The sequence below is a fragment of the Muntiacus reevesi genome, chromosome 1, assembly GCF_963930625.1.
Source record: "Muntiacus reevesi chromosome 1, mMunRee1.1, whole genome shotgun sequence".
NCBI classification, from domain to species: Eukaryota; Metazoa; Chordata; class Mammalia; order Artiodactyla; family Cervidae; genus Muntiacus; species Muntiacus reevesi.
Genome location: NC_089249.1, coordinates 279,862,205 through 279,934,293, shown reverse-complemented (window position 1 = coordinate 279,934,293; position 72,089 = coordinate 279,862,205).

The window sequence follows — 72,089 nt, the reverse complement described above, 5'->3', positions numbered from 1 at the left end:
AACTGAACTGAACTGAACTGAAGTGTTTTCTTACTTTCTGGTATTACAAAAAAATTAAGCAGGTTTATATTTTACCTTTTCTGTATCTAATCTCTAATCAGCTCCCACCCCCAATATTCACTAGTTCAGAGCAAGTGTTGATTTATTTTGGATTTATTAGTATAGATATAAATGCTAACATTTAAAGTACTCACGATAAGAAAAGAAGTAGAATATATCACATGCAAACTGGTAGAAAAGTATGAAATAAAAAAGTCAATCCAAAATACAGTAGAAAGTTTAAAATGAGACAAGATTTTTAAAACTCTTGAAATTGGGTTTTAAAAATATAGCCCTTTGTTATTTGCAAGAGACACATTTAACATCTAAGAACACTGAAACTTTGTTATTAAAGGGAAAGAAAGAGAGACAATTGGTAATACTATCAAAATGAAAGTTGGAGATACACACAATTTATAACAAGATAGATATTAAAGCAAAGATAATTTCCTAGAGATAAAGATCAAATTGTCAGCATTTGCTGGAACATAGAGGAAGCAAGGGGATCCCAGAAAAAACATCTACCTCTGTTTCATCAACTATGCTAAAACTTTTGACTGTCTGGACCATAACATACTGGGAAATTCTGAAAGAGAGGGGAATACCAGACCATCTTACCTGTCCTGAGAAACCTGTATGCGGGTCTAGAAGCAACAGTTAGAACCCGGTATGGAACAATTGATTGGTTCAAGATTGAGAAAGGAGTTCAACAGGGCTGTTGGCTGTCTCCCTGTTTAACCTATGTGGTGAGCACATCATGAGAAATGCTGGGCTGGATGACTTGCAAGCTGGAATCAAGCCAGGTGGGAGAAACATCAACACCTGCAGATACATGGATAATAACACTCTAATGGCAGAAAGTGAAGAGGAACTGAAGAGCTTCTGGTTGGGGGTGAAGGAAGAGAGTGAGGGAGCTGGCTTAAAACTGAATATGAAAAAAAAAAACAAAAACAAAACTAAGATCATGTTATCTGGCCTCATTACTGCATGGCAAATAGCAGGGGCGGGGGGAAGGTGGAAACAGTGACAGATTTCCTCTTCTTGGGCTCCAAAATCACCGTGGACAGTGACTGCAGCAATCGATTTAGAAGATGACTGCTTCTTGGCAGGAAAGCAATGACAAACCCAGACAGCGTGTTGAAAAGCAGGGACGTTACTCTGCCAACAAAGGCCCATATAGTCAAGGCTGTGGTCTTCCCAGTGGTCACCTGCAGTTGTGAGAGCTGGACCATAAAGAAGGCAGAGCGCCAAAGAATTGATGCCTTTGAACTGTGGTGCTGGAGGAGACTCCTGGAAGTCCTTTGGGCTGCAAGCAGATCAAGCCAGTCAATCTTAAGGGAGATCAGCCCTGAATATTCACCGGAACGGCTGATGCTAAAGCTCCCATATTTTGGTCATCTGATGCAATCAGACTACTCATTGGAAAAGACCCGATGCTGGAAAAGATTGAGGGCAGAAGGAGAAGAGGGCATCAGAGGATGAGATGGCTGGATGGCATCACCGATGCAATGGACATGAACTTCGGCAGACTTGGGGAGATGGTGAGGGACAGGGAGGCCTGGTGTGCTGCAGTCCATGAGGTCACAGAGTTGGACATGACTAGGCAACTGAACAACAACAACAATTAAAGGTAGTCACAATATAATGATACATGCTTAAAAGAAAATGCAATATACTCACATATAAAGATATAAAATTGCATGATGTCAAAATACATAAATCAAGAATATGATATTTATAATAAAAATTCAACAAAACATAATCATAGGAGGTTTTAGCTTCTTTCTTAGTAAATAACACTTTAAGAGAAAAAGAGTCACTGAAGCAAGAGAATATGAATAAATTAACAAAAAGAACACTGTGCCTAAATGACAGAAACATGCATTTTATATAAATGTACAAAATTACTAAATGCAAGTCATTTTACAATGACAACCATTCAATAAAAGGGCAAATTAGATTCTTCCAAAAACTTTTCCAGAGAATATATAAAAATATTTTTTATGAAATTAGGGTAGCTTCGAAATCAATAAAAATCCAGAAATTTATAGTACAAGACATCTAGAGTGGCATATTTAATTGTTAAATTTTGAGGGGAAGCAGTGGGTCTATCAGAGTAGCTTTTGTCTGTTTCCTCTTGTTTCAAATAAGCCAGCCAGTAGGTAGGCTACATTCTGTCCCTTCTTTCATATTTTATAGGGGTAGACTTTACTGAAGATTTGAGATATAAATTGAAACCCAAACTGTATTATAAAAGAAATCTATCTAGAAGTGCGAATTATAGACTCTTTTGGAGTGAACAATACATGATTTTGCTCTTTGTACTGTAAACGTTTGGAAGCAGCTTGTACTTAGGAGACAAACTTTTATGATTGCGCTCTTTGTTTCTAACTGGAGATGTACCCTTAAGCATTAAATGCCAGTGAAGCAGCATTTTCAAACTGGCAACTGGTACATTTATGGCATGCTTGGCTATAGCCTAGCAGCTATTTTAGTTACTTGTATCCATCAGACACTTAGTTTGGCCCTCCAAAGAGGTGAAGATCTCACTTAAGCAAAATCTAACATCTCAGGAAAGATAAAGAGGCTGTATGTCTGAGCAACTAATGGAAGCTTGGGTCTTCATCGTATGTTGGACAGTGGAGACCTCAAAGACACACGCGTCCCCTTGTAGATGAGATATGCCAGTCACCTGGGTCTCAGAGTGTGGTCCATGGAGCCGTCTCAGCCAAATGGAGAAGAGATCTCTGAAATGTTTATGTGCAATTCCACTCTGTCTGCAGTCACGAGCCTGGCAGAGATGGCATCACATCGTTTTAGGAGTTGTTGAGTAGAACCATATTTGTGACTCTAAAGCAAGGCAACTGGGTTTTGCCTGCACTGACAGCACTAGAGTAGTTTTACCTTTGACCTCTCGGTGACTGTGATCAGCAGGCTCACATCTGGTTTATTGAAGAGGTTGGGTAAAAAACAACAACAATTCACATAAGACTTGGTAACCAAGACCTCTACCATTGCATGATCCAGCAAGGGGAACTTCAAAAAAATCTTTTTAGAGCATCTTCTTCAGAAATTAAAGTTTGACTTGTTTTCTAAAACATGGGGCCAGTGATCAGATTTCTGCTTATCTTAGGTATATTATTATATTTGAACACTATAAAAAGCAGAGCACAGAGATACCAAATTCTGGGTACAGTAAAGCTGCTTAAGGAAAAAAAAAAAGCAGATAAATTACAAATCTGAGTGTGTGTGTATATGTGTCTGTTTACCAATATTAACTCATAATTTTAATATTAATACAATTAATAACAATACCTATAATAACTAAATTTATGTACTCTTTTAATGTTTTAGGTGTAAGTCTATCATCTTAATATATATTAATTTGTGTAATCCTCCAAATAATTCCAAAAGATAGATAGTATTCTTGCCATCACTGTTTGTAGATATGGACACTGAGGCTCAGAGAAGTCAAATAACTTGCTGGACAGTATAAGTGATGAGATTGAAATGGGATTTAATCTATAGTTTTTGCTCTTAACCACTACAATATGTTAAGTCAGTTACTAAAATGAAATAAAAACCATTTTATTTTTTTGAAGCAGACAGTTTCTAATATATAAATTACAAACTAAGAAAATTCAGAAAGGCTTTCAAAAAAATGAGTAAAGAGAGTAAAATAGCTTTTCCTAAACATGTTATAAATCTTCAATAATTGAAATTTGAATTTGGCACATGAACAGAGGGAAAAAAATGGAACAGAACAGAAAATCAAGAAACAGACCCAATTATACATACTGTTTTAGAATGCAGTAAAGGTCTGTCTCAAGTCTAGAGCATAAAATTAGACTTTTTGAATAAATGATATTTAGACATCTGGTTAGTCATATGGAAGAGATAAATTTTGTTTCCTACTTCACCAAATTGTACATCAGGATAAATTCCAAGTGGATTAAAACTTAAATTAAAAATATGAAATAATAAAAAGTACCAGAAGCAAATATGGGTATGTATGGGCGGAGAAAAGAACCAAAAATTTGGAACACTATAAGCATTTTAAAACACAACACAAAAGCTGGAAATCATAAGTCAAAAAATGATAAAATTTACTACATTAAAAATCTAGAAAGCAAAATACTATAAACAAATGAAAAATTTAATGATATATTGGTAAAAAGCATTGGCAGTTCATCACAGACAAAAGGGCTCATGCCTTAATATAAACAAAACTCCACATTTCTCCAAGGAAGACATACAGATAGCTAACAAACAAATGAAAAGATGCTTGACGTCACTCATTGTCAGAGAGATGCAAGTTAAGACCACAGTGAGGTACCATTACACGCCAGTCAGGATGGCTGCTATCCAAAAGTCTAGAAGCAATAAATGCTGAGAGGGTGTGGAGAAAAGGGAACCCTCTTACACTGTTGGTGGGAATGCAAACTAGTGCAGCCACTATGGAAAACAGTGTGGAGATTTCTTAAAAAACTGGAAAAAGAATTGCCATGTGACCCAGCAATCCCACTTCTGGGCATACACACCGAGGAAACCAGATCTGAAAGAGACACGTGCACCCCAATGTTCATCGCAGCACTGTTTATAATAGCCAGGACATGGAAGCAGCCTAGATGCCCATCAGCAGATGAATGGATAAGGAAGCTGTGGTACATATACACCATGGAATATTACTCAGCCATTAAAAAGAATTCATTTGAATCAGTTCTAATGAGATGGATGAAACTGGAGCCCATTATACAGAGTGAAGTAAGCCAGAAAGATAAAGACCATTACAGTATACTAACGCATATATATGGAATTTAGAAAGATGGTAACGATAACCCTACATGCAAAACAGAAAAAGAGACACAGAAGTACAGAACAGACTTTTGGACTCTGTGGGAGAAGGCGAGGGTGGGATGCTTTGAGAGAACAGCATCGAAACATGTATATCATCTAGGATGAAACAGATCACCAGCCCAGGTTGGATGCATGAGACAAGTGCTCGGGGCTGGTGCACTGGGAAGACCCAGAGGGATCGGGTAGAGAGGGAGGGGGGAGGGGGGATCGGGATGGGGAATACCTGTAAATCCATGGCTGATTCATGTCAATGTATGACAAAAACCACTACAATATTGTAAAGTAATTAGCCTCCAACTAATAAAAATATATGAAAAATAAGAAATGAATAACAAAAACTCAAAATTCATTAAAAAAAGGAGGAAAGGACATACATGGGCATTACACAAACATAGATAAATGGTTCTAAACACATAAAATATGCTTAGATTGACTGATAATCAGAGAAGTGCAAATTAAACTCTATTGAGATGCCATTTTCATCTAACAGATTGAAAGAAATACCAACTTCGACGACATACTTGATGGCAAGACTGTGGAGTTATAGTCTTTTTCACTAATTTTGGGGGTAGGTATAAAATGCTATAATGCCTATGCAGCGTGCTTTATAAAAATACATATAAAAATATTAAAAAGACATTTGTTTACCCACTTGATAGAACAATCTCACTTTGGGGAGCTTACAAAGTAACATTAAATACTATTTGTTGCAGATTTACAATAGTAGAATATTGAAAACAATAGTCTATCATTTTTATAATTTCCTTTAATTCCATCAATAAGGCACAATTTCTGTAAAATATTTATCATCACAAAATAAATATTATATAGCTACAATGCTTCAGATTTTTAGTTGTAAGAAAAATCATATTAAAATTAAAGAATAATACAATTTAGTAATGATCTGATCTATTCTCCAGGCAGGTGGGAAAATGATCAGAACTAATTATCATTTAATTTGAGCAATTCTGTATTAACTAAGTCATTCCTTAGACATAAAACGATTATGGAGACTTTTTTTTTCAGTAAATGGTAAGCCACTGCTTTGGTTCAGTAAGGTAACTCCTCTAGTTAATTCTTACCTAAATTTTGAAGATAAGTCCTACTTGAAAAAGATTTAGTCTTCATATCATCACTTACTTTAATGAAATACCAGCTACTTTTTCATTTAGCTACTTTTTCATTTTTCATTTCATGTAGGATATTTTCTTGTGTTATGATTGACATTTGATTTTGAACAGATTAATCACATCTCTTACAAAGCATGTATTATTGGCCTAACTGAAAGACAGAAATATTGGATTTTTGCTTTTTTTTTTGTTGTTTGTTTTCCTGCATTTAGGCTTTTATTACCACTTAAAATTGGTAAAATCGGTAAAATTTTAGGTGGTAATAAAGGTGATAAAAATTCCTTCTATCCTTCCACGTCAAGTTTTTCTGTAATATAATTGTGGAGTTTTTAATCATCTCCTTATGTCATTTAAAAATATAACCTCTCTTTTAATGAGGCTCAAACTCTCAAATGTTATAACTCACCTCAGCCAAAATCTATAGTATTTTTTCAGTTTTATTGAGAAATAATTGGCATATATCACTGTATAATTTTAAGAATACAGCATAATGATTTTATTTTTATACATTATGAATTGATTACCAAAATATCCAGCTAAAACCCATTTTTCTTCTTGACCTGCATACAGGTTTCTCAGGAGGCAGGTAAAGTTGTGTATTTCCATCTCTTTAAGAATTTTCCACAGTTTGTTGTGATCCACACAGTCAAAGGCTTTAGAGTAGTCAATGAAGCAGAATTAGACATTTTTCTGGAATTCTCTTGTTTTTTTCTATGATCCAACAGATGCTGACAATTTGATCTCTGGTTCCTCTGCCTTTTCTAAAACCAGCTTGAACATCTGGAAGCTCTCAGTTCACGTATGGCTGAAGCCTGGCTTGTAGAATTTTGAGCATTCCTTTGCTAGTGTGTGAGATGAGTGCAATTGTGTGGTAGTTTGAGCTTTCTTTGGGATTGCCTTTCTTTGGGATTGGAATGAAAACTGACTTTTTCCAGTCCTGTGTCCACTGCTGAGTTTTCCAAATTTGCTGGCATATTGAGTGCAGCCCTTTCACAGCATCATCTTTTAGGATGCGAAAATAGCTCAACTGGAATTCCATCACCTCCGTTAACTTTGTTCATAGTGACACTTTCTTCCTGAGGAACTGGAATTCCATCACCTCCACTAGCTTTGTTCATAGTGACACTTGCTTCCTGAGGCCCACTGGACTTCACATTCCAGGATGTCTGGCTCTAGGTGAGTGATCACACCATTGTGGCTATCTGGGTCATTAAGATCTTTTCTGTATAGATTTCTGTGTATTCTTGCTGCCTCCTCTTAACTTCTTCTGTTTGGCCCATGCCATTTCTGTCCTTTATTGAGCCATGTTTGCATGAAATGTTCATGGTATCTTGATTCTTTGGTATCTCTAATTTTCTTGAAGAGATCTCCAGTCTTCCCCCTTCTATTGTCTTTCCCATTTTATACTGGGATTGTATACCCAGATTGTACCAGATTGTAATCCCACCAACAATGCACAGGGTTTCTGTCTCTCCACATCCATCCCGAGATTTGTCGTTTCTGGTGGTTTGGATGATGGCCGCTGTAACAGGAATGAGGTGATATACCTCTTGTGGTTTTTATTTGCATTTCCCTGATCATTAGTGCCTCTTGGCCATTTGTCCTCTATTCACTGCATCTGTCCAATGTTTAGTTCCATTGTTCATTTTTGTCCTGTTTTGCAGTTGAGTTGGAGACACACGGTTTGTAAATAATCTTCCCCATTTGTAGGTTGCCTTTGCACTTTGTTAATGTTTTCTTTTTCGTGCAGAAGCTTTTTCACTTGAGGTAGTCCCACTTGTCTATGTTTATTTTATTGCTGACGCTTTAGGTGTCATAGCCAAAAACAAACAAACAAAAAACCATTACCAAAACTCAGGTCAAGAAACTTATTGCTATATTTCCTTCTAGAAATTTCTTGATTCCACGTTCTACATTTATGTTTTTAATCCATTTTGTGTCAATTTCTGTGAGTGGTGTAAGATACGGGTCCACGGTCATTCCTTCGCTTGTGACTATCCTGTTATCCCATCACCGAGCAAGTGGCGAAACACTCCAGTATTCTTGCCTCGAGAACCCCACGAACAGCGGAGTCTGGCAGGCTAGTCCATGGGGTCACTAGAGCTGGTCTCGATTTAGTGACTAAACCACCGCTATTTATGAAAGAGGCTGCCTTTTCTTGGCTGAGCATTCTTGGCGCCCTTGTCAAATGTCAATTAAACATATATGCTTGGGATTCTTTCTGGGCTCTTGATTCTGTTACATTGCTCTGTTCATCTATTTTTATGCCAGTGTCATACTATTTTGATGAGTATGTATAGCTTGAAATCACAACGGTTGATGGCCCCTGCTGCATTCTTCTTTCTCAAAATTTCTTTGGCTATTCAGGATCCTTTGTGGTTTCATATAAATTTTTGGAATATTTTTCTACTTTAAAACATGTCATTTGGAAATTGATAACATGGCACTGAATCTATAGATAGCTTCTGGTAGTTGACATTTTAGCTAATATTCTTGAAATCTGTGAACACAGGCTACTTTTTCATTTATTTGCGTCTTCTTTGATTTTTCTCATTAATGTCATAGTTTTCAGAGTAGAGAATTTTTACCTCCTTAGTTAAGTTTATTATAATTATTTTATTTATTTTCATTTTTTAAATGGGATTAATTTTTACATTGACTTCCCCGGTGGCTCAGTCGGTAAAGCGTCTGCCTACAATTCAGGAGATGCGGGTTTGATCCCAGGGTCGGGAAGATCTCCTGGAGAAGGAAATGGAAACCCACTCCAGTATTCTTGCCTGGAAAACTCGATGGGCGGAGGAGCCTGGTAGGCTACAGTTCATGGGGTCACAAAGAGACATGACTGAGCGATTTCACTTCACTTAATTTTTACATTTATTTTTAAACAATATATTGAGTGTTTTATTTGGGATTTAGTTTGATTGGAAATATACCCAGTAATTTTCAGTATATCTTTGCCACCATTAATTAAGTGCAGATACGTGAGAACTTATTACATTCTGCCTATTGTAGAAGAAGTTTAGCACAACCATTTCATTAATAATGCAACCAGCGGATTGATATTAACATTTTATACTTAAACATGAGCGTGGTGTCTTCTTATTTTGTTTACGGAATATGATACAAAAGTTTGTGCATCAAGTTACGGTTCTGAAAGGAAATGCATTTAGTCTGGCTTATTACCATCACAGCCGCAATGCTGAGAGCAGTCAGCATCTGCTCCTTGGTAATCGCATCAGTTCTCTGTTTCTTACTATACAAGTTCACATGGTAATCACTTTGAAATTCTGGAATAAAATGCTGATAGGTAGAGGGCCTTCCCATCACCCTGGAAAATCACCTGCCTCTTAGTATTTGCCACTTAATTAAAACAGCATCTGAAGTAATGAAAGGAGGGTACAGAAAATGTTCAGTAGGAAACAAATTCTGCAGAGAAACTCCAGTGCCTGTGGTTAGCCAAGGATTATTATTTATTAATTTATGGATTGCAGTGCCCATGTGTCAGAGTACTTTATGACAACAGAATCAGCAATATAGCTTTGAAAACAATAAAAATCCAGGAAGGTATGCTCTCCTCAAACAGAGAGTATCAGTAATGCACTCTTGATCTGATAGAGAGAAAACTCTAGACACTCTGATCTTCTTAACAAATACCACATCCAGAATTTTAAATTCTCAAGGAAATTAAATTTCCTTAGATGAGCTTCAATCAATTTCAAGAGGAAAATTGTAATGCTTTAAGATAAAGTCCATTTTGGATTATCACAGTTTATTTTAAGCCTTAATGATTATATTTCCTGTATCAGTTTTATAAATATGTCTGATATTTCTATCATCTTTCTATAAATGTACCTGTCATTTTTTGCCCACACTAAATGAATAAAACATATTTATTTTTTTCAACTCAGAGTAAATTTTGTTATCTTTAAATATGAGATAAATAATATCTTCTATCTTTTAAATTCTGGATATATTTAGAGACTAAGAAAAATAAAAGTGGAAAGAAAGAAAGTTATTCTATTTTAAAAAGCCTAACTAAATAACTAAAAAATAAATTGACTTAATATAAAATTTATTTAACTCTGTCCAGTAGCTATAGCTGAATACATTCCACTCTTTCGTGATGTATTAAGGGATGCTATGACTGTTGTCTCCTCTGAGCTTATTCATACTTTTATGATATATCTTTACTCCTATGACCTCTAAAATTTCAGTCCAGAAAACAAATGATTTAATAATCCAAAAGGAAAAAGAAAAGGAACAGCTATATTGACTGCAGTTGAATATAAAAATACTATTTCACAGAAAAGATTAAATTGAGGTCTATTCAAATTTTATTTTATTGATTCCCTCAGTGAAATTATTAAAATTGAGATGAAAATGATTCCTTTACATCAAAAGTTAGAGAGGAGGCAATGTCAAGGAGAAGGTAGGAATGTGAGGGGAAAAAGAAAGAACTGAGGATGTGATATGCTAAATTACTAATAACAATATTTATATTAATTAATAAATATACTTTTTAGAAAGTTGGCCCAATATTTGTTTGAGTCATCTTCTTTTTGACCAACCTTGAATCATCAAATATGTCATCTTATTAAACTTTAAAATCAAAGTCTGTCTTCGAGTGCATGAACAATATACATACCCTTATCTAACTTTTGGTTTTCTGCACATGTGGAAGGATATTTTATAAATAGAGAGTTGAATAAATAAATTAAATGAATTAAATCACAAATATTTTCATTTTTAATTCCATCGTCAGCTTATTCATTTTATTCTTATCTAGAAAATTAGTTATAAACTGAAAACATTTCATTTGGGTTTTAATTTGACTTTGAATATGGTAATAAACAAAATCCTCCTCAAAAAATTAATTCCATTTTTTTTAACAAACATCTGTTGCTTTTTTCCTGTGTTTAAGCCCCACTGCTAATGCTGGGGCAAAAATAAATCAGATGTGAGTATTATCCTGGAGCTCATTAGAAAGGTAAAGTAGCTCTGAGATGATACAATCAGTAGAACATTAGTCTGTTTCCACTGGCAGAGTCAGTAGTGATAATTGGACAGCCACTAGGTGATGACACCTGTCTAGTGGGAGGAAATGCCCATAGCCAGAAATTAGGTCTCCTGGAACGAAATCCTCTGAGGGGATTGGAAAGTAGACCACTAAGGCAATCCCATCTGAAATAGGAAATAACGATATTACATGTGCCTGCAGAAGCAAAAATGTGTATATCTACCTGAACTAAAATTTAAAAAAAGATGATATAATCTATGGTCAAATTCAGGAAAATAGAAGGGCCATTTGGATTTACTTCAGTAGTGTTGGATTATTCTTGGAGGATACTATTCAGAGGGAAGATCAGGTAATGTCCTGAGAGTTAGAAGAATAGACCCATATGTAAATCATGCACTTGCTACCAGTTAAATGAGCAAGCCTCTTAGATATATGGAAATCACTTAGCTGCACAGCCATAGTTTTAAAATAAATGATCTCTCAGAGTTCATTTTCACCCCCCAAAATCTATTATTAACAGTGTTATAACCCCTGCTCAAGAAAAATTAATTTAAAAAACTTCTAGTATTCACATACTTTCAAAAAAAAATGAATGAAAGGTATGCTACAAGGAACTTGTTTATGAATGATTCCAATACACAGATATTTGTAACATTTAATAATTGAAATACAATATATGAGTAGTAAAAGGACATTGAATTAATAGATTTTCATATGTTCTTATCATGGGAATACTATTCAGACTTCTAAATTACATTTTTCAAAATATTTAAGTATAAAGTAAATTTTAAATGCAAGGTAAAATTTCACTACCGCACAATTGTACTCATCTCACACGCTAGTAAAGTAACGCTCAAATTCTCCAAGCTAGACTTCAACAGTACGTGAACTGTGAACTTCCAGATGTTCAAGCTGCTTTTAGAAATGGTAGAGGAACCAGAGACCAAATTGCCAACATCTATTGGATCATTGAGAAAGGCAAGTGAGTTCCAGAAAAACATCTACTTCTGCTTTATTGACTATGCCAAAACCTTTTACTCTGTTAATCACAATGAACTACGGAATTCTGAAAGAGATGGGCATACCACACCACCTGACCTGCCTCTTGAGAAGCCAGTATGCAGGTCAGGAAGCAACAGTTAGAACTGGACATGGAACAACAGACTGGTTCCAAATTGGGAAAGGAGTACATCAAGGCTGTATATTGTCACCCTGTTTATTTAACTTATATGCAGAGTACATCATGAGAAACGCTGGGCTGGAAGAAGCACAAGCTGGAATCAAGATTGCCAGGAGAAATATCAATAACCTCAGATAAGCAGATGGCACCACCATTATGGCAGACAATTAAGAACTAAAGAGCCTGATGATGAAAGTGAAGAGGAGAGTGAAAACGTTGACTTAAAGCTCAACATTCAGAAAACTAAGATCATGGCATCTGTTTCCATCACTTCATGGCAAATAGATTGGGAAACAGTGAGAGACGATTTTTTTTTGGGGGGGGGTCTCCAAAATCACTGCAGATGGTGACTGCAACCATGAAATTAAAAGACGCTTACTCCTTGGAAGAAAAGTTTTGACTAAATGAGGTAGCATATTACAAAGCAGGGGCATCACTTTGCCAAGAAAGGTCCATCTAGTCGAAGCTATGGTTTTTCCAGTTGTCATGTATGGGTGTGAGAGTTGGACTATAAAGAAAGCTGAGCACTGAAGATTTGATGCTTTTGAATTGTGGTGTTGGAGAAGACTCTTGAGAATCCCTTGGACTGCAAGCAAATCCAACTAGTCCATTCTAAATGAAATCAGTTCTGAATACTCATTGAAAGGACTGATGTTGAAGACGAAACTTCAGTACTTTGGCCACCTGATGCAAAGAACTGACTCACTGGGAAAAACCCTGATGCTGGGAAAGATTGAGGGTAGGAGGAGAGGCAGACAACAGAGGATGAGATGGTTGGATGGCATCACCGACTCGATGGACATGAGTTTGAGTAAACTCTGGGAGTTGGTGATAGACAGGGAGGCCTGACGTGCTGCAGTCCATGGGGTCACACAGAGTTGAACACGACTGAGTGACTGAACTAAACTGATTGAAAATTTCATGATATAATGTTTGATCAAATATGTTTTTAACTTGTATTTTTTGTTAATACTATATGATCTTAATCTAGTTTTAGCTGGACATGAACAGACAGACACATATTTATGTCAGTACAAGTATACATAGCTAGGCACAAACATATCTGCTCATAAAATAAATCCAAGACAGAAACATAAAAAATGTTAATTGTGTTTATCTCTAAAGAATCATGGGTGTATATCCTTTGCCACAGTTTTCTGTATTAATTTTTCTGCACTATGTATATACTGGCATAATTTTTAAGTTTGAAATTACCATTATTTACTATATTTATTCAACATGTAGTGTTTTAAACATTTACTCTATACAGACATTATGCTGTGACTTTTATATGCAAAGTTTCACAATTGTGAAATATAAATAATTTTGCATCAACTTTTAGGGCTTCCCAAATGGCACTATTGGTAAAGAACCCGCTTGCCAATGCAGGAGACATAAGAGACGCAGATTCGATCCTGGGTGAGAAAGATCCCCTGGAGGAGCGCATGGCAACCCACTCCAGTATTCCTGCTTGGAAAATCCCACAAAGGAGCCTGGGGCTATGGTCCATCGGGTCACAAAGAGTCAGACACGACGGAAGCAACTTAGCACACACATCACATTTTATAGCTGAGTAAAGTGAAGATGAATAAGATAAAATTTACATGGAATAATATCTGTCCTGTTAGAAAGTTGGTTGACGTTTCAATGCTAAGTATTGGTATATAATGAAAAAGTAAAGTAAAATTATATGTAACATATTCATTAAGGCACTGGTTTTCATATTTCCATAAAAGTCATCTCTTTTTTAAAAGTCAATTTTGTTATAACAAGAAAAAAGCTTCTCATGAATCAACAGCAAGATGGCGTAAAAATAATTGCTTATCAATATAGGATAGAGAACATTAGAGGGAGAAATGATCATTTATAAAAGAAAGAAAGGCAGTAGAGGTCCAGTTTTTGTGTTACTGTATATGATGGATGAGTTAATTCCTCTGACTAATGAACCAAGTCCTTCTCTTGGCCAGAACTAATGAACTAGGATGTTTTGCAGACTCAAGATTGTAAAATATCCACTCCTCTGAAATAGACATGGACCTTGATGACAGCTATCATATGTTAAATAATGATCATGGTGAAACCTTCCCTGAAGTCACTCATCTTTTTCTTCTTTTTTTCTAAAAGGTGTTTGAAAGATCCTGGATGGAGGATATTAATGAAATATAACTAGCAGACCACTAGAGATTACCTAGTTTCAGAAACATGAGATTTCTTTGTCATTTGGGGGATCATTATTAAAATTAGGGATGCAGCTTGACAATATTATTTATATAATTTGACTCTATACCAATGATTGTAATATTATATGGCATGCTCTTCTATATAAAGGAGAAAGTAGAATTGTAGAGTAATCCCAAAAGGTAAAGTCTCTGAGAAATAAGGAAGTGGAAGGTACAATCAGGACATCTGATGAATGTGACACTATTTGAAACTTAAACATGATTCACAAATTTCTCTTAGCACTCACAGAGGGTGTTTCAACATCACAGACACCTGGACAAGGGATATCCCTTTTGTCATTATTGTGTTTTACTAACCATGCATGATCTTTCAACTACAGGTATAGCCAAAAGAGGATAAGCAATGTTGCTAATAAAATTTTTGTTGATTTACTATTGTTTATTTATATTTTCCAAGGTTTCAGAAAATCATCCTGCTTTAAACTGCTGCTAAAACTTGTGTCGAATTTCAAAAGACCTCATGTATTTTCATTTGACATCATAAGGCAGCTGGTCAAAAAAAGAAAAAATTCAGAGGATTTAGTGCATATAGTGCAGCACAGTGAAGTGCTTAGAACAACATTTTCCATATTATTTTTCAGCATATGCAAATATTCCTTCCCAGATAAAAGAATAAAAAATTACCTAACAAATACAGAACTTGTGTGCTTGGCATTTTTCTTAGTTTTTTAATAAATAATAACTCATGTAATCCTAAAAAAATCTCATTAAGAATTTCTCAGTTATGGGGCCCATTTTTTTTTTTTCATTTATTTTTATTAGTTGGAGGCTAATTACTTTACAATATTGTAGTGGGTTTTGTCATACATTGACATGAATCAGCCATGGATTTACACGTATTCCCCATCCCGATCCCCACTCCCACCTTCCTCTCCACCCGATCCCTCTGGGTCTTCCCAGTGCACCAGTCCCAAGCACTTGTCTCATGCATCCAACCTGGGCTGGTGATCTGTTTCATCCTAGAAAATATACATGTTTCGATGCTGTTCTCCTGAAACAACCCACCCTTGCCTTCTCCCACAGAGTCCAAAATTCTGTTCTGTACATCTGTGTCTCTTTTTCTGTCATTAAGAATTTCTCAGTTATGGGGCCCATTTTAAAGATGAAAAAATAAGATGCCAACAGAGATTGATAAATTTGCCATTATACAGTTGGAAGTAACTGATCAGGATTAAGTTCTGTCGCTCAGTTGTGTCTGATTCTTTGTGACCCCATGGACTGCAGCATGTCAGGCTTCCCTGTCCATTACCAACTCCTGGAGTTTATTCAAACTCATGTCCATTGAGTTGGTGATGCCATCCAACCATCTCATCCTCTGTCGTCCCCTTCTCCTCCTGCCTTCAATCTTTCCCAGCATCAGGGTCTTTTCCAGTGAGTCAGTTCTTTGTATCAGGTGGTCAAAATACTGGAGTTTCAGTTTCAGCATCAGTCCTTCCAATGAATACCCAGGACTGATTTCCTTTGGGATGGAATGTTGAATCTCCTTGCAGTCCAAGGGACTCTCAAGAGTCTTCTCCAACACCACAGTTCAAAAGTATCAGTTCCTCAGTGCTCAGCTTTCTTTATCTCCAACTCTGACATCCATACATGATCACTGGAAAAACCATAGCTTTGACTAGATGAACCTTTGTTGGCAAAGTAATGTCTCTGCTTTTTAATATGCTCTCTAGGTTGATCATAGCTTTTCTTCCAAGGAGCAAGCATCTTTTAATTTCATGACTGTAGTCACCATCAAAAGCAAAGATGATTTATCTAAGCAAACATATTTTAGTTTAATACACATTACCTGGAAGGCAGTGTTCCCAGAGATGAGTCATTATGTATAATTTAAGCTGGTAGGCAGAGGAACCAGATATCAAATTGTCAATATCTGCTGGATCATAGAAAAAGCAAGAAAGTTCCGGGAAAACATCTACTTCTGCTTTATTGACTATGTCAAAGCCTTTGACTGTGTAGATCACAATGAACTGTGGAATATTCTGAAAGAGGTGGGAATACCAGACAGACCACCTTACCTGCCTTTTGAGAAACCTGTATGCAGGTTAAGAAGCAACAGCTGGAACCATACATGGAACAATCGGCTGGTTCCAAAGTGGGAAAGGAATATGTCAAGGCTGTATATTATCACACTGTTTATTTAACATATGCAGAGTTCATCAGGCAAAATGTCAGATTAGATGAAGCACAAGCTGGATTCAGATGACACGACTTTTACAGCAGAAAGTGGAGAGGAACTGAAGAGCCTCCTGATATAAGTGAAAGAGGAGAATGAAAATGTTGACTTGAAACTCAACATTCAAAAACAAAGATCATGGCATCTGGTCCCATCACTTCATGGAAAATAGATGGGGAAACAATGGAAACAATGACAGGCTTTATTTTGGGGGGCTCCAAAATCACTGCAGATGGTGACTCCAGCCATGAAATTAAAAGATGCTTGCTGCTTGAAAGAAAAGTTATGATCAACCTAGACAGAACATTAAACAGCAGAGACATTACTTTGTCAGCAAAGTTCTGTCTAGTCAAAGCTATGGTTTTTCCAAGAGTCATGTAGGCTTGTGAGAGTTGGACTATAAAGAAAGCTGAGTGCCAAAAAATTGATGCTTTTGAACTGTGGTATTGGAGAAGACTCTTGAGAGTCCCTTGGACTGCAAGGAGATCCTATCAGTCCATCCTAGAGGAAATCAGTCCTGAATATTCATTGTAAGGACTGATGCTGAAGCTGAAACTTCAATACATTGGCCACCTGATGTTAAGAACTGACTCATTTGCAAAGACCCTGATTCTGGGAAAGATTGAATTGGGAGGAGAAGGGGATGACAGAGGATGAGATGGTCAGATGGCATCACCAACTCAATGGGCATGAGTTTGAGCCAGCTCCAGGATCTGGTGATGGGCAGGGAGGCCTGGCATGCTTCAGGCCTTGGTGTTGCCCAGAGTGGGACATGACTGAGAGACTGAAAGAACTGAGGCTGTCACCGCTCAGGGTTACAGCCATGCAATATGGCTTCAAAGTCATTGCTGTTAATCATTAGTCTTTGGTCTTTTTCCCTCCGGGTTTATAACATCCTAATCAAATCAAGTACTGGCAGAATATCCTGGGTTTCACTCCCAATCCTGTTATTTACTAGTAAACACTGGCTAAGTTCCTTTCTATTAGTCCCAGTTTCTGTGTACATAAAATACACATCATAGCATTCATCTAATTAAGATGTTACGTGGATAAATGGGATAATGCAGGGACTCTGTTTCTTCTCTTCTCTCTCTCTCTTTTTTTCCTCCTGTTTTGAAAGAACTGGAAGAAAGGAAAATGGAAAATCAAATCCTGTCACCTAGACCTCCACCACCCCACTATATCAACCTGCCATTGTTATTTTTTCATTGATCATCACAAATTTTCCTTAATTGGATAGCTCTTAAAATGGTGAGTGTGTCTATTTTTATGGCTTCCCAGGTTGCACGAGTGGTAAATAACTCACCTGCTATTGCAGGAGACATAAGAAAGGTGGATTCAATCTTTGGATCTGGAAGATTCCCTGAAGGAGGGCATGGCCACCCACTCCAGTATTCTTGCCTGGAGAATCCTATGAACAGCTGAGCCTGGCAGGCGACAATCCATAGTGTCTGCAAAGAGTCAGATGTGACTGAAGCGATTTAGCATGCACCCACATCTATTTTTCAGAGATTTGACAGAATAGCATCTTTAGTTAATATGACATAGAGTAATTGCAATAAATAAGAATCTAAGCAGAAAAGTATTATTCTGGGATCACTACACAAGAGTGAGCCGAGGTAGGAATTAAGATGCCATTACTAACACATGTTCAAACACTGGCACTTGAGTCCTATACTTGGGACTTATTTGTCAGGTTTTTTTTTTTTTGGATGTCCTCCCAGAAAAACTGAGGAACTACCCCCTACACTTTTTCTTTGAGCAACCTCCCCAACTTACGTACGAAACAGAATAATTAAAACGATCAAGGCAGTAATTTTCCCACCCTCCCAGATCTGCCAGGATGCTCTCAGCTTTATAGACAAATAAGGGAAGAGCATTTTGATTTTCTACATTCTTCCCAATTGTCTTTCACTTTTTAGTTTCCCTGGTGGCTCAGAGGGTAAAGCATCTGCCTGCAATGCAGGAGACCTGCATTTGATTCCTGAGTTGGGAAGATCCCCTGGAGGAGGAAATGGCAACCCACTCCGGTACTCTTGCCTGGAAAATCCCATGGATGGAGCAGCCTGTAGGCTATAGTCTATGGGGTTGCAAAGAGCTGGACACAACTGAACGACTTCACTTTCACTTCACTTTTTAGTTTCATCTCGGTACTCATCTATTTTCTTAGTAATCAATGACTCTCTTTCATTACTGAGCAAAATTCAGAAATTGCTATGTTCGTTTCATCTTTTATCTATCCTATATTGACTTTCTGGACCAATTCTCGATTGATTATACATTCTCTACTGTTGATTTAACATTGTGCCTTCTCTTTTAATAAACTAGTCTCTTCAGAATGCTTTTTTTTTCTTTTTAAGAAAAACATGTTTCACTAACATATCAATTGTAACCTGGAATTTTAATAATTTATCTCCTCTTTACAGGAAAGACAGTCTTCTTTATGTGCTTTCTCTCCAACTTGTTATGCTTCCTATCACTATTCATCTATTTTATTGATACATTTTCTTCGTTATTTCTTAAAGACAGTACATCCTTGGTCTCTAACGGATGACGTATTCAAAAAATTTATACTGTTGCTTGTTTTATTGACTTGTGTATTTCTTCCTACATGTTCAATCATGTTCAATTGGGTGGTTTAAAAAAATTATATTCTTACCTTGCCCAGTTCTGTAGTGTTATATCCTGTTTCAAGAAACGCTGACGCATCTGATTTACATGTTTCATAAGTCTTGTTCTTTTCCTGATCATTCTCTATTCTTCTCTACTCTTCAAGTAAATCACATCAGTATACAGATTGCCCAAATTATTTGTACATTTGCATTTCCTCTTTGTCACTCTCTGAAAACAAGAGCACATATATTTATTTTCTTAATGTATGTATAGGAATCTCAAATTGACAATAGCTTTTTAAAAAATTTTTCATTTATTTTCATTAGTTGGAGGCTAATTACTTTACAATATTGTAGTGGTTTTTGCCATACATTCACATGAAGCTTTTTTAATTTTAGAATTTGCATTTGATTACTACTGTGATGCTTAAAATTAGTAAAGTAGTAAAATTCTCCATTATTTTTAGATAGACCTAACTTGCATTCATTTTCTACTGTGAGTTTTATAGCATTTTTTACCAACCTTCATGTGAAATGCTTTACCTATAAGATTTCATAAAGGTAAAATTAAAAAATAACATGGAATCAAATGTAATTCATTTGATAAGTAGCTGGTTAGATATGTACACTCATTCTGGTCATTCCTCAGCTATAAAAGTTATTTATGGTTTTGAAGTTATACTTATTATAAAAGTTATTTTATAATTAGTAATAAGCAACATTGAGTCAAACATCAGAGGTATTTGGAGACTCTGTCCACCTCGCAGTTACTTTCCTGCATGGCCACTGTCTCCTACTCAAGCACGAAAAACAACCCCAGTACTCTAATCACTGGAGAAGATTTTATTCATTCTGTGACTCTTTGGTGCACATATAATCAAATGTTTTTCTAAAGATGGTCAGGTATATGTGGTTTGCCCTATCAGTGATGTAACCACAATTCTATAATTAATCAGGGCTTCTCCCATATGGCCAGTGGTAAAGAATCTGCCTGCAAGGCAGGAGATCTGGGTTCAATCCATGAGTTGGGAAGATCCCCTAGAAAAGGAAACAGGAAACCCACTTCAACATTCTTGCCCGGATAAGCCCATAGACAGAGAAGAATGGTGGGCTACAGTCCATGGGATCTCAGAGAGTCCAACAGCACTTCAGCAACTGAATATGCAACACTATAATTAATCGTGTTTTACGGTGATGTTTATATGTGAATGTGCTTAAAATCCAAATATTCTGTTTTACTGTTATACTGTATGACTTTCTTTGATAACTTCACAATTTATTCATTAAAAGAATAGCACAGCTATCATAAAAATAGTCCCTCTGTGAGTACTGTGAAGTTTCTGCTAAAATGAGAAAACAAATGTGTTTAATTGATCAGTACATTTATGATCACTCTTTTTCTGCAAAGAATGTCTCTGGTAAGAAAAAAAAGCAAAAGACAGGAAGCAGCAGAAAAGCGATGTGTGCGGCTCTGAGACTGTTTACCTCGCTGTAATACAGAGATTCCTCTCCCAGGCACTGAGATTGCATTAGTTACCGTGGCCTCTTAGGTATGCTTTGATGTTTTGCTGAGTGACTACTTTGTAGAAAACTCTTCTTTTATTCTTGAACAAAATGTTAAACTAGTCAAACCCAATCATACTTTATATTTTCCCTTAATAGGCTTTAATTCTCTTTCTGTCAGACCCTTTAAGAGACAGCTGGGTACTCTTCAGGCATTTTTTCCCTCATTCACACTTAAATTCATGAATTTTGTTGTTTAGTCACTGAGTCGTGTCCAACTCTTGAGACCCCATGAACTGTATCCCGCCAGGCTCCTCTGTCCATGGGTTTTCCCAGACAAGATTAATGGCATGGGTTGCCATTTCCTTCTCCAGGGGATCTTCCTGATTCAAGGATTGAAACTGGGTCTCCTGCACTGCAGGCAGATTCGTTTTGTTTTTTTTTTTTTAACTTTTATTACGAAAAATTTCAAACATACACACAAACATATATTAGCGAGATTAGTATAATCCCCCACCCCCATGTATCTATTACCTATGTGCAGGTGGATTCTTTAACAACTAAGCCATCAGGGAAGCCCAAAGTAATAAATAAGTTTCTTTAAAAGGCAATAGTAAATTTTCCTCTCATTAATACATCTCTTCTGGAATTTGTGATCTGTAATTGTAAAAACAAACTCATCACCAAAGTAGTCATGACAAGAAACATTTTGATACTTTGCATCATGTCTAGGTGCAGGTGTTACATATATGATGAAAACTAAAATAATTTTAGTTGTCTCAGTCCTGGATGGCTTTCTCTTTTCTTTAACTGTTATAATATAAAAGAATCCATTGGTAGTAAAATCATTTTTTTTTTACAAAGTTATTAGTGGAAAGATAATATGAACATATCATTTTTATAACTCCTATCTTCCTAGTCTCTTTACATTGCTACAAGCAATGAAATAAGGAATTCAGGAATTCCTATTCTCTGGAACACTAAATAGATAAAAGAATATAAAATCTATAGGATTATAAAATGGAGCATTGAGAGAGAGAGGTGGTGAACTAATCAGGTAGTTACCAAAAGATAAACGAAACACTGTTCAAATTAATAAGTAGTTTGCAGGAAGAGTAGTAACTTATGGACATAGTTTTCATCATAACTAGGATGAAGCAACTATGTGAACTAGAGAGAATCATCTGAATATTTTTTTTAAGTTTATCAAATCAGAGAATGAAGTGAATTTGAAAGAAAAAGACTACCTTCTCAAATTGGAGAACTACAGTTTGCCCATTGTTTTTTGTTTGTTTTTTTTAACCACCTGTCAACTAAGAATGATATTTGCATTTGCAAATAGTTTAAAAGAAGAATATTTTGTCACTTGTGAAAAATAATGAGGCTTAAATCGATTGATCATATATGTTTAAGCTTTTTTATGGACTCTAAATTCTACTCTATTGATCCATATGTGTATTTTATACAAATATCATATTATTTTGATTACTGCAGCTTAATAGTAAGACTTAATATTGGATGTGAGAATCTTCCAGTATTTTTTTTTTTCATTTTTTCAATATCAGTTGACTATCTAGGCCCCTTTGGTTCTGTATGAATTTGAGGATCAACTTTTCAATTTCTGATACAGTTGCTAGTCTAGTGTGAGCAGTAAGAATCAGATAAGGGTGGGAGTGAGTTTTCATCTAAATATTCTATTTTCACTTCTTCAGTTCTGTTCACAACCAGTGTAAAATGTGATTACTCACATACTCCTTCTAAAAAGAGGCTTGTACATACAGTTGCTTAATATTCAATATCCAATCAGTGGGAGAGGGAAGTGGGAAAATACCATACAGGAATAGGAGATTTAAAAAAAAGAAAGGACTATTATGGGATTATATGAAATCATGTGTGTGAAACCTTTGAAAATTGTAAAGCACCATGGAATTTAAAGAATCTTTCAGTCAATTAAAATATATATGCATAGTTCCCTAGAGAATCTGATGGAGTCTGAAGTTCTTTCTAAACAACATAGTGTCGGAAGGATCATCACTCTACCCAGCATGAGGTGTCAATATAAAAGGACTTCCCCATATCTCCCTGCATCCTCATTGTCCCAGATGACTCCTAGCGGTGGACCCTCCAAATGAGTGGAGTGGGCAGGGAACTGGTTAGTGGGCAGGCGAGAGGGATAGGAGAGAGCTTTCTCACATAAGACTGCAGCTCTCAAAGCTGGGAGACAGCCTTTAAGATCTTAGATCTTGTATCTAAATACTGACAGTGAATATGATAGAAAATGTTCCTTCCTCTGAAATGGTTCAATTTTGCTTTAGAGGAGGAAGAACATGAGAGAATGCTTTAGAAAGGGTTTCAGACATTAACGGTGGAATTCTGAGAAGTCTCCAATCACGGGCTATAATTCCCACATGCTTTTCCATTGGAAGGAAGGTGATGACATTTTATCTAAAAGAAAAAAAAAATCTTTTATGGTTATTTTCATGGGAAAGTTGAGAATGTTATACCATGCATGCTTACACTGTTAACATTCTAAATAAAAAGCACATAAATATTTTGTTTCTCATGGATGGGAAGCAGCATGTGAAACATGAGTATTGCTATTAAATTAGTTAGTAGATATTATTCAAATGTTGAAATGGTTGAATAAAATATAAACTTTTTTGATTTGACTGTATGTAGGACAATTTCCAAGTACTATGATTATGTAGAATAATCAATTAGCTAAGCAATATTTTCATGTTGAATTATAACATTTTAGACTGTTGAAAATTAAACTTATAAATCTCTTCTTTTAAATAAAGATATTACTAGGCTTTAGAACTATCATTATCCTGAGTAGATACTTATAGGGAAAAAAGATTATTTCTTTTATTTCATTTCAAATAATTATCATATCTAGAAACTGAAATGGGAGTAGATAAAACTAAAGAAAAGGGTTGGCTTATATATTACAGAGGAAAATATCTGATTTAAAAGTATATGTTAAAGAAGTCACAAAATGATGGTTTGGAAGATTATGTTCTTGTTTTTTTTTAGTAGACATAGATAAGAAGTACAATTAAATACAAAGTCATCATATCCAAACAGATAAGATTATTCTATAACAAAATCATCATATCCAAACAATTAGATAAGATTATTCTATAATTCAAAAGACCTCATTTTTCCATAGCTCAGATTATTAATAATTTTCTTTTTAAATTTTATTGCAAAAATAACTTTATTCATGTATTACAAATTTGCTTTATTCCATTTAAAATTTGCATAGTTTAGTTCATCCTTGTAGTGATTGTTTGTAATTGAAATGTCTAGCATTCACATTTGATTTTAAAATAATGTCAAACACTATGTGCTCCTATTCTCTGAGTGAACATAAGTAAAAAACAGTAAGCCTAGGCATGAGACTCTTATCCCTTTAAAGAATTCTCCCACATTGAGGGCAGGTTTATTCCTAGGCATTTTATTTTTGTTGCAATGGTGAATGGGATTGTTTCACTCATTTTTCTTTCAGAATTTTTATTATTAGTGTATAGGATTGCAAGGGATTTCTTTGTATTAATTTTGTATCCTGTGACTTTACTATATTCACTGATTAACTCAAGTAATTTTCTGGTGACATCTTTAGGGCTTTCTATGTGTAGTATTGGGGCTTCTCAGATGATGCTAGTGGTAAAGTACCCTCCTGCCAAAGCAGGAGACAGGAGAAGTGTGGGTTTGATCCCTGGGTTGGGAAGATCCCCTGGAATAGGAAATGGCAACCCACCCCAGTTTCCTTGCCTGGAGAATCCCATGGACAGAGAAACCTGGCAGGCTACAGTCCATAGGGTCGCAGAGTCGGACATGGCTGAAGCGACTTAGGACAGCACACATGTATAGTATCATGGCATCTGCAAACAGTTGCTTCACTTCCTTTTCACTCAAAATTCCTTATAATTCTTTTTCCTCTATGATTGCCATGGTTAGGACTTAAAAAAAAATTGCATTGAATAATAATGGTGGGGGTGGACACCCTTGTCATTCCTGATCTTAGAGGAAGTGCTTTCCATTTTTCACCATTGAGAGTAATGTTTACTGTGGGTTTGTCATATATGGTACGTTAAGGTCATTGTCATCATCGCTTAGTTGTGTCTGACTCTTGCAACCCCATGGATGTGGCCTGCTAGGCTCCTCTGTCCGTGGAATTCTCCTGGCAAGAATACTGGAGTGGCTTGTCATTTCCTCTTTCAGGGGATCTTCCCAACCCAGGAATCGAACCCAGGTCTCTTGCATTGCAGGCAGATTCTTTACTGACTGAGCCATGAGGGAAGCCCTATGTTGAGGTAGGTTCCTTCTCTACTCATTTTCTGGGTGTTGAAATTTGTCAGAGCTTTTTCTTAATAAATATTATACATATATGTATACATATGCATAGGTATCTTAATTTATATTGCTAGTTTAGATGATATTTTATAATTTATGTTGACTGCTCTATGTTTCTATCATATGTAATACTATTGAATTCTGTGTAGGAATCAAATTCTTTTTTGTTTGTTTGTTTAGTTACCTGATGACTGGAAAATGAAAATTTCTTTCTTTCATTTTAGCCTTTAAATATCTTTTATTTATCCTGCTTTATTTTACTACCCATAATTCTTGCACATACTGAATACAATAGTGCCAAAGAAAGCAAATGCATATTTTGTTAACTTTTTTAAAGGAATGCTATGTGTTTTACTATTAATATGATCCTTGGATACATTATAGAAAGTAGCCTTTATCTTTTAAAGAAATTCTCTTGTGGTTTTAGTGTATTAATGCACATTGTCATGAAAGAGTTTTTGGATTTAAAAATGATATCTTTTAAACATTTTTAAAACTATTTAATTGATTGACATAAATTACTCACAAACTCAAATTTCCATTTTAAGTCATTTATGCAAACATGGGGTCAATTCTACTCATTCCTAATAGTTCTTTTCTGTCTTTTTTTTTTTTAACCATAATTTTATCATTGATAGTATGACCAGGAAACATAACTTCACATTCTTTCATTTGAAATGATCTCCCCTAAACATAGATAGCACTTTCTTAAGTTAAATATCTGGACTTTTTCATGATCAACTCATAATATATTAGTCAAAAGGAGAAATTGTATGGAAAATCCTTTGTTGATCTTGTCTTTAGGCATTCTGCCATTATCTTTCAGTAAAAGTGTTCAGTAAAGAACCAGATAGGGACTATTTTAAACTTTGAGTCTCATACAATCCCTGTCTCAATTTCTCAAGTCAGTCGTTGCAGTACAAAGGCAGCCACAGACAGTATGGTAAATGAGTATGGCTGTGTTCCAATAAAACCTTATTATGGACACTGAAGCAATCAGTGGCAGAATTGAAGAGAGAAATAGACCATTCAACAAAACAGTTGTAGATTTCAATATCACACTTTTGATAATGAATAGAACATTTACACAGAACATCAAAAGGAAATTGGGGGCTTGATCAACACTATAAACCAACTATACATAATAGACACACAGAATACTCACATAGCAATTGAAAAATACATCTTCATCTCTAGTGCACATGTAACATTTTACAGGCTAGACCATATGGTAGACAATAAAACAATTCTCAATATATTTTAAAAGATTGAAATCATACAAAAAGTATGTTTTATGACCACAGTGGAATGAAAGTAGAAATTAATAGCAGAAGGAAAAGTGGGAAATATGGGATAATTAAGAAACATCATTTTAAAAACAATGGGTCAAAGAAGAAATCACTGGAAAAGTTAGAAAATATTTTTATGTGCATGCAAATAAAATCACAATACAACAAAATTTATGGGATGCAACAAAAACAGCATTCAGAGAGAAATGTATAACTATAAATGCCTACATTATGAAATAAACATTCTAAATCAGTAACCTAATGTTTTTTATCTTAAGGAGCTAGAAAAATAATAGCAAAGTAAACCCAAAGCAAGTTGAAGGAAGGAGATAATAAAAATCAGGATAAGCAAAAGGAAGAATATAAAAAGAAACAAAAATAAAAAATGAAACCAAATGATTTTTATATAAAATTGATAAGCTACTAGTAAAACTGGAAAAAAAAGAGAATATATTAAAAAACTAAAAACAGAAATGAATGCAGAAACATTACTATGACCCTGCAGACATTTTTATAAAAATAGATCATCTAGATGGTAATAAAAGTGCTTAGAAACATGCAAATTACCAAATCGGACTCAAAAAATAGAACCTTAGCACACCTATATTAAGTAAAGCGATTAAGTAATTAAAAATCTAAAAAGAAAAGTCCAAAACCAAGAGGCTCCAATGAGTGGAATTCACTACCCATTGAATAAGGAACTGTAAGTAAGAATTAACCCCAATCCTGCTCAAACTCTTTCCAAAAAATAAAAGAACAGGAAACGTTCCTAACACATTCTATGAGGCTAGAATTATTCTGATACACAAAGTAATAAAACTGCAATTGTACTTTTTATTAATGTATGCACACAAGTCTTCAAGAAAATAATTAAAAATAAAATTCAACGGTATATTAAAGTGGTGATACATCCTAAACAATTATGATTTACCAAAAGTTCACAAAGCCCACTGAACATATGAAATTCAGTCAGTTTAACACATCACATTGATAGATAAGAGGGGGCGAATTGCATGATCATCTCAACAAATGAATAAAAATATTTTTTCAAAATTCAGCACTCCTTCATTTAAAAAAAAACAACACTAAACAAACTGAGAATAGTTTATCTTTCTCGTGATAAAGGGCATTTACCAAAACACATAAGTGACATCACATTTGGAAGGACTGAACTCTTCTCCCTAATATTATGGACAAGAAAAGGATGGCCATTCTCACCTATTACACATTGTACTGGAAGTTTTAGCGAGAGCAAATAGTCAACTAAGAGAAAGGAGGCCCACAGTTGAAAGAGAAAAATAAAGTCATTTATTTTATTCAAGATGACAAAATTCTACATACAGAAAAACTTATAGAACCCTTCCCCTACATCTACCAACACACACCCTGACATATACCCAACTACTAGAACTAATAATCAAATTCAGCAAAGTTGCCTATACACTGCCAATGACAAGCCGAAAAGGAAAGAAAGATTTAAAATGTCATTTATAATAGCATCCTGAAGAATGTTTCCTTGCTGTTTAATCAGTGAGTTGTGTCCAACTCTTTGTGACCCCACAGACTAGTCCACCAGGCTTCTCTGTCCATGGGATTTCCCAGGCAAGAGTACCAGAGTGCATTGCCAGCAGTGCTGGAATAAGTGAATAGTCAACTGAAAAGGAAAAAATATGGACCTTAATCTCACTCCACTCAAAAAAAAAAAAAAAAAAAAACTCAAAATAAATCACAGCAAATATTAGTTAAAATTATAACAAACTTAGAAGAAACAAGGAATATTTTTTTTCTTCGAAAGATAAATTTATCAGTGAGAACCTAGCAATGAGTTTTGAAATTTGACTCCAAAACCACAAAGAACTAAAGAAAAGATAGATTGGACCTCATCAAAACTAAAATTTTTGTACATCAAAGGACATTATGAAGAAAGAAAAAAATAACTGACAGAATCAGAAAAACTATTTTCATATTGTGCATCTGATTAAGTTTCATAAACAGATTATATAAATACCACATCCAAGGTAAGGAGCAGTGGCTGTGGTTTGCTGGAGCAGCCGTGAAGAGATACCCCACGTCCAAGGTAAGAGAAACCCAAATAAGACGGTAAGTGCTGAGAGAGGGCATCAGAGGGCAGACAGACTGAAACCATGATCACAGACAACTAGCCAATCTGATCACATGGACCACAACTTGTCTAAGTCAATGAAACTGAGCCATGCCGTGTGGGGCCACCCAAGACGGTCAGGTGATGGTGGAGAGGTCTGACAGAATGTGGTCACTGGAGAAGGGAATGGCAAACCACTTCAGTATTCTTGCCTTGAGAACCCCATGAACAGTATGAGAAGGCAAAATGATAGGATACTGAAAGAGGAATTCCCCAGGTCGGTAGGTGCCCAATATGCTACTGGAGATCAGTGGAGAAATAACTCCAGGGAGAATGAAGGGATGGAGCCAAAGCAAAAAGAACACCCAGTTGTGGATGGGACTGGTGTTAGAAGCAAGGTTCAGTGTTGTAAAGAGCAATGTTGCATAGGAACCTGGAACGTTAGGTCCATGAATCAAGGCAAATTTTAAGTGGTCAAACAGGAGATGACAAGAGTGAACATCGACATTCTAGGAATCAGTGAACTAAGATGGACTGGAATGGGTGAATTTAACTCAGATGACCATTATATCTACTACTGTGGGCAGGAATCCCTTAGAAGAAATGAAATAGCCATCATAGTCAACAAAAGAGTCTGAAATGCAGTACTTGGGTGCAATCTCAAAAACGACAGAATGATCTTTTTTCATTTCCAAGGCAAAACATTCAATGTCATGGTAATCCAAGTCTATGCCCCAAACAGTAATGCTGAAGAAGCCAAACAGTTCTATGAAGACCTATAAGACCTTCTAGAACTAACATCCAAAAAAGATGTCCTTTTCATTATAGAGAACTGGAATGCAAAAGTAGGAAGTCAAGAAACACCTGGAATAACAGGCAAATTTGGCCTTGGAGTACAGAATGAAGCAGGGCAAAGGCTAATAGAGGTTTGCCAAGAGAACACACTGGTCATAGCAAACAGCCTCTGCCAACAACACAAGAGAAGACTCTACACATGGACATCAGCAGATGGTCAACACCAAAATCAGATTAATTATATCCCTTGCAGTCAAAAATGGAGAAGCTCTATAGAGATAGCAAAAGCAAGACTGGGAGCTGACTGTGGCTCAGATCATGAACTCGTTATTGCGAAATTCAGACTGAAATTGAAGAAAGTGGAGAAAACCAGTAGACCATTCAGGTATGACCTAAAATAAATCTCTTATACAGTGGAAGTGAGAAATAGATTTAAGGGACTAGATTTGATAAACAGAGTGCCTGATGAACTATGGACAGAGGTTTGTGACATTGTACAGGAGACAGGAATCAAGATAATCCCCAAGAAAAAGAAATGCAAAAAAGCAAAATGACTGTCTGAAAAGGACTTACAAATAGCTGTGAAAAAAGGGAAGGGAAAAGCAGAGGAGAAAAGGAAAGATATACTCATTTGAATGCAGAGTTCCAAAGAATAGCAAGGAGAGATAAGAAAGTCTTCCTGAGCAATCAGTGCAAAGAAACAGAGGAAAATAATAGAATGGGAAAGGCTAGAGATTGCTTCAAGAAAATTAGAGATACCAAGGGAATATTTCATGCAAAAATGGGCTCATTACAGGATAGAAATTGTAGGGACCTAACAGAAGCAGAAGATATTAAGAAGAGGTGGCAAGTATACACAGAAGAACTGTACAAAAAAATCTTCATGACCCATATAATCACATTGGTGTGATCACTCACCGAGAGTAAGACATCAAGGAATGTGAGGTTAAATGGGCCTTAGGAAGCATCACTCTGAACAAACCTAGTGGAGGTGATGGACTCAGTTGAGCTATTTCAAATTCTGAAACTTGATGCTGTGAAAGTGCTGCACGCAATATGCCAGCAAATCTGGAAAATTCAGCAGTGGCCACAGGTCTGGAAAAGCAGTTTTCATTCCAATCCCAAAGAAAGGCAATGCCAAAGAATGCTCAAACTACCACACAATTGCACTCATCTCACACTCTAGTAAAGTAATGCTCAAAATTCTCCAAGTCTGGCTTCAGCAATACATGAAACGTGAACTTCCAGATGTTCAACCTGGTTTTCGAAAAAGCAGAGGAACCAGGGATCAAATTGCCAGCATCCAATGGATCATTGAGAAAGCAAGAGAGTTTCAGAAAAAATATCTATTTCTGCTTTATTGACTATGTCAAAGCCTTTGTCTGTGTGAATCACAATAAACTGTGGAAAATTCTGAAAGAGATGGGCATACCAGACCACCTGACCTGCCTTGTGAGAAACCTGTATGCAGGTCAGGAAGCAACAGTTAGAACTGGACATGGAACAACAGACTGGTTCCAAATAGGAAAAGGAATACATCAAGGCTGTATATTATCACCTTGCTTATTTAACTTATATGCAGAGTACATTATAAGAAACGCTGGGCTGGAGGAAGCACAAACTGGAATCAAGTTTGCTAGGAGAAATATTAATAAGCTCAGATATGCAGATGACACAACCCTTATGGCAAAAGTTGAAGAAGAACTAAAGACCCTATTGATGAAAGTGAACAGTTCAGTTTAGTTCAGTCGCTCAGTCGTGTCCGACTCTTTGCGACCCCATGAATCGCAGCACGCCAGGCCTCCCTGTCCATCACAAACTCCCGGAGTTTACTCAAACTCATGTCCATCGAGTTGGTGATGCACAAGGAGAGTGAATAAGTTGGCTTATAGCTCAACATTCAGAAAACTAAGATCATGGCATCTGGCCGCATCACTTCATGGCAAATAGATGGGGAAACAGTGGAAACAGTGGCTGACTTTATTTTTCTGGGTTCCAAAATCACTGCAAATGGTGATTGCACTCATGAAATTAAAAGATGCTTACTCCTTTGAAGGAAAGTTATGACCAACCTAGACAACATATTGAAAACAGAGACATTATTTTGTCAACAAATGTCCGTCTAGTCAAAGCTATGGTTTTTCCAGTGGTCATGTATGAATGTGAGAGTTGGACTGTGAAGAAAGCTGACTGCTGAAGAGGTGATGCTTTTGAACTGTGGTGATGGAGAAGACTCTTGAGAGTCCCTTGGACTGCAAGGAGATCCAACCAGTCCATCCTAAAGGATCTCAGTCCTGGGTGTTCATTGGAAGGATTGATGCTGAAGCTGAAACTCCAATACTTCGACTACCTCATGCGAGGAGTTGACTCATTGGAAAAGACCCTGATGCTGGGAGGGATTGGGGGCAGGAGGAGAAGGTGTTGACAGAGTATGAGATGGTTGGATGGCATCACCGACTCGATGGACATAGGTTTGTGTGGACTCCGAGAGTTGGTGATTGACAGGGAGGTCTGTCGTGCTGCAATTCATGGGGTCGCAAAAAGTCAGACAAGACTGAACTGAACTTCTATAAATGACTCTTGAAAGTGATAGAAAAGTAAAAGTTGCTCATTCATGTCAGACTCTTTGCTACCACGTGGACTATACAGTCCATAGAATTATCTAGGCCAGAATACTGTAGAGGGTAGCCTTTCCCTTTTCCACGGGATCTTCCCAACCCCAGGGATCGAACTCACGTCTCCTGCATTGCAGCGGATTCTTAACCAGCTGAGCCACAAGGGAAGACCAAAGAACTCTTACAGTTTGTCAAAAAAAAGAAAAAAGAAAAAGACACTTTTATTAAAAAATGTATAAAGGACTTGGACAGATATTTCTCCAAAGAAGATACAGAAGTGATAGAGCTTGAAAAAGTCTTTCAGATCATTGGATATTGTGTGAGTGTGCTCTGATGCACAGTTGAGTCAAACTCCTTTCAACCCTGTGGACTGTAGCCCGCCAGGCTTCTCTGCACATGAGATTACTCCAGCAAGAATACTGTTGTGATTTTCCATTTCATCCTCCAGGAGATCTTCCCTGATCCAGGAATGGAAGCCGCATTCCATGTGGCTCCTGCATTGGCAGACAGGTTCCTTACTACTGAGATACGTGGGAAGGCCCAGGTACTATTTGAGGCCCTCCTAATCACTCTCCTTTAAAGGCCATGAGACATTAGAAGCCACATTAAGAGTCACTTGCTCCAACTCCTATGACTACAGAAAATGGCAGAAGGCACATGCTTCCCAGCTCGGTTCTCCCCCGTTCATATGTACCCACGTCCACACAAAGTAGATACTGGGGACTCACTTATAACTGCTGGCTGGCCTCCGACAGCTTCATGCAGTGGGTGTGTGGTTGAGCACTAGGTCTATTCAACGTTTACTGCGGGTCCTTTGGATGTTATGTTGTTGTTCAGTCACTCAGTGGTGTCCAGCTCTTTGTGACCCCACAGACTGCAGCTTGCCAGGGTTCCTAGTCCTTCACTGTTTCCTGAAGTTCGCTTCAAACTCATGGTCATGGAGTCGGTGATGCCATCCAGCCATCTCATCCTCTGCCATCCCCTTCTCCTCCTGCCTTCAAGCTTTCCCAGGAACATGGTCTTCTCCAATGAATCAGCTCTTTGCATCAAGTGGCTAAAGTATTGAAACTTCAGCAATCAGTCCTTCCAATGAATATTCAGGGTTGATTTCCTTTAGGATGGACTGGATTGGCCTTGCTGTCCAAGGGATCCTTGAGTCTTCTCTAACACAATCAATCTCCAGCTGATGCTTCTAAACCATCAATTTTTCAGATCTCAGCCTTTTTTATTGTCCAGCTCTCACATCCATACATGGCTCCTGGAAAAACCATAGCTTTAATAATATGGACCTTTGTCAGCAAAGTAATGTCTCTGCTTTTTAATATACTGTAGGTTTGTCAGGAAAAGGAGCACGTCAAGGTTGTATGTTGTCACCTGCTTATTTAAGTTATATGCAGAGTACATAATGGGAAATGCTAGGCTGAATGAAGCACAAGCTGGAATAAAGGTTGCCGGGAGAAATATCAATAATTTCAGATACACAGATGACAACACCCTTACAGAAGAAACGAAGAACTAAAGAACCTCTTGATGAAAGTGAAAGAGAAGAGTGAAAAGTTGACTTATAATTCAACATACAGAAATTTAAGACCATGGCAGCTGGTCCCATCGCTTCATGGAAAATGGATGAGGAAGCAATGGAAACAGTTGAGAGACTTTAGTTTTTGGACTCCAAAATCATTGCAGATGGTAACTGCAGCCATGAAATTAAAAGATATTTTATCCTTGGAAGAAAAGCTATGACCAACTTGGACAGCATATTAAAAAGCAGAGACATTACTTTGCCAACAAAGGGCTGTCTAGTCATAGCTATGCTTTTTCCAGTAGTAATATATGGATGTGAGAGTTGGACCATAAAGAAAGCTGAATGCCGAAGAATTGATGATTTTTAACTGTGGTGTTGGAGAAGACTCTTGAGAATCCCTTGGACTGCAATGAGATCCAACCTGCCTATCCTAAAGGAAACAATCCTGAATATACATTGGAAGGACTGATGCTGAAGCTGAAACTCCAATACTTTGGCCATCTGATGCGAAGAACTGACTCCTTGGAAAAGACCCTGATGCTGTAAAAGATTGAAGGCTGGAGGAGAAGGGGACGACAGAGCATGAGATGGTTCCATGGCATCACTGACTTAATGGGCATGAGTTTAAGCAAACTTTGGGAGTGGTGATGGACAGGGAAGCCTGGTGTGCTGCAGTCCATGGGGTCGGAAAGAATCAGATATGACTGAGCAACTGAACTGAACTGAACTGAGGCTTGTCATAGCTTTTCTTCCAAGGAGCAAGTGTCTTTTATTTTCATTGCTGCGGTCACCATCTACAGTAATTTTGGAGCCCAAGAAAATAAAGTCTTTCATTGTTTCAATTGTTTCTCCATCTATTGTTTTGTCAAGAATAAATATGTTTACATTCTCGTGGCGTGTAAACATATTTATTTCTCATCAAAAAGACTCATTTTTAAATCAATCTTCCAATGACAAAATTAAAGATAAAATTAATAAGTCCCCCTACCCATATAGCAAAAATGACAAAATGACAATAGATCTCTAAATTTGAGATCTTTATTTTATTTTTTCTTTTTAAGATGCTACATAGTCAAAACAATTTGGATTGGTCTTTTATGCATACAATTAATTCACAGTCAAACTCTCAATCCCTACTTGATGGCTAATTGGACACTATGGAAATGCAAGTTAAAATCATAATGACCTTATAATTTTGTATCACTTTACACCCTCTGGGATGACTTTAATGAAAAAGTTAAAATAACAAGTATTAGCATGGATGTAAGCAATCCCGGTACTTTGCTGTGGGGATTGTAAAAATGGAGCATCCACTTGGTGGCATCTCAAATAGTTAAGCATAGAAATAGCATAAGACAGCAACTCCATTCCAAGGTATATACCCAAGGGAAGTGAAAATATATGTCTATAAATACACTGAAACTTGTAATAAAATGTTTACAGAAACTATTGATGATGACCAAAAAGTGGAAATAATCAGTTCATGGCTGAAAAATACACTGTGGTATACATCTGTGGTATTCTGACGATGGAATATTATGCAGCCATCATGAGGATCAGACTACTGATACATTCTGCAAGGGTGAAACACAAAAACATTTCATTAAGTGAAAGAATCAAACGTAAATGCCACATGCTGTATTATTCCTTTATGTGATATATTCTGAACAGACAAAGCATAAAGACTGAAAGCAGATTAGAGATCACCAAGAGATGGGTGGAAAGAGAAATGAGAAATGATTACTTAATAGGTACAGGGTGTTTTTCTGAGGTGATGAAACATTTTAGAGTAGACAGTGTGATTATACTGGATGCCACTGAATTGTATAATTTGAAAAGGTTAGCTGTGTTATATATATATATATGTACATATATATATATATTAGTTTTATATTGGAACATAGTTGATTTACAATACTGTGTTACTTTCAAGTGTGTAGCAGAGTGATTCAGATATAATAATACATACACATACATACGGAGAAGGAAATTTTTAATATGCTATCTAGGTTGGTCATAACTTTCCTTCCAAGGAGTAAGCATCTTTTAATTTCATGGCTGCAATCACCATTTGCAGTGATTTGGGAGCACCCAAAAATAAAATCAGCCACTGTTTCTGCTGTTTCCCCATGTATTTCCCATGAGGTGATGGGACCAGATGCCATCATCTTAGTTTTCTGAATGTTGAGCTTTTAAGCCAACTTCTTCACTCTCCTCTTTCACTTTCATCAAGAGGCTCTTTAGTTCCTCTTCACTTTCTGCCATAAGGGTGGTGTCATCTGCATATCTGAGGTTATTGATATTTCTCCCGTCAATCTTGATTCCAGCTTGTGTTTCATCCAGCCTGGCATTTCTCATGATGTACTCTGCATATAAGTTAAATAAGCAGGGTGACAACATACAGCATTGATGTACCAATTTTCCTAAATGGAACCAGTCTGTTGTTCCATGTCCAGTTCTAACTGTTGCTTCCTGACCTGCATACAGGTTTCTCAAGAGGCAGGTCAGGTGGTCTGGTATTCCCATCTCCTTCAGAATTTTTCAAAGTTTATTGTGATCCACACAGTCAAAGGCTTTGGCCTAGTCAATAAAGCAGATTTTTTTCTAGAACTCTCTTGCCTTTTTAATGATCCAACGAGCGTTGGCAATTTGGTCTCTAGTTCCTCTGCCTTTTCTAAATCCAGCTTGAACATATGGAAGTTTACAGTTCACAGACTGCTGAAGCCTGGCTTGGAGAATTTTGAGCATTACTTTACTAGCATGTGAGATGAGTGCAATTGTGTGGTTTGACCATCCTTTGGCACTGCCTTTCTTTGGGATTGGAATGAAAGCTGACCTCTTCCATTGCTATGGCCACTGTTGCATGGCTCAACTGGAATTCCATCACCTCCACTAGCTTTGTTCATAGTGATGCTTCCTAAGGCCCACTTGACTTTGCATTCCAGGATGTCTGGCTCTAGGTAAGTGATCACACCATCATGATTATCTGGGTTGTGAAGATCTTTTTGGTATAGTTCTTCTGTGTATTCTTGCCGCCTCTTCTTAATACCTTCTTCTTCTGTTAGATCCGTACCTAACAGAAGGAGTGCTAACTTTCTCCATACTCTCTGCAGCACTTTTGTTTGTAGAATTTTTGATGATTTACATTCTGACAGGTGTGAAGAGATATCTCATTATAATTTTGATTTTCATTTCTCTAATAACTAGTGATGATAAATACTTTTCATCTGCCTCTTGGCATTCTGTACACCTTTTTTACAGAAATGTCTATTTAGGTCTTTTACCCATTTTTGATTGGGTTGTTTTCTTTCTTTCTTTCTTTTATAATTGAGCAGTGTGAGCTGTTTGTAAATTTTGGAGATTAATCTTTTGCCAGTTGCCTCATTTGCAAATATCTTCTCCCATTCTGTAGACTATCTTTTTATTTTGTTTATGATTTCCTATGCTTTGCAAAAGATTTTCAGTTTAATTAGATCACAATTTTTAATTTTTGCTTTTATTTCCATTAGAAATTTTATTCCATTAAATGCAAACATTTTTGTATTTAATCCCATTTCTATCCAAGATTTATTTTGAAGAGTGTTTAGCTACATTCTCCTTTAAGAGTTTTATTGTACTTGATCTTGAATTTAAGTCTTTATTAATTTTGGGTTCAATTTTGTGTATGGTGTTTAGAATGTTCTAATTTCATTTTGTTTTACATATAGCTGTCCAGTTTTCCCAGCACCATTTGTTGAATAGACAGTTTTTTCTCCATTGTGTAGTCTTTCCTCCTTTGTTATAGTTTAATTGACCAATTGCACATGGGCTTATGTCTGGGCTTTCTAGTCTCTTTCATTGATTTGTAAGTCTTTATGTCAATACCATACTTTTTGGGTGACTATATCTTTGTAATGTAGTCTGGAGTTAACCTGATTCCTCTGGCTCCTTTTTTCTTTCTCAAGACTGCATTGGCTACTCAGGATATTTTGTGTCTCATTACAAATTTCAAGACTTTTGGTTCTAGGTCTGTGAGAAATACCATTGGTTATATGGGATTGCATCACATCATTAGATTGCCTTGGGTAGTATAGTCATTTTGACAACACTGATTCTTTCAGTCAAAGAACATGATTTTTCTTTCTATATAGTTGTGTCATCTTTGATTTCTTTCATCAATTTCTTAGAGTTTTCAGAGTACAGATCGTATGCTTCCTTAAGTATATTTATTTATATTCATTTTGTTCCTTTGGAAGTCATCACTTCCAATAAGATTGTTTCCTTAATTTCTCTTTCTGACCTTTCATCATTAGTGTGTAGAAATGCAACAGATTTCTGTGTGCTTAAAGTATTTTATATCCTGCGACTTTACCAAATTCATTGATTAGCTCTAGTAGTTTTCTAGTAGCATCTTTAAGATGTTTTATGCATAGTATCATGCCATCTGCAAACAGTGGCAATTTTACTTCTTTTCCAATTTGGATTCCCTATTTTTTTTTTTTTTTCTTCTCTGATTGCCATGACTAGAACTTCCAAAGCAATGTCTATATTTAGAAAAAATTACTAGTGAAAATAATTAAATAAGTCAGGACAAGTTATACATAAAAATGTAAATATTTAATGTAAAATCAAATGCAGCAATATATGGTATTGGTAATATTAAGAGCAGACGAAACAGAATTGGGGAAACTGAATAATTAAAATAATCAAGAAGTATACAACAGTCATCACAGTCTTGAACTCAAGCCTTAAATGACCTATTATCAAAATTAATCACTAGTTATAAAGAAAAATAACCATAAGTGTACAGTTTAGTACATTATATGAGAATATTAAACTCATGCAAGTCAAAAAGATTGTGAAATATATTTAAAATGTAAATAAAACATTTTACCCAATTTTCACTTATCAATAAGCAATTAATGAAGGAAAAAAAATAAAGAAAATAAATGATCTCAAACACCATGAACACACATAAACTAATGAATCATTTAAAACTTTAAGTGACATTTTATTGTTAGTTTAAACAGTATATAATGAGGTATATTTTTTATTTTATGAAGGATATTTAATGCTAATAATAAAGCCTAGCAGTTTTCTGTCATAGAAAACAGTTGTATAAGAAAATCTTACTTACCAGTAGATATAAGAAAATGTAATGCAAAAGTATATTACAGTATAATTTACATAAGGAATTTTATAGTCATATAAGGAATATCATTGCCATAAATTTGATTAATTAATTCAATCATAAATTAAATACAAAAGAGCAAAAAATGTATATCATCCTATACATACAGCAGTTTCATTTGTTTCAAATCTTGTTTCTCCAAATTGAGCTTGTGACTTTTGGTACATTTTTCAAAAAAATAAGGATAATTTTATGATTAGATTTATATAGCCTGTCTACATGTTATTAATGTTCCATAAAACAATTATTTTTACTTCATGCTTTTAATTTATTGTTTCTTATCTATTAATACCTTTTCTTTTTAATATTTGCTATTTCTGTTCAATATACTGAGCATTCAATATATCCTATGATGGCTGTAATTTGATCATTTCATTTTTTTATTGCTATTAATTCATATCACCAAGACAGAATGATATGTCTGTATTCTTGTAATGATTGAATGCTCTAATTCTATCTTCCTATTTCTAAATTGTCTATATTTCCAGAGTAATTTTATGTACTATTGAGATAATATGAATTATAATGCTTGGTGATTATATGGATGCCTCTAATGTTTCACTATTTAGTTATTTGAGAGGGGCATATTCATTTTCTCAGTTTATCAGTACCCCATGCAAGAGTTTATTCAATAACTATTCATAACATTCTAAATTAATTTTGTGCTTTATTGAACTTTAAGGATATTGCAGTGGTAGAAATATGCATGTGATTTATAAAAATATGTTTCCTGCTGTATAAAACAAACCTCAACATTTCAGTTGATTTATACAATAGAGGTTTATATTTCACTCTCACAGTAATTAAATATGGTTTCCTTTGTTCAGCATGAAGTTTTTCTCTGTATATTAAATCAGGGATCAAGAATCCTTGCACTGTGTGGCATTTATTAGGACCTCCTAAAGGTAGTAGCTTTAGTGAAAGTGCAATTCACTGTTCCTGAAGATGGGCTTCAGTGCTATTCATCATTTCCAAGCCCATGTTTCTTTCAGGGAACTAGTTGCATACTTTTACCTACATCAAAGGACATAGGAATGAGATAGGCATGGAAAACGCACTCCGTGAATGGACAGCATCTTTTTAGCAGCAGCTATGTATTAATAGATGTAACATGAATAACTGAAGATTTGTTGGATGGACTGATGCTGAAGCTGAAACTCCAATACTTTGGCCACCTGATGCAAAGAGCTGACTCATCTGAAAAGACCCTGATTCTGGGAAAGATTGAGGGCAGGAGGAGAAGGGGACGACAGAGGATGAGATGGGTGGATGGCATCACCGACTTGATGGACATGAGTTTGAGGAAGCTCTGGGAGTTGGTGATGGACAGGGAGGCTATGGGGTCACATGGCCATGCTGCAGTCCATGGGGTCACAAAGAGTCGGGCATGATTGAGTGACTGGACTGAACATGAATAACTGTCAATTCTACAAGACTGACCCCCTAAAATTACTGAAATTACTTAATTTAGGATAACTCATCGTTAACTTAGTCTCACTTTAAAAAGAACCAAACACAGCAGTGCTAGAATATGATATTTATAACCACAAGCTGTCTACTCTTTTTGTATTGATGATACTTTGTGAGGTTTTCAGTGCCAGAGCAAGCACAAAATTATTAAAGATATAATGCATATTTTAATTTATATTATATGCAATGGATCTTGACAAAACATAATGTATTTAGTGAGTGACACATTATTAATTTTATATAAACTGCATGCTTATAAATCATTCTACTCATATTCAAAAAGTGTTAATATTTTTACATAAAAAATCAACACCTATTTCTTTAAACCAAAGCTCTGAATGAGTAAAATCACTCTGTATCATTTCAATTGCTTTTTCTGTTGTAACACACTAGAAAGATTGTCTATGTATATTTGCATATAGATGAACTAAATAATTTCAGATACATCTGTGAATCTATCATGAACACAGAGGTAAATATGAAGCAGTTAGACTGGATGATTTATCTTTGAATATTTAAGACTTGCCACAGTAATATTTAAACAACATAGAGTCTTTAAAGTTTTCACAAAATCACCTGACAAGCCTACCAATAGCAAGTGGTCTAAAAATAAAGACCTCATTGAGATCTATAAACATAAAGTTTACTTATTTTTTAATATTCCAAAGGACAAATTTGTCTAAGGTGTTATATAACTGAAATGATGATCCATTAAGGATCCTCATCTTGAATTATTGCTTGTACCTGGTTATAAGAGCAAATTGCTTTCACAAGAGGGAGCATGAAGATTGAAGAAAATGCAATACGACAGTTTTGCTGATAATTATAACCCTAAGCTAGTAGATTGTTGAGTATTGGTAATTAAATCATTGGACGTAATGGGATCTCTATGATTCATTTCTCAAGGGGGAAAAAAACAAGAGGGGGATGAAATAGAAAATTAATGTGATACTTAAGTGACCACTATGTGTTCACACATTTTCTAGCATTAGAGGGAAACTGAAATAAAAGCTTCCATCTCTTTTCTGGTTTAAAGCAATTGGAAAGAATATTAATGGTATCTAACATTAATGTTGACAGAGAGCAGAGGATAGAAAAAGATGAAGGGCTTTAGTGGTCAATGAAGTCATCATATTGAGGGATGGAAAAACTAAGCAGGTAAAATATGAGAAGAAATGAGGAACTATATAAATGAAGAGTCATAGTGTGTTGCCAGATCCTCTTATTCACTTCTTTCCTTCTTTCTTCCTTCCTTGCAGCTATTATATATAATGTTAAAAGGAATATTTCTGATTTATTTTTTTCCATTTGTTTGGACAGTCTATGCAAAATTCTTCCCTTTGTAGCTCAGTCAGTGAAGACTCTGCCTGCACTGCAGGAGACTTGGGTTCGATCCCTGGTTGGGAAGCTCCCCTGCAGAGGGAAATGGCAGCCCACTCCAGTATACTTGCCTGGGAAATCCCATGGACAGAAGGGCCTGATGGGCTGAGGTCCTAGGGGTTGCCAAGGGTTGGGCACGACTGAGTGACTAACACTTACTTACTTATGCAAAATTCTTATTAGACAGGGCGCCTTTTACCGCAGAGAAGCTTAAGCGACAGTAGAATGCCTGTGGCAGATAGGAAGCGCTGAAGGCAGCAAGGGTCTAGAGTTAGGAATATAAACTGAAATTGGAGGAAGTCACAACTAGGGATGCATTTTTTCTTGGTTGCTGTCCCCTGTTTCCCTGCCTGCATTTCCCCCTCCCATTTTTTCCTCTTCATTTAGTTTCAGACTTTAAAACTCTTAAGATGAGTGTAGGAACAGCTACATAAGAAATGCAATATGAAAAAACTACAAAAATAAGAAAGAGTAATCATGGTGATGATGAAAAAATCCAGTCAATTCAAAAGGTTATAGAGTTCTAAATGTGCTAAGGCACTTCATAATTTTATTTTCTCATATGTAGTCAGAATATTAAATTGGTTCAAATTATATTGTTGTTACTGTTGTTGTTTTAAAGAAAGCATCTTTGGAAACAGTGGGACTTAGAAAACTTCTTAGAACAATTAGCCATTAAGTCTGGCAAAAGAAAATGAATTTGAAAAAGAAGTTAATTTGGAAAAGTATCTTACCAGATCATAAGAATAATTATACTTTCGCTCAATAGTCACCAATACTGGTATAAAGTTTCCATTACCTAGATTTTGTGCCTTTAATACTGCAGTATTTATTAACTCCATTGAATTCTATTATAAGAGTAGAATGCAAAGTAACATTTGTGAAAGTGTTTCTTCTAATCCCAAGCTCCAGTAATTTGTATCAAGGGTAACAATTCATCAGAGTCTCGAAGGGATCCTTATTTAGAAATTTCACACTCTGGATATATTTTGCTTTTTTGACCTGTTATCTCTATCACTTTCACACTCCACCAATAATTAATCCTTGTATTTGAGTAATTTTACACAATTCTTTTAACAGAGTGTTGAAAAATGTTGTGTACAAACATTCCCAGTTCTTTGTCTAGCCCAACATGATTTTATGTTTCTTTGGCTATTGTATTAATGTATCAATCCAGGTAACCAAAATGAATATTCCATTTTGATCTAAAAACATATGAAGAGGCAGAAGACCAGACAAGTTGTCAATGTCCTTTTCTGCCTAGGGAAATGATATTTGGAAATACAAATAAGTAATCTTTCTTCTAGTTTGCATGTTGAATAGTAATTGTATTGTGTCATTTTTCTGAGACCTTGACAAATGTATTTGCATTTTTAATATTTGCTTTCACACTCTTTCATTCTTTAACTTTTTCCCTCCTACATATTACAGGTAATACTAAGCTGTCTGAGAATACAAAACACTCTTTCTTCTAAGAACCTCCTCTTTCATCACTCCAGTATTTGATTCCTTTAAAGTCTGCATGCATTTGAAAATCATTGGTGTAGAAAAACTTCAGTATCTGAAGCAGTTTTGCTAGATTATAACAAGTCTTCAAGTTCAGGCATATCATTTGTCCATTCAGCTTTTTCAGTGGGTAGAACCAGGACTCTGAGCAAATGCATTTAAAATTTTCAAGTACTAGGCATTCATTTCAGTGATAAGAGTTCTTTGTTTTCCATTTCTCTTTTTAAATAAATATTGTATATATAAATTATACAACTTATATAAATTATACAATTATGTTGATTTGACATAAATGTATATATATGCATGTATTCAAATGATTACCATGGTCAAGATAATTAACGTATCATCTCCTCACATAGTTATCTTTTTGTGTATGTTTGTGACAAATGCACTTGAAACGTAAACTTCTGAGCACATTTTCAGAGTTCAATACAGTATTTTTAGGTATAATCATCATACATGTGCTTTTAGGTCTCTAGATTTATTCATCCTCGTAACTGCAAATTTGCACCAATTGAGTGACAGACCCGCATTTCCCCCATGCTCTTAGTCCCTGGTAACTACTGTTCTACCATTTGCTTTTATGAAATCAGCTTCAAAATGTAACTGAGATCATACGGCATTTGTTTTCCTCGCTCTGGCTTGTCTCACTTAGAATAATGTCCTCTTGTTTCATCTATGTTGTCACAAATGGCAGAACCTCCTGCTTTCTCATGGCAGAATCATATTTCTTTGGGGGAGAAGATAGTAGATATGATACATCTGATAGGGTTAATATCCAAAATATACAAAGAACTCACATAACTCAACATCAGGAAAACAAATAATCTGATTTTAATAAATGGGGAGAGGACCTAAATAGATCATTTTCCAAGAAGACATACAGATGGCCAGTGGACACATGAAAAGATGCTCAGCATCACTGATCATCAGGGAAATGCAAGTCAAAGCCACTGTGAGATAGGACCTCATCTTTCTTCAACAAAGATGCGAAGAACACACAATGGGGAAAAGACTGTCCCCTCAATGAATGATATCGGGAAAATCGCTTTTTTTTGTTCACTTTTTATTATATCTATTTGGTCAAATGTAAAGCCCCCATGGATATGATACTATTTTAGCTGATTCTTCCTTACAGTCCAACGTGCTCCACTAATTAGTAAGGATGATTCAATTTAGAGTAGCAAATCTAAATGTATGATTTGGAGGAAAAAACCACTTATCATCCCTGATCAATATTTCATATTAAAGATTTTGAGAATAATAAATATTTTAATTGGTGGTGCGGTGATAAAGAATCTGCCTTCAGTGAAGGAGACGTGGGTTCAGTCCCTAAGTCAGGAAGATCCTCTGTAGATAATGGTAACACACCAGTGTTCTTGCCAGGAAAATTCCATGGACACAGAAGCCTGGCAGGCTGCAGTCCATGGGGTCAGAGTCAGACACTACCAAGTAACCTGAGCATCCCAACAGTTATTGCATTTTCACACTCCAGTAGAAAAGCACCATCTGTGAAAAGTCAGATAATCACTGTTACCAAGAATGATGCTTAGACATTGAGCTTTCTTTCTGACACTCATAATTTCATGTTACCCCTTTAACTCACATTACTTTCTCCTATCAAGGCTTCTTCAAACTACTTTTACTGCTTCTTGTTTTGCTCAGACAGTAAAGAATCTGCCTGAAATGCAGGAGGCCCAGGTTCGATCCCTGGTTCAGGAAGATCTCATGGAGAAGGGGATGGCTACCAACTCCGGTATTCTTTCATGGAGAATTCCATGGCCAGAAGAGTCTGATGGGCTATAGTCCAGGGGGTCACAAAGAGTCGGACACAACTGAGAAACTAACACTAGCTTTGTTTATCAATGAAATTAAACAAAAAGTATTATATCCCTAGTGTATGCAGTATAGTGTTGGATGTTTGAGATATGGAAAGGAATAAGAAGTGAGTAAGAAGATAAATTAGAAACAAAATTCAGCATAAGTTATCCTGCATCTGCCATTCCTTTGCCTTTCTCTTATCTTAACTCTGCACCTTCAAAAAAAATGATAAGTCACAATTTTGACTAGTCCAAATTACTTTGAGGATAAATTACAGGTTTCCAGATATAATTTTATAGGGCTTTTGAGGGCATAGCCTTTGCTTTTCTCTCCATCTTCATCCCCTCTCATTTCACACTTCACAAATTCCATGTTAAAATACAAAGTGCATAGAGTTTCCTGTTCTCTCTCCCCAAGGAAGTCACTTTCCACCTGTTTTCAGTATTACTATTCTCTCTGTAGTACAGGAGACTTCTCCTGCAGGCATCCTTTGCTAAATCTCAGATTCAGACAGTACTTTTTGCACATGCTCTCCCCTCACTAGTATATCCTTCTGTCTATAGAAATAGTCCATTCGTGTTTTTACCCACTGCTCTATACTTAAGCTCTTGGAAGGATAGAATCATTTCTTCATTTTTGTGTGCTCTAGCTTAGTGGTGGGCAAACCATGTTTTTAAAAGGATAAATAGTACACAGCATTTTATCCTTTGTGGCCACAGGATCTCTATCACAGCGACTCATTTATGCTATTGCAGCATCATAGCCGCCATAGGCAACACGTGAATGAACTAGCCAGGTTATGGCCGATAAAATTTTACTTACTAAAACAAGGTTATTGGCCTTAGATTGCTGACCCTTGCTGTAGCATGGTACCAATATAGAGCCATATAAATGTTGAGTGAGGGAAGGAATGAATGGGTCCCTGATTTATTCCTCTGCTCGAATTATAACTGGGTAAACTGCCAAGGAATCTGTCCCCTCTGGAAATGCCCTGGTGCCTGCATTGCCAACACCCTGCATTGACATCACTTAGCAATGTCTGCACATCTTCTCTGTGCCAGGGGCTCTTAAGCAAAGATGAATCAGACATGGGCTTTCTCTCCCCTAAGGCCATGTGTGTCAGGGAGAATTACAGTCAGGTGCAAGGGATGGAGAAACATAGCCCCCTGATATAAATAACCAAGATGTTTTTTTCTCTCATATATCAATAATATCATAGTATAGCGTTTGTGACAGGTTACCTATGCTTTTAAGGACTCAAACTCTTCCTTTATCCACTGAATTCCCTTTATAGAAGGTCTATGTCCTCAGGTTCACAAGATAGATGCTGACTAATCCAGGCATTATACTCATTTTCCAGGTAGGAGGGAGGGAGAAGGAGATAAGAACGTCTGCTTTTTTCCACATTTGTAATGGTCTACATTGCATGGCTTTTCCTAACCGCAAAGCTCATTGGGAAATAGTGGTAAGACTATTGCAACTTTTGCAGTAGATGGGATCTGAAACATAGAGCTGAAGGGATATTGAGTGAATTTTCCTGAAGTAAGTGTCACATTACACCACCTCTGAATCCTGTTCTGCAAATGAGGTGTTTTATTGCACTTGATATAGGCATAGATTCCCCAAATTTGGCAAAATGATTTTCGTAATTCCTTAAACATCATGATACTTCGTGATTTAGATACTTCATGATACTAAATTTACTGTTAACTTAGGACGATTTGTGCAAATTATGATTTTGTTTATCTAGGCCTCATCTAATATCTTTAATATAAGACCTATTGATACTGAAACAATTTCTTCCTTTGTTGTTTTCCAGTACTGGATGAGACCGGATGACATGACCTTAGCTTTTTGAATATTGAGTTTTAAGCCAGCTTTTTCACTCTCCTCTTAACACATTCATCAAGAAGCTCTTTAGTACCTCTTCACTTTCTGCCACAAGAGTGGTGTCATCTGTGTATATGATATTTCTCCCAGCAATCTTGATTCCAGCCTGTACTTCATCCAGTCCAACATTTCTCATGATGTACTCTACATAAAAGTTAAATAAGCAGGGTGACAATTTATCAATTTGACTTACTCCTTTCCCAATTTGGAACCAGTCTGTTGTTCCATGTTCAGTTCTAACTGTTGCTTCTTGACCTGCATTCAGATTTCTCAGGAGACAAGTAAGGTGGTCTGGTATTCCCTTCTCTTTAAGAATTTTCTTCATATTCTTGTGATCCACACAGTCAAAGGCTTTAGCATAGTCAATGAAACAGTAGTAGATGTTTTTCTTGCATTTCCTTGCTTTTTCTATGATCCTATGGATGTTGGCAATTTGATGCCTAGTTCCTCTGACTTTTCTAAATCTATCTTGTACATCTGAAAGTTCTAGGCTCACATACTGTTGAAGCCTATAATGAAGGATTTTGAGCATTACCTTGCTAGAATGAAATGAGTGCAATTATGCGGTGAATTGAACATTCTTTGCTTTGCCCTTCTTTATAATCGGAATGAAAACTGACTTTTTCCAGTTCTGTGACCTTTTCTGAGTTTTGCAAATTTGCTGGCATATTGATTGCAGCATTTTCACAGATTTTAGGATGATGAAAAAGATTTTCCATTATCTTTTAGGACTTAAAATAGCTCAATCAGAATTCCATCACCTACACTAGCTTTGTTCCTAGTGATGCTTCCTAAGACCCACTTGACTTTGCACTCTAGGATGTCTGCCTCTAGGTGAGTGATCACACCACTGTGGTTATCTGGATCATTAATAAATTCTGTGCATTTTTGCCACCTCTTCATATGTTCTCTTCTGTTAGGTCTATACCATTTCTGTCCTTTATTGAGCCCATCTTTGCATGAAATATTTCCTTGGTAGCTCTAATTTTCTTGAAGATATTTCTAGTATTTCCCATTCTATAGTTTTCCTCTATTTCTTTGCATTGTTCACTTAGGAAGGCTTTCTTATCTCTCCTTGCTATTCTTTGGAACTCTGCATTCAGAAAGATGTATCTTTCCTTTTCCCCTTTGTCTTTTGCTTCTCTTCTTTTCTCAGCTATTTGTAAGGTCTCCTCAGACAACCATTTTGCCTTTTTGCACTTCCTTTTCTTGGAAATGGTTTTGATGACCATCTTCTATACAATGTTAGAACATCTGTCCATAGTTTTTCAGGCACTCTGTCTATCAGAACTAATCCCTTGAGCCTATTTGTCACTTCTACTGTATCATCATAAGGGGTTTGATTTAGGCCATACCTGAATAGTCTAGTGGTTTTACTTACTTTCTTCAATTTAAATCTGAATTTTGCAATGAGTTCATGATCTAAGCCACAGTCAGCTCCCAGTCTTGTTTTTGCTGACTGTATAGAGCCTCTCCATCTTCAGCTACAAAGAATATAATCAATTTGATTTTGGTGTTGATCATCTGGTGATGCCCATGTGTAGAGTTGTCTCTTGTGTTGTTGGAAGAAGGTGTTTGCCATGACTAGTGTGCTCTCTTGCCAAAGCTCTGCCAACCTTTGCCCTGCCTCATGCTGTGCTCCAAGATCAAACTTGCCTGTTACTTCCAGTGTCTCTTGACTTCCTGCTTTTGCATTCCAGTCCCCTATAATGAAAAGGACAACTTTCTTTTTTTTTTTTTTTTGATGTTAGTTCTAGAAGGTCTTGTAGATCTTCAGCTTCTTCAGCATTACTAGTTGGAGCATAGACTTGGATTATGGTGTAATTGAGTGGTTTGCCTTGGAAACAAACAGAGATCATTCTGTATTTTTGAGATTGTGCTCAAGTACTGCATTTAGGACTCTTTTTTTGACTCTGAGGATTACTCTATTTCTTCCAAGTGATCCTTGCCCACAGTAGAAGATACAATCATCATTTGAATTAAATCCGCCGATTCCCTTCCATTTAAGTTCACTGATTCTTAAAATGTCAAAGTTCACTCTTGCCATCTCCTGTTTGACCACTTCCAATTTACCTTGGATTCATGGAACTAACATTCCGGGTTCCTATGCAGTGTTTTTCATTACAGAATTGGACTTTAACTATCAGACACACGCACACCTAGCCACTGTTTTCACCTTGGCTCAGCCTCTTCATTTCTTCTGGAGTTACTTCTCCACTCTTCTCCATTAGCATTTTGGGCATCTACCAACCTGGGGAGTTCAACTTTCAGTGTCGTATGTTTTGCCTTTTCATACTGTCTGTGGGATTCTCAAGGAAAGAATGCTGAAGTGGTTTGCCCTTCCCTTCTGCTGTGGAGCACGTTTTTTCAAAACTCTCCACTATGACTCATCCATTTTGGGTGGAACTACATTGCATGGCTTGAAGTTTCATTGAGTTAGACAAGGCTGTGGACCCTGTGATCAGTTTGGTTAGTTTCCTGTGACTGTGGTTTTCATCTGCTTGCCCTCTGATGGATGAGGACAAGAGGTTTCTGGAAGCCTCCTGATGGCAGGGACTGGCTCTGGTGAAAACTAGGTCTTGTTCTGGTGGGCAAGGCCATGCTCAGTAAATTTTAATCTAATTTTCTGCTAGTCTTCCTAAAAATTAGTATTTTTTGTTATAAAATTCTAGTTGGAGAAAATTATAATGTTTTTTCTAATATTTTATATTTGAAAAGCAATTTATATTTCCAATGGGTTCCCCAGTGACTCAAACGGTAAAGAAACTGTCTGCAATGTGGGAAACCTGGGTTCAATCCCTGGGCTGGGAAGATTCCCTGGGGAAGGGAGTACTGCCTATTCCAGTGTTCTTACCTGGAGAATTCCATGGCCAGAGCCCTCAGGCTACAGCCCATGGGGTGGGGAAGAGTCAGATAGGACTGAGAAACTAAACCCCTTTGCTTACATTTTCAAAGTACTTTAAAACCACCTATCTGTTAATCTCATTTGAATATCATATTGACCCTCATTTTCTTTCATTATGAATAAGAGGCTTTTAGTAGAGAACTATAGTAATTGAATGTTATAGTTAAGAGATGAAATATTTCACATTCATTTTCTATAATGAAATCTCCATGCCTTCATATCTGAAAATGCATACCTGAAGAAAATAATTTGGTTGTAATTTCACCTTTCATTGACATATTGCATTAGACCTGTCACTAAAGAATTGTCTGCTTTGTGATAATAATTGTTATTAATTATCAATATTTCAAAATAATGAGAATACAGTGATGAAATATATGTCATCACATAACCCTCCATTGAAAAATAACACAGTAGGGAGAAAGTAGAAGACGCTAAAAGCAAAGGGAAATTTGATTCTTTCTTAGAACTAGAACACCGTGTCTTCTATGATTCTGCACAGGTATTTTAAAAGTTCTGCCTTCATTTTTTTTTTTAATGTTTGCTCTTTAGGGTTGTATGTATAGATAATTTAATGTTTAGAAAGAACTTGTATGAGGAATGAAATACACATGTTAGGTAATATTACTTTGTTTTCAAAGAGGTTATCAAGGCTGCTTGATATTTACTATAAAATTTTTAAGAACTATCCTAACAAGTTAATGTTAAATATAAATATAAATATATAAATGTTTATAAATATATTTATTAAAATTCATTTAAGAATGAAATTATGTATTCAAGAGTGATAGAAAGTTTTCAAACTGTTATAGCAATGAAAATGATATTATTTATTATGTTCTGCTTAAACTTCTAACTCTAAAAATAATATATGCTTATGTATGATATATGTGGGCTTCCCTGGGAGCTCACTTTGTAAGGAATCCGCCTGCAATACAGGAGGCCCTGGTGCGACTCCGGGGGCTGCAAGCTCCCCTGGAGAAGCGATAGGCTACCCACTGCGGGAGGCTTGGGCTTCCCCGGTGGGTCAGTCAGTGAAGAATCCACCTGCAGTGTGGGAGCCCTGGGTTCGGTTCTCTAGAGCGGGGCGTGGCCATTCACTCCGGTATTCTTGCGTGGAGAATCCCATGGACAGAAGAGCCTGGCGGGTCACTGTCCGCGGCCTCACAAAGAGTCAGAGGCGCCTAACACAGGCTGGTGCGTAATATATTTATAGCTCCTTTCCTTCGGTTGTAAGACGGTAAAAACAAACAGCAAGCAAAAGCCCTCCGGTTTGAATCTCTCCTCCCGTGTTCTTTAGAGTTAACCTGTGACTCCCTCAAATTGAGTTCTTGCCTAAATGAAAATTAATCCTACATCTCAGACTGCTCTTTTACTTATTATAAGCAACTTTGATTTTAAGAAGAAAATAAATATTGAAATAAGACTTATTAGGCTTGAATAAATATGCACTCTTTTATCTCTTTGTATATCTTAATTTCACACTTAAGGAAAAATTTCGTAGAAACCGCAGAGTCCCATATTCCTTTCACCTTATTCGCCTTTATGCTAGCATATGGTAAAACCATGGGACAGTTATTACAGAAACTAAGAAATTAGCATTTATACAATTCAATATAATAATTGTATGTATACTGTGGGGCTTCCATGGTGGCTCAGTCAAGAATCCACCTGCCCAGCATGAGACCTAGCTTCAATGCCTGGATTGGCAAGATCGCCTGGAGAAGGGAATGGCAACCCACTCCAGTACTCTTGCCTGAGAATCCCATGGACAGAGGAGCCTGGCCGGCTAAGGTCCAGGGGATCGCAAAGAGTCGTCCACAACTGAGCAATCAAACAGCAGCAGCACGTATACTGTAGCCCATGTATGCACACATATTTATATTTATTTCTGAATCTATCCATCCATCTATATTTTAAAACCATAATTTCACAATGACACTTCCATTAAATGAATCATTACAACATTCATTCTAGCCTTGCTCCTTCCTTATTCATCACTTCTTTCTCTTACAATGAAAAAATTGACTCATAATCTAAGATGTATTTACTTAGTTGCTGAAATATATTATATATTTAACAGTTTCAGAATTCTAATTCTTTACTCCAATGGAAAAAAAATATTCACCCTTAAACCACTCTATTAGGTTAGTTAATTTGCTTTTGGAATTATGACTATAGAACAATAGCAAAGCACTCATTAAATGTATAGAAGAGTCAAAGTTTTATCATTCTTTTTTTTGGCGGGGAGGGGGCTTTAAAATAATGCATTCTACTTTTAGGGTTAGAATTTCATGTAAAGCTTATTGTATTCCTATGCGTTATATATTTTAAGGGCAACCTCTTTCCTATAGATTTCTCCAGCAGAGAAAGGGACATGTGTCTCAAGTATGTCGCCGCATGACTCCTCTGCACACGCTGGCTAAGCTACCACGTTGGGACAAATGAGTACATCTTTAGACGCTCCAGCACAATGGCCTATAGATGTACAAATTATCACCATTATTATAATTGCACTACTAAGACATACTGAATGGCTTCAGTGAATTAGCATGACATTATAAAAGCTATCTTAGAAAGTGTGTGAATAATATATTACATTTTCACAGAATAAATGAAAATGGAAGAAATAGCAATATTAAATTAAAAAGGCAGTGGAGGCATATATTTTATTATACACTAATATTCAGATAGAAGCTGACAAGTTTTATTGATTTTTTACTCATTTTGCTTATAAAGATCAATTTTAAATCAGCTTCTAAAGAGAATAGTTATTGGCACTTCCTAGGCAAAACATAGATTGGAGGAAATTACCCATTCTAACAATGTCTTTATAACACATTATTTTTACCTTTTTCCTTTAACTAGTTTAAAAATCTAGTCTTCAGCCAAATTTGTATTTGGCTGAAACTTCGGTTCTCTCATAGACAAGAAAGTGGATATAGTAGGAGAAAGACATAGACTCTCAGGCATAATTAAACTGAGATTGCAGTAATTAGTGACCAATTATATGGAGAAATAAAACTTTATTTCCTCATAATATTTTGCTTTATTATTTTGTACTCCAATATGCTTTAAGCACCATTACCAATGAAATCTCTTAAAGCTGATAAAACAACAGAAGATAATTAACTAATAATTTAACTCTGACTCACAAAAAATAGTTTTTGAGAGTTTCAAAAACTGAAATGAAAATACTAAGAAATTCAATTTGCCAATTAAGTTTCAGTTTCAATCATGTGTGGAGAAATACACCAGTCATTATTTTATAAACTGGAAAAATAATAACATAAGAGGTAATATTAACCTAGTATATTGGTTATTTAAAGTCTTTAAATAAATTATTAGGCAGCCATTTTTTTCCAGAAAATATATGTGTGTATCCATTATCTGAAAAAATAAATATATATATTTGTTACTTAAGCTGTTATTCTTATAATTTCAAATTGAAATCCTCCTAAAACCTTCTTACCCAAGTATCTTACAATTTCAGAGAAAGAATATAAAGTGTAATGTCTACGTATCCCTTCTGATTCATTTAATGATTGTTTGAGTAAGTATACTGTGGTACTTATTTTGGAAAACATTCAAGATAAGTGAGGGAGTCAACTAGGGGTTTTCTCAGTTTAAAGTGTGGAATCCAGATGCAGGCTCTAAAGCAGTTCTAAGCAACACCAGTCTATCAGAAAGCTTGGGCAGTTAGAGGTAATGACTTTGCTGGCATATTCAGCAAGCAGGAAACCCTGTTAGCAGAGGTCACGGCAGTCAAGCCTGCCGACTTAAGCAGATAACGCCGGAGGGGGCGGTGGACAAAACTATACAGACATCACTCGTGACAAGGTTCACTGAGGCCCTGTGTAGGCAAAGTGTTTGTGAGAGGGAAGGCAAACTCAGAGTTAGCCAAAAACAAGAAGAGGATTTCATGTACGTTTAGGGGATGGCTGTGAAAGTCAGAAACAGTGCAAATGAGACTGAAGACAATCGTAGGATGGTAGGAAGAAAGATTTGCTTGTGCTCAGAATCTGAGGAAAAAATAATGTTTTCAAACAGGCAGTATGTGGTTTACAGAGTTTGTATTTTGTATTCTTGATATTTCATTTAAAATAATACCATTGTTTCTGTGGTTGTTCAGTCAGTAAGTCATACCCAGCTCTTTGTGACCCCATGGACTGCAGGCTCCCCTGTCCTTCACTATCTCATGGCGTTTACACAAATCCATGTCGATCGAGTCAGCGATGCCATCCACCCATCTCATCCTCTGTCGTCCCCTTCTCCTCCTGCCCTCAGTCTTTCCCAGCATCAGGGTCTTTTCCAATGAGTCAGCTCTTCACATTAGGGGGTCACAATATTGGAATTTCAGCTTCAGAATCAGTCCTTTCAATGAATTTTCAAGGTTGATTTCCTTTAGGATGGACTGGTTGGATCTCCTTGCTGTCCAAGGGACTCTCAAGAGTCTTCTCCAACACCACAGTTCAAAAGCATCAATTCTTCAGCGCTCAGCCTTGTTTACAGTCAAACTCTCACATCCATACATGACCACTGGGAAGAAAACAAGGAAATCTTTGACAATAGGTAACTTTGTCTGCAAAGTAATATCTCTGCTTTTTAATAGCTGTCTATATTTGTCATGGCTTTTCTTCCAAGGAGCAACTGTCTTTTAATTTTGTGCCTACAGTCACCATCCACATTTATTTTGGAGTCCAAGAAAACAAGACCTGTATTTTATAGTTTTTATATAGTGTCTGTTCCACAGCAGACCCTCTTCCAAGAGCCCTGTAACTCACACTCATGGAAATTCTCTAGATAATTAATAGCAGGGTCCCTATCTTTCTGGGGGAAAAGATATATGAAAGAATTGAGTAACTTGTGAAGTTCACATGATTCATACCCGTGTGGCCTCTCCTCCCTGTGTCACACTTCTTCTCAAGTATCTAATCAAATATTAAACTTTTCTTGGACTTCCCGAGTGTAGGTTCTCAGTCCTGTCCGACTCTGCCGCCCCATGGACTGTAGGCTGCCAGGCTCCTCTGTCCGTGGAATTCCCCAGGCAAGAATACTGGGGTGGGTAGCATGTCCCTTCTCCAAGGGGTCTTCCCAACCCTGGCATCGAACCCATGTCTCCTACACTGTAGGCAGTTTCTTTACTGTCTGAGCTACCAGGAGAGCCCATTTCAAACTACTCAGTGGTAAAGAATCTGACCACCAATGTAGGAGATGCAAAAGATGCAGATTCAATTCCTAAGTTAGGAAGATCCCCTGGAGGACGGCATGGCAACCCACTCCAGTATTTTTGCCTTGAGAATCCCTATGGACAGAGGAGCCTGACGGGCTGCAGTCCGTGGGGTCTCACTCAGGTGGACATGACTGAGCAGAACCCACTACCCTGCTCTCCTCTTAGAGAATGATGGACTTAACTGAATGCTATTTCCTCTATCAAAAGGGCTGAAATGGTTAGTTTTAGTACTGACATTATGAAGGATTTGTTCAATAGCTGCAATCTTTCTTAGGAGAGGTCTCCTAAAATACTATTTTAAGATAAAAATATGGACTTTTTCATTTATGAGTCTTTCTTTTATTCCTTTTCCCCTCCCTCCTCTTTCCTTCTCCTTCTCCTTCATTTCTTACTTTTTCTTTTTTTTTTTTTTTTTGCTTTCTTCTTCAGATAAACTGATTTTGGTTTTAACTATCTTTGCACTATTTTGCAAATAATATTACAGAAATTAGAAGGTGTCAGTGATAGTCATTCATTAAACTTATCATGGCTAGACAGTTCAAAAAATGTTTGTGTATGTGTGACAGATTTAAAATTCTGATTGATTTACCAATAAACTCTAGAAGTCAGAATAGCAGATATTTGAAAACTACTTCAGTTTGTTTCAGAGATTAAACTTGAAGAGTTTGCTGAGCTCAGGATTGAGCTCATTTAGGTGATTTGTTCCACAATATTGGTCATAATTCCTACCTTTATCCTGGTCTCTTTAAGTATAAATTTCATTTTATTACCCTTCTGGATTTTCTGAATTTTGTTGTTCTTTGTGTGTGTGTCTGTGTGTGTTAACACTTAAAGTTGGCTCCTGTAAGGATTAATACTACATGACTATCCAAATACTAAGTCAGTATGGGATTTATCATGTTTAATCATTGAGTTTTCAATTTTTAATTAAGAGACTAACAATATATTTTCTGCTGAGTTCATTCGTTCTTACTTATAGCCAAGTTCATGCATAAGTGTTTGTCTATATCATTTTCTAATGACTTAGACAATTCAGTAGAAACAATTATAATTTTATTTCATAATTCACACTTAAAATAATTTTTTTCTCTGCTTGCTGTAGACTAAATATTCCTAAAATCTTTTCTACCCGATTGACTCTTCCCTGCATAGAGCTAGCAAAGACATGGGGAAAAAGGCCTTCTAACAGGGCTGAGACATTTTGATCCACTTCAGCTCTGCTCTGCCTCACCTCATGATTTAGAAAATCAATGGCATATCAGCTTAGTAGTCACTGATCCATGAGGTAATTGCACCTTCTAATATCTTCAGCATAAAGCCTCTGAAATGGGCAAAGCCAATGACCAGAGGATAACACTTTTTTTTTTTTTCAATTTTGTGATCAAATTGAGAAAATAGTCATCTCAGTCTGTATTTCTGAAGGAAAAATAATATTGCCTCAGATGTGTAAAGATACTATTAAGCACACTCTTGTCATGTTAAGATTATTATTTTTCAAAAAATCTGGTTCTATTATTCACCCACACTCTATATTCACCCACCCACCACTCTATATTCACCCATAAAACTTGTGTGTATATTTCTAACCTAATTTATTAAAAAAGCACCTTGGATTTCAGTATGGAGAGCTTGGCACTTCATTTTGTTGTTAAATATGGTGGAACTTATCCCCACTGCTTTTGTTATGCTGCTCAGAGACATCTTAACTAACTAGATAAGAATTCCTCTTTAGGAAAGAGATGTGGGCTTAAGTAAATACTAAACAAATTGAGTATTAACACACAGGGAGAAAGTAAGATTGATGATCTGACAAAACATTAATTAAAAGAAGGAACATTGCCAACGTTTTGTTGTATAATTCAATTCCACATAATTCAAAGGCAAAATTAATTTAGTTTCTTATTTGACAACAAAGAAAGAGTTTTTTATTGATTATTTTTTTTAAATATGTGCTCACATGACATGGTAAAGCTCCATAATCGGAAATGTAGTTGTTTAACCTCAGAGGTTTTCATTTAAATTCCAGAAACCTACAGAGACAATAGAACACTTCTTTGAAAGGAAATGAATTCACACTTAATTCTGCAGGTTTTTAGACATACACAAACACCAAATCCCAATTTTGATATTAATTAAAGGAAATAACCCTAAAGTATTTGGCAGATTTTACTTTGAACAGTTGCCATTTTTGCACAACCCAACATATGCTGAATATTTTATATGTAAGTGATTTATTATAAAATTTACTGATGATGGTGAACACTATTTTTCAAAGTGTATTTGCCCAAATATCAGTAGTTTTAAAGATTAAATGTTGATATGTGTTATAAAGCTGAGTGTGCTTACTAGAAGAACCTCTTTAAACCTATTCCATGTCAGTGTCATTTTCAAATAATTTTCCTTTCTGTAGAAGATTTCATGTAATCACTGCTTGAAAATATGTAATCCTTTTGCCTAATGAGACAGAACAAGACAAATTTTTGTTCTAAATGTATAATTGTAGGGCTTCCCCGGTGGCCCAGTGGTAAAGAATCCCCGCCTGCCAATGCAGGAGACATTGGTTCGATACCTGGGTCGGGAAGATCCTCTGAGGGGGGGAAATGGCAACCCACTCCGTATTCTTATCTGGAGAATCCATGGACAGAGGAACCTGATGGGTTACAGTCCACGGGCTCACAGATGGGTTGGCAACAACTTAGCGGCTAAACAAGAACAGCATTAAGGTATGCCAGAGCAAATACCCTCAGAATTTGAAATAGAAAGAAGCTTTGTAATTGAAGTCTGAATTTCAACAATAATTGATTCTGAGATACCAATTACATTGGTTATGTAGCATTGACGTTGCTTAGAAGATGCAACATCATTGAAACACTTTGAACTTACAATTTTCTACCTTAGAAATATTATCCCTAAACAGAGAATGTTAGAATAGAAAAGAGACTTTGAAAACAAACTCTTTGGCTCTTCTAGAAATTAGAACCAAGACATAACACTAGGTTCTGTTACTTTATGAGAACGCACAATACCAGGGAAGCAGAAAGAAGAGTAACATGATGCATGGAGGAAGGAAGTCAATAAGAGGCTGTGGTACTAGGCTGCTCCTTGTTGGGACCAAATGCAAGGGATGGTGTGCTCTCAGGAAACTTCTGAAAGTCTAGAGAATTCCTGCTCCCAAGGAAGGCATACAATACATTTCAAATATTATTCTAGATTACTTGAGCACCAGCTGTCTATTTCCTCTGTAAGAATCTTCCAAATTCTAAATCATTCACGTCATCTGAAAAACATGTAGTATCAATAAAATATAATAATTCATTAAAACTGACTAAATTGTCTTTAGTATATTGCTTTTGATTTAGTGTAATTAAATTGCCCTTAAACTGAGACACGTTTTACTGCACTTTTCGAACCTGTCTTGAAACATCTTATTGAGTAAACATTGTATGAAACAGATTAATGCTCCTCAAAGGTAATTAACACCAAAATGGCCATGTGTTCATGTTATAGAACTAAAGATATCAAACTAGGCTCCGCAAAGAGAACAATGATTAAAGGAAACTTTATTATTTATTTGATTCTTTTCCTCTCCAATTTGGTTAATGTTTTATTTCAAAATGAGTGTTTCAAAGTGATATTGCTTCAAAACACAAACAAAGCAACAACAAATTCAATCAGATACACGCTGCTGTATTATGCAGGTTCCAAGTGCTTAGTTATCAGCATGCTAAAAGAACAAACTAGAATCACTGATACAGCTGAAATGAATCACACTGTTTGTTTAACATGGCAGTACAGCTATTTAGAACTAGAGTGAGAGATACTTTAGTTTGGACATTATTTGAAAACTGAGAAAGTTATTTTTTTTTAATAGCTTAATCCTACTGCACTGGCAGTAATAATGCAAATCTCTGACAGACCGTCAAATTTGAGAATGGCACTTAAAAGCTCTGGGCTTGTTTCTTTCTATAAAATGTATAAACAAATATATTTCCGAGACTGTTGGAAGTCTAAAATTGAAAGCTTTCAAAATATGTTCAGTTACCTGAATTATAACTCATTTTTCCAAACTCGCAGTGCTTAAGGGGAAAACACATACCTGGACTCAGAGCCTACATGAAATTTGCAATACAAAATAAGTTAACGAGCAAATCAGTGACATAAGCCCTCTGGAAGTGCTGCTTCCTGAAACAAAAGAATAGCACATGATAATAATTCCAGAGAAGGACTTTGCAGTTTCACAGAAAGAACATTTAAATATGTAGGTCACTTTACTCAAAATCTGTTGGTATACCCTTAATGATATTGCAGGTTCAGTTCCAGACCACCACAATAAAGCGGGTCACGCAAATTTTTTGTTCCAGTAAATAAAGAAGTTATACTTATACTATACCATGGTCTACTGAGGATGTAATAGCATTATGTCTAAATCAAAATCCTGTTGTTCAGTCACTAAGTCCTGTCCAACTCTGACCTCCTGGACTGTAGCACTCCAGGAACCCTGTCCTCCACTATCTCCCTGAGTTTGCTTAAGTTCAAGTCAGTGAAGTGATGCTAATGCATATACATACCTAAAACACAATGTTCATACCTTAATTTAAAAGTGCAGAACAAACAGAAACAATCACAATAGTAACATCCAAGATCATCGATCACAGATCACCAATGTAATGATGATTTAAAAGTTTGAAATAGTGCAAAAATTACTAAGATGTGGCAGAAATATGAACGGAGCTGTTGGAAAAAATGATTCTAATACACTTGCTTGATGCTGAGTTGCCACAGATCCTCAATTCATTGAACTTGTTTACAAAAAAAAAAAAAAAAAAAACAGAAATACACACGTAGAGAAAAATATTATGGTTATGCAGGAGAAAAGATAGGATAATTTGGGAGATTGGGATCAACATATATACACTACTATATACTCAATAAATAACTAATAAGGACTACTGCTATAATACTGGAAGCCCTACTCAATTCTCTGTGGTATATATGGGATGTATTGACATATATGGGAAAAGAATCTAAGAAAGTATAGATATATGTATATGGATAGCTGATTCACTGGACTGTATAGCAGAAAGTAACACAATATTGTAAATCAGCTATACTCCAATAAAAATTAAAAAAAAAAACCACAAACAAAAATATCCTTCAATTTTAAAAAAAATTTACTACGATCAATGAAGTAAAGCACGATAAAACAAACTATGCCAGTAATGATACTTGGCACATTTCATGTGTCATAACAGTATAAGAAAAGCAAAGATGTTCTCCATGTAAACGATTTAACTCTCTTCATTTTGAATACAAAAGAACTTGAGAATTTTCTACCAGCTCCATGATTGCTCACACCAAAAGTATAACTGTTGGGTATTTGCTCTTAATTATCAGCTCTAACTCCAATCACATTTTCATTAGTTGGGAGATGAATCTGATCAAATCAGTATTATAGGCAATGATATTTAATCCTTGCTAGAAATTTGGCATTTTGAGTTTATCTTCAAAGCATTATACTCTTCTTAAATATATGCTTGCATTTATGTTTTCACTAGCGTTATCATAAACTATTTTGCACTTCCTATATTGCTAAAGAGTATGTTTGGTTAATTAAAGACTTTACTGTGTTCTGAAGGATACAGTACTAGATTAGTAAATGATGCAAACAAATAAAGCTCTGTATAATTTATGTCTATTGTGTCCCTTCCACTTCCTCAACAGCTGGGGAAAAATTAATAATTATTCATTCTTTTTTTCCTGAGTGATTGCTCAATGACCTTTTTTAGCAGTATCAAGAGTAATGCAGTAACATATTATTCATTTAAAAAATCTTGTTTGTATGTTATATTTTGATTATATTCTTTTTATTCATTCCTATGATCAAACTCATTCTTTCTGCATCATTCTACATGGCAATAATGGCAGAAAATAATATGTATCCAAATTCATTGTTGTTATTTAGTCGCTCAGTCATGTCTATCTCTTTGTGACTCCATTGACTGCAGCACACCAGGCTTCCCTGTCCATCACCAACTCCTGGAGCAACATAAACTCATGTCCTTTGAGTCGGTGATGCCATCCAACCATCTTATCCTCTGTCTACCGCTTCTCCTCCCGCCTTCAATCTTTCCCAGCATCACGGTCTTTTCCAATGAGTCAGTTCTTTGCATCAGATGGCCAAAGTATTGGAACTCAGCTTCAGCATCAGTCCTTCCAATGAATATTCAGGACTGATCTCCTTTAGGATGGACTGGTTGGATCTTGCAGTCCAAGGGACTCAAGAGTCTTCTCCAACACCACAATTCAAAAGCATCAATTTTTTGTTGCTCAACCTTCTTTATGGTCCAACTCTCACCTCCCTACATGAATACTGGAAAAATTGTAGCTTTGATTGTATGAACCTGTGTTGGCAAAGTATTGTGTCTGCTTTTTAATATGCTGTCTAGGTTTGCCATAGCTTTTCTTCCAATGAGCAAGTGTCTTTTAATTTCATGACTGCATTACCATCTGCAGTGATTTTGGAGCCTCCAAAAATAAAGTCTGTCACTGTTACCATCATTTTCCAATCTATTTGCCATGAAAAGATGTGATTCAATGCCATGATCTATGTATCTTAATTGGTGAGTTTTAAGTCAGCTTTTTCACTTTCTTCTTTCACCTTCATCAAGAGGCTCTTTAGTTCCACTTCACTTTCTGCCATAAGGGTGGTGTCATCTGCATATCTGAGGTTATTGATATTTCTCCTGGCAATCTTGATTCCAGCTTGTACTTCATCCAGCCTGACATTTCACGTGATGTATTCTGCATATAAGTTAAATAAGCAGGGTGACAATATACAGACTTTATGTACACCTTTCCCAATTTGAATCCATTCCATTGTTCCATGTCTGGTTCCAAGTGCTTCTTCTCGACTTGCAAACAGGTTTCTCAAGAGGCAGATAGGGAGTCTGGTATTCCCATCTCTTTGAGAATTTTCCACAGTGTGTTGTGATCCACACACTCAAAGGCTTTGTTTGGTGTAGTCAATAAAGCAGAATAGATGTTTTTCTGGAACTCTCTTGCTTTCTTGATGATTCATTGGATGTCAGTAATTTGATGTCTGGTTCCTCTGCCTTTTCTAAATACAGCTTGAACATCTGGAATTTCACGGTTCACATACAGTTGAAGCCTGGCTTGCAGAATTTTGAGAATTACTTTTCTAGTGTGTGAGATGAGTGCAATTGTGCCGTTGTTTGAACAATCTTTGGCATTGCCTTTCTTTGAGATTGGAATGAAAACTGACCTTTTCCAGTCCTGTGGCCACTGCTGAGTTTTCCAAATGTGCTAGAATATTGAGTGCATCACTTTCACAGCATCATCTTTTAGGATTTGAAATAGCTCTACTGGAATTCCATCACCTCTGCTAGCTTTGTTTGTAGTGATTCTCCCTAAGGCCCACTTGTCTCTGCACTCCAGAGATAGTGAGAAATCACACCATCATGGTTATCTGGGTCATTAAGATCTGTTTTATATAGTTCTTTTGTGTATTCTTGGAATCTCTTCTTAATATCTTCTGCTTCTGTTAGGTCCATAACATTTCTGTCCTTTATTGAGCCCATCTTTGCATGAAATGTTCCCTTGGTTTCTCTAATTTTCTTGAAGAGATCTCTAGTCTTTCCCATTCTGTTATTTTCCTCTATTTCTTTGCATTGATCACTGAGGAAGTCTTTCTTATCTCTCCATGCTATTCTTTGGAACTCTGCATTCGGATGGGTACATCTTTCCTTTTCTCCTTTGCCTTTCACTTCTCTTCTTTTCTTAACCATTTGTAAGGCCTCTGCAGACAGCCATTTCGCCTTTGGCACTTCTTTCTCTTGGGGATCATTTTGATCACTGCCCCCTGAACCATGTTACAAACCTCTGTCCACAGTTTTTCAGGCACCCTATCAGTGCCTAATCCATTGAGTCTATTTGTCACTTCCATTGTTTTATCATAAGGGTTTTGATTCAGGTCATATTTGAATGGCCAAGTTATTTCCCAATTTCTTCAATTTAAGTGTAAATGGAGAAGGAAGTGAAGGAGATGACAGATGATGAGATGGTTGGATGGCATCACCGACATGATGGACATAAGTTTGATCAAGCTCTCAGAGTTGGTGATGACAGGGAGACCTGGCGTGCTGCAGTCCATGGTGTCGCAAAGAGTTAGACACAACTGAATGACTGTACTAAGTTGGCTATAAGAGGCTTGGGAGGTCACCATTAGCTCCATCATAGTTGCACGGAGCAGATGACCCACAGACTGGAGAACAATTATATAAAAGATTTTTTCACACTGTTACAATATTTCTAGGGCCCCAACATATTTCCCAACTTGTGCATCTGGCAAAGGGACTGAGAAATCCCAGGGAATTTGACTTGAAGGTCAGTGGGATTTGAGCACAACATTCTTTAGGTTTTTTTTTTTTTTTTTTTTTTTAGTAAAATATTTAACAACACTTGGGTAGCATTTATTCTGGTGAAGAGTTTATCTTACACTACTGATTGCATTGATTGCATGTAAACCTAAATTAGCCACTCTTAAGGTATATTATGAGATTGTCGGATGGCATCACCGACTGGATGAACATGGGTTTGGGTGGTCTCCGGGAGTTGGTGATGGACAGGGAGGCCTGGCGTGCTGTGGTACATGGGGTCACAAAGGATCAGACACGACTGAGCAACTGGACTGAACTGAACTGAAGAAATACACAATTAAAGTATATGTAGTATACTTTTAATGTGCTTAATAAAATGCAATACATAATAAAAATATATGTTAGCAAAACTTTCAAGCTGTCTGTTGTGCAGGTGGTCAGTTTAGCATAATGAGTCCAACCGAAGCTGACAATCAGACGTTTATTTATTCGCTGTGACGCAGCAGGCAAGAGGCAAGAGAGAAATCTGCCAGTTTCCCAGCATTCTATTTTCTCTCACAGAAGTGTGTGTGTGGGTGTGCGCGCACACGTGCACGCACGCTTAGTCGCTCAGTTATCTGACTCTTTGTGACCCCATGGACTGTAGCCCGCCAGGGTGTCCCTGTCCATGGGATTCTCCAGGCAAGAACACTGCCATGGGTTGCCATGTCCTCCTCCAGGGGAACTTCCCGACCCCAGGATCGAACCCAGGTCTCCCATATTTCAGGTAGATTCTTTCCAGTCTGAGCCACCAAGGAAGCCCCTCCTAGAGAAGGGTACACGGCAATGATCAGATGACCTGTAGCATAGATGACAGATGGGGGAAAGAGACCTCAGTCAATGCCCCCTAATACCGAGGTCGTTGCAGAGTTATAGACAAAAAAATCCGTGAGAGCTCCACTAGGCGGTGCCTGGGGGAGGCATTGATACTTGCTCCTGAGCGTGGCTAGCTTTGGCTGCTGAGCGTTTGACTATAACTGCCTCTTGAAAACTGTGGACCCTGACTTCATACCAAGCCTGATGAGCTGAGGGCGGCTTTTACTCATGAGGCCTGCCAGGAAAACCTGAAATTGCCCGCAGTTCAGCCTGAAAGATGGATCGGGGCCAAGACACAGACTTCTTAAAAGCAAGGTAATGCTTTTTTATGACAAGGCATCATCCAGTTTATCCATAATATGAATACATTAAAAGCTGAACTAATGAACTTTTATGTTAATTTTAAACTGTATTTTTCTGATAACATCTCAATGTGTAATCCATCTTAAACATCTGGCTTAGAGGGATCAGTATTTGTTTACCGTTTCTATTGTTCAGAAATTTTTCACCTTGTAAGTGGAAAATTCGTGAGGAAAATCCAGAAACTGACTTCCCTAGCTTCCCTTGTAGTTATCATGTATACATATGACTTTAACTCCTCCATCTTAGATTCGTATCTTACTGAAGGGAAAAAGAAAGATCCACTTTTGTCTTTTGGTTATTATAGACAATTAGATACACTGAGAAAACTCTTTACAACTATCTAAAATGTTGAATAAAAATATGAAAAACACAAATTTAAAGTGAATTGTTGACTAGACAAGAAAATAAGAGGAATTCAAAAGCCAAAAGTCTCTAGTAGTTGAAAAGTTCAGAGAGATAGAAAGAAGTGGGAGGGGAGAGGTGGAAGGGGAAAAAAAAGAAGAAAGTAAAAAGGAAAAGAAAGGTTCAAGCCAGTTTTAGCTCTTTGGATAACTGCTGAGGTTAAGTAGATTTTCTCTTTATTTCTCTCCTCTCTTTCTCATTTCTTTATTTTTCCATATGCTAATTTTTGACAATCTTAGGGTTATTCTTTGATACATTGGTCTTACCCTTGTGACACTATCACACATCTCTCATTTTAATAGCGTTTTTACTCTTAAAGTCTGCTTTGTCTGACCTTAGTATATCTACTCCTGTATATATAGAAGAAGAGCTAGACATACTAAGAATATCTAGCTCTTCTTTATTTAGTGTTTGCTTTGTAGATAACATCATTTAAAACTGAATTAGCAAACATCAAATATCTTGGAATAAGTCTAACACAAAATTTATCAGACTTCCACAAGAAAACTATAAAGTATTGCTCAGTGAAATGGAAGAAGACATAAATAAGTGGAGGAATATTCATGAAATGAGGTGCATTCATGGAATGTCAGAATCCATATTATAAAGATGACAGTTCTCTTCACATTAATACATATTTGTAATATGTAATTTCAAATTATATATGATTCATGACTTAAGATGGTCCATCTTATTATATATATATATATATATATATATTGCTTTACCATGATAAGAATGTGATGCATATTTAGTAGGAACTGAACTTCAAATTTTGGTCTTTTTCTGGCTAACATTTTTAGGTGTGATATTCTCTTGTGATGCTGGGTGGTGCCAGCAGTCACATCTCCAGGACACTGACACCATCATGGGGGTAAAATCCCCATTCGCTTCAAACCAACCTCTTCCCACACAGCCATTCTGTCTTTCAGTATCAGTACAGAATTCAATAAATGACAGGAGATATTCAACACTATTATAAAGTAGGCTTTGTGTTGGATGATTTCCCCAAGTGCAGATCAATATAAGTGTTCTAAGCACATTTAAGGTAGGGTAAGCTAAGCTATGCTCTCAGCAGGTTAGGCGTATTCAGTTCAGTTTGACTTACAATATTTTCAATTTACCATGAGTTTGGAGACCTAACCCATTGTGAGTTCAGGAAGATCTGTAATCTTTTTTTTTTTAAATCTCTTTCTTTTTATTTTTTCTTTTTGCAGTAATTGTTTATTAGATTAGTAACTTTATATAGCCATGGAAATACTGCAAAATAGTCAAGAGAATTTTTAAGGAAAAAGTTGGAAGATTTATGTCACTGTACCATAAGATTATATAATAAAACTATAGTAATTAGAGCAGTATGCCAATTACCTAATTTATTTTTTAAATAAAAGTAATATTTTATATATTCATAATACTTTATATGAGGTTACATAAGCAAATGGAATATGTTAATATTCCAAGCATAATAGCATGTATATTTGACTGGCACAAAACATTAAAAGTATGATAGAACTTACTTTTTCTTAAAAGTTTATGTGATTTCATCTTGGCAAATGAGAAAACAGTTTAGTGGTATATTTTAACTTTTTTAAATATTGGCCTTGGGACAGTTTTATAAAACTACATGTGTTTGACTTCATCAGATATTCTCTTTTGAAAATAAAACAACCATAAATCAAAATATGAAAAATAACATAATAAACATATAGTAAACAGATAATATACCGTGAGCAAGAAGCATACATCACGGAGAGTAACAGTTACTCAGCAAATAAATTGTGACTGTAATTCCCGAGTTGATTAGTGGAAAATGCCATGGTGCATCAGTGTAAAGTCCCATAATAATAATGCTTTAAAAAAAAGGAACAGTAATATCAGAATGTAAATATAATCAATCAATTCAGTAAAGATTACTTTACAGAAACATAGAATCAGCAAGGATGCATGAAATTTGGTGTGTATTATCTGTCAGTTCAGTTCAGTCACTCAGTCGTGTCCGACTCTTTGCCACCCCATGAACCTCAGCACGCCAGGCCTCCCTGTCCATCACCAACTCCCAGAGTTTATCCAAACCTATGTTCATTGATGCCATCCAACCATCTCATCCTCTGTCGTCCCCTTCTCCTCCTGCCCTCAATCTTTCCCAACATCGGGTCTTTTCAAATGAGTCAGCTCTTTGTATTAGGTGGCCAAAGTATTGGAGCTTCAGCTTCAACATCAGTCCTTCCAATGAACACTCAGGACTCATCCCCTTCAAGATGGACTGGTTGGATCTCCTTGCAGTCCAATGGACTCTCAAGAGTCTTCTCCAACATCACAGTTCAAAAGCACCAATTCTTCAGTGCTCGACTTTCTTTACAGTCCAACTCTCACATCCATACATGACTATTGGAAAAACCGTAGCCTTGACTAGACGGACTTTGTTGACAAAATAATGTCTCAGCTTTTTAATATGCTGTCTAGGTTGGTCATAACTTTCCTTCCAAGGAGTAAGCATCTTTTAATTTCATGGCTGCAGTTACCATCTGCAGTGTTTTTGGAGCCCCCCAAAATAAACTCAGCAACTGTTTCCCCATCTATTATCTGTGACTGTAGTATAAATTGTATATTCCTCTCTTGAAAGAGTATGTTTTATATACACTTACCGAGAAGAATCAATGAGGGTTATGAGTCTAGACCATCAACTTGTCTGCCAACATTATCTTTAATAATGCCCAGTTTATCCACTAATTTATTCTCACTAACTCCATGAATTCTTATTAACTACTGTTTGCAGTATATTACATAAAGTATGGGTACTTTATAAAAGACAAGTCAGATATATAACTTGCTGTCTAATAGCTCTTGAAATTATTTTAGCTATTTATTTGTGTTTTATACAGACATTTTTATGTGTACACTACCTGCATTTATATGCATTTTATCAGGTGATTTGTCTTGATGATTTTGATATTCAGTCATAAGTATGTGTGTGTCTTTGTATGTGTGTGTATAATAGATGGGGTCAATGGGAAAAATTTAACTGAATTGACATACAAATCTAATATTAAAATGACCCATCTAAAGCCAAAACTGTAAACATGTATCTTTAAAATTTACCAAATATTCTCGTATGTTTATAACTAATGAATTCACTGAGGGACTATATGAATACATGCTATAAAACATAGTAAGTGTGTAAACTTTATTTTGACAAATTTTATTTGAAACAGTTGGCTTCTGAGGTGGCATAAACTAATTCAATATTTTCCCATATGACAACAAAGATAATATGTATGTTAAATTTATTACTTTCAGAATGCATAGAGTATAAAATTTCTTAGGACTGTATGTTTATAATTATTATTTTATCAATCTACTGCTTTGGGTGAATATTTTAGCTTAATTTTGACCAAAATATATGCCAGAAAAAATATATTATATTTCATATGTTACTCCCTACTAAAATCATAATGCTGACTTATTGCTGTGATCACCTATTTAAGGCATGAACAAGACCTATTAAACTCATTCCAGAAGGGAGATTTTTATTATTAACAGATGCATTCTAGCTGGGGAGTCTCATGCTGCTGTGAAATATGAGTCTTACTTCACGAAGCATTTATTCACTACGTGTGTGTAAGAACCAAGAGCTGGTCCAATTCTGGGTTCGGGCTGTATTCTTGGCTCCTGTGGTCTTTAGCTCCCGAAGAGATTTGCCTCGCCATTTCCCCGGCGACCTGCCCATTGTTATATTTCTTCCTGTGTAAACAGTGTGTTATCAGGGCAGGTGAACGCATTCTCCTCCTCCCTACTTTGCTCTAATAAAATCCCCATTTTTCAGAAACAGGAGGACATTCATTTTTCCCGCCTCATTTTTCAAGTACCAAATTATGGCATTTCAAATTTTAAGTAAACAAAAAGTCCAATTTTTCATTGTGACAGCGACAGCATTGATATATGAATGTGAAATACCAGATGACTTATTCCTGATGATATTTGAAGAAGCCCCTTGTATTTTTAAAACATGCCAAAATTATTTGTTTTGGCATTTTACTAGAGCCCTTGTTTATGTAAGTTCTTAATCGGCTATGTTTCATTATCCAGGGTGTAGGTCCTTGTTATAAATTAGAGCCCATCTGCTAAAATCTCCTCATTAGTGTTACAAAGGACAGATAATGCCAAGGACTTCTTACTTAAATAAATCTAATAAGCCTGCAAGCTGCCTGATAGACTTCCTGTGATCTTGGAAACAGTAGAAACAATGACAAATATGAAACTTCTATTTTTTTTTAACCTTTCAAGTGAACTGCCTTACAAGTAAGTCTAGACAATCTCCAAGATGGGCAGAACCTGGTTTTTCATTTGTGGATATCCTGAGAGAGAAAACTAAGTGTCACAGTAATTGCCTTTTCATTTTTGTTCCAGTCACAGGACCATGAGGATGTATTTTGAGAAGAAAGCACTTGAAGCCGTCAACATAATGCTACACGCATCCCTGGCACTGCTGGGCGTGAGTGGACAGTGATAAATGAAGAAGGCTGTAAGAAGCAAGTGTTCGCTTTAGGTCTGAGGTTTCTATCTTTCAAGAGTGATCTGCTAGGAACCCAAGGCTTAAAGGGTGGCCAAAAGTGCTCATTATTGCTTTTTCCATGACTGTAGGGGAGTCTAGTGATACAGTTCAGTGGTTACAAGGTTAAGATCTAGAGTTAGAATGCAAAACTGCAAGATATTTTCTTTAATCTTGCTTATTCTTTGGAGAGGGGCCTCTCTTTAGCCCTAATTTTATGTCTGCATCGGTGTGCAATTGAAATAAGGTGACTGCACGTCTTTAAAGTGAGCAGTTTCTCACGCTGTGGTGTGGATAGCCACCTGTGAATCTACCACAAGCAAGAGAGTGAACAAACTCATCACAGCCCACAGTTTATTTTTCTTGGTTTGTGTTCCATGTTACCTTCCACTCTGCCTTTATCTGCTTATACCAAGAAACCACTGCTGTGCTTTCTGTTACTATGTGATAGGTTAGTTTATGTTTTCTGAAATTTTATAAAAATGAAAGTGTACAACATTACAGAAGATATTCAAAAGATATATACATATCTACAACAGAGTATCCATGAGTTTGTTCTCTATATTTGTGAGTCTGTTTTACATGGTTGGACACTGGCTTCTAAACATAATTATTTCAAGAATTATTCATGCTGTATGTACTGATTGTATCTTTATTTTTGAATAGGATTCCATTGGATAGGCACCACACAATAGGTTTTTTTCTCCTGTTAAAAAAAACATTGGGTTGTTTCAAGTATTAACAGTTTTACAAAAGAAGTTAATGTGAATATTCCTGGACAAGGCTGTTCAACAACATAGATTTAAAAAAAAAAAAACATAGTTTATTTACAATGTTACATTAGTTTCAGGTATATAGCATGATGATGTAATTTTTATAGCTTATATTCCACTTAAAGATATTATAAAATAATAGCTATGTCTGTATATACGTATCCCTGTGTTGTTGCCAAATACATCTTGTTGCCTATATATTTTATCCATAGTAGTTTGCTTTTCTTAATCCTGTAACTTTGCCCTCATCCTCTCATGCCCTCTCAACAGGGTATCCACTGGTTTGTCCTCTATATCTATGAGTCTGTTTTGTTACATACATTCATTTCTGTTGTTTTTTAGATTCCACTTATAAGTGATAACATGTGGTATCTGTATTCCTCTGTCTGACTTATTTCACTAAGCAGATTTTGTAGGTACATCCACATCGTTGAAAATGACAGAATCTCCCTTTTTATAACTGGACATAGTTTATGTTATACATATACCATATATTTATCCATCCATCTATTGATGGACCTTGAGTTGCTTTTGTATCATGGCTATTATAAATAATGCTGCTATGAACACTGGGGCATATGCATTTTTTTCTAGTTGGTGTTTTTGAGGTGGTTTGGATATCTATCCAGGAGTGGAATTGCTCGATCATATCATAGTTCTATTTGTAGAGTTTTGAGGAACCTTCATACTGTTTTCTATAGTGGCTGCACCAATTTACATTGACACTAACAGTGTGTGAAAATTCCCTTTTCTCCACATTTGTGCCTACATTTGTTATTTTTAGAAATTTGATGAGAGCTATTCTGATAAGTTTGAGGTGATAGCTCATTTTGGTTTTGAATTGTATTTCCCTGTTGATTAGTGATGCTGAGTATTTTTTAATGTGTCTATTGGATATCTGTATTTCTTCTCTTCAAAAATACCTGCTGGACTTGGTCCCTTTTTTAATCAGGTTATTTGTTCCTTTGATACTGAGTTGTATGAGCTATTTATGTATTTTGGATATTTTACCCCTTATCAGTCATGCAATTTGCAAATATTTTCTCCCATTCAATAGGTTATTTTTATTTTTTTTTTGGTTTGTTGACAGTTTCCTTGGCTGTGCTAAAGCTTTTAAGTTTAATTGGGTCCCATTTGTTTATTTTTGCTTTTATTTCTCTTGCCTTAGGAAACACACATAAATATTGCTATATGTATATATGTAAATGAGTATCCTGCCTATGTTTTCGTTCTAGATGATTTACAGTTTCAGGCCTTACATTGAGGTTTAAACCCCCTTTGAACTTATTTTTATATATGGTGTGAGAAAATGTTCTAAACTTTTTTTTTTTTAACATATAGCTGTCTGTTTTCTCCACACCATTTACTAAAAAGACAATCTTTTCTCCATTATATATTCTTCCTTCTGTATTATAGGTCAGTTGACCATAGGCAAATGGGTTTATTTCTGGGATTTCTATTCTATTCTATGTGTTTGTTTCTGTGCCAATACAATGCTGTTTTAATTATTGTAGATTTGTAGTCTGAAATGAGAGAACATGATCCTTCACTTTAGTTCTTCTTTTTCAAGATTGCTTTGACAATTTGGGGTCTTTTGTGGCTCTATATAAATTTTAGGCTCTTTTGTTTAAGTTCTGTGAAAAATGTTTTGGGCATTTTGATAGGGGTTGCATTAAATCTGTAGATTGCTTTGGGTTGTACAGACACTTTAACAGTATTCATCCTTCCAAGAACAGAGGATATCTTTCCCTTTCTTTGTACCATCTTCAGTTTCTCTCATCAGTGTCCTAGAGTTTTCAGAGATAAGTGTCTCACTTTTCTGGTTAACTTTTTCTCTGGAAGTATATTCTCTCTGATGCAATTTTAAGTGAGATTTGTTTTTGGCTTTCTCTTTCTGATATTTCATTGTTAGTGTATAGAAAAGCAACAGATTGATGT